The sequence below is a fragment of the Mus musculus genome, chromosome X (assembly GCF_000001635.26).
Source record: "Mus musculus strain C57BL/6J chromosome X, GRCm38.p6 C57BL/6J".
NCBI classification, from domain to species: domain Eukaryota; kingdom Metazoa; phylum Chordata; class Mammalia; order Rodentia; family Muridae; genus Mus; species Mus musculus.
The window spans coordinates 55,199,533-55,271,621 of record NC_000086.7 but is presented as its reverse complement, the minus strand read 5'-3'; the positions used below and the strand labels follow the sequence as shown (position 1 = coordinate 55,271,621).

At 38.7% G+C, this 72,089-nt stretch overlaps 1 protein-coding gene across 1 annotated transcript; it reads right to left on the bottom strand.

Moving 5' to 3' along the window:
• Positions 1–27,885: 27,885 nt before the first annotated feature.
• Slxl1 (Slx-like 1) lies at positions 27,886–44,746 on the bottom strand. The gene is made up of 6 exons (NM_029181.1): positions 44,653–44,746; positions 43,019–43,153; positions 37,040–37,165; positions 36,666–36,729; positions 31,053–31,152; positions 27,886–28,109 (listed from the first exon to the last, which is right to left on the bottom strand). Exons 2-6 carry the CDS (start codon positions 43,125–43,127, stop codon positions 28,041–28,043), a joined length of 468 nt encoding a protein of 155 aa, NP_083457.1. The 5' UTR covers positions 43,128–43,153; positions 44,653–44,746; the 3' UTR covers positions 27,886–28,040.
• Positions 44,747–72,089: the final 27,343 nt, after the last annotated feature.

The following is a 72,089-nucleotide window of genomic DNA, read 5'->3' as shown; positions in this document are numbered from 1 at the left end:
TTTCCATTTCACCTAGACACAATTATGCCTAGTTGTAGGGTGCCATAGACACTCATAGAGGTCCTTGGCATTTAAATTCAAATTTTAAAATAAACAGATCATGATTTAAATAAATTTGAGGTGTATGGGGATATTGCACCCCCATTTTTATTTTATGAAGATATTTGTTTTAAAGTTCTACAATACTTGTTTCTCAATACTTTGTCCTTGAAGATTATGAGGAAACAAGCAATATGTGTAATATTAAATCATCAAAAAAAAAAAAACAAAAAAAAAACAAACAAAAAAAAAAACTCAGATGCTTGACTCCAATAGCAATTCCATTATCTATTTTAATCTGATTTAAAACAAACCACCTAGAAAAAAATAGGAAATGATTAATTACATTTTTACATGTTTTTCCTGTTAAGGCAGTTGCAACTAATAAGCCTGAAAAAGTGTCAATAATCACATGTGCATATTTCAATTTTCCCAAATCAGAAATATGAGTAAGACCTATTTCCCATAATTCATTAGGTATAAGTTCATGGATTAAAACCATTATGTGCTATAGGAAGAAATTGAAGACATTGTGGACAAGTCTTTGAAAATTGACCTGTACATTCTCTAGAAACACTAAGTTGTTGTCTCAAGCTATTGGTATTTTGATGATGTAAAGCATGAGATTGTTTTGACTAATTGTTCCAGTGTAAGGCCTATAAAATTCCCGGTATAGAAATCTCTTGTGGCATTGCCCTCACTAAGGAGTCCAGGCAATCCAGTATGAGCTCTTAAATGTCCTACAAATAAGGAAGTGTATGTTCTCTTAAACTGAGATGTATTTACAGAAATAATTGCAAAATTTGAGAATAAGCAGTATTTAAAATGGGAAGAATTTCAAGCAATTGCAAACAATAAGCTATATAATGGTTATCAGTATGCAAATTTAAAGCTGGATTTTTCAGCATTTTATAAACAGTGGCTACAGAACGTAATTCAATAATTTGTGCTGAAGCAGGGAGAAACTCAAGAGAATAAACTTGTTATACAATTACATATTCTGCATTCCCTTTAGATGAACCATGTGTAATACAATAAGCACATTTTATATAGGCTGCATGCACATACTTACAAGAAATACAAAAACATGCATAGAGGCAAATTGTAAAAATTAGTCTTTTGGATAATGATTATCAATTTTCACTGAAAAGTTTGCATATGCATAGGCCAAATATCATTAATTTGCAATAACCAATTTAATTACTCTTTAGAATAAGAGATATATATTTCATCTGGTTCTTTCCCAAAAGACTTTTGTGGTTCCATTTTACAATTTGATATTAACACTGCAACAGCTTCGTAATAGAATCTTAAAAAAATCTTCTTTGGTGATTGGGTTACCACACTCAGGATAATGTTTTCTAGTTCCATCCATTTGTCAAAGAACTTCATGAATTCATTGTTTTTAAGTACTAAGTAGCACTCCATTGTGTAAATATACCATATTTTCTGTGTCAATTTCTTTGTTGAATTGGAACAGAACATCTATGTTCTTTCAGGTTTCTACCATTAAAAATAAGGCTGCTAAGAACATAGTGGAGCATATGTCCTTATTACATTTTGGAGAATCTTCTGGGTAAGTGCCCAGGAATGGCATTGCTGGGTCTTTAGGCAGATTTTCCGAGAAACCATCAGACTGATTCCCAGAGTAGTTGTATTTGCTTGCAATCCCACCAGCAAGAGTGGAATTTTCCTGTTTCTTCACATCCTCACCAACGTCAGCTGTCACCTGAGTTTTTTACCTTAGCTATTCTTTGTTGGATCTTTGTGTGCTTTAGGTATCAGAGTAATTGTGGCTTCATAGAATGAATTGGGTAGAGTACCTTCTGCTTTTATTTTGTGGAATTGCTTGTGGACAGTTGGAACTAGGCCTTCTTTGAAGGTCTGATAGAACTCTACACTAAACCCATCTGGACCTGGGATTTTTTTGATTGGGAGACTACTGATGATTGATTCTATGTCTTTAGGGGAAATGGGACTGTTTATATTGTTAATTTGATCCTGGTTAAACTTTGGTACCTGGTATCTGTCTAGGAAGTTGTCAAATTCATCCAGTTTTTCTAGTTTTGTTGGTTATAGCCTTTTACAGTAGGATATGTTGACATTTTGGATTTTCTCAGGTTCTGTTGTTATGTATCCTTTTTCATTTCTGATTTTCTTAATTAGGATACTGTAACTGGACCCTCTAGTTAATATGGTGAAGGGTTTCTTTATCTTTTTTATTTTCTCAAAGAGCCAGCTCCTGGTTTGGTTGATTCTTTGAATAGTTCTTTTTCTTTCGACTTGGTTGATTTCAGCCCTGAGTTTGATTATTTCCTGCTATCAACTCCTCTTGGGTGAATTTGCTTCCTTTAGTTCTAGAGCTTTTAGGTGTGCTGTCAGGCTGCTAGTGTATGCTCTCTCCAGTTTCTCTTTGGAAGCACTCAGGGCTATGAGTTTTCCTCTTATGTCTGCCTTCATTGTGTCCCATAAGTTTGGTATGTTGTGGATTCATCCTCATTAAGCTCTAAAAAGTCTTTAATTTCTTCCTTTATTTCATCCTTGAACAAGCAATCATTGAGTAGAGTTTCATTCACTTTTCATGGGAATGCTGGCTTTCTATTTTTTATGTTGTTATTGAAGATCAGCCTTAGTTTGTGGAGGTCAGATAGCATGCATGGGATTATTTCAATATTTTTGTATCTGTTGAGGCCTGTTTTGTGACTAATTATCTGGTCAGTTTTGGAGGAGATACCATGTTTCGCTGAGATGAAGGTATATCCTTTTGTATTAGGATAAATTGTTATATAGGTATCTATTAAATCCTTTTGTTTCATAACTTCTGTTAGTGTCCATGTGTCTCTGTTTAGTTTTCATTTCCAGGATATGATAATTGGTTAGAGTGGGGTGTTGAAGTCTCCCATTATTATTGAGTGAGGTGCAATATTTGCTTTGAGCTTTACTAAAGTTATTTTAATGAATGTGGCTGCCCTTTTATTCAGAGCATAGATATTCAGAATTAAGAGTTCATCTTGGTTGCTTTTACCTTTCATTAGTATGAAGTGCCCCTCCATTTTTTTTCTTTTTCTTTTCTTTTCTAGTTTTTTTTTTTTTTTGATAAGCTTGGGTTGGAAGTTAATTTTATTCGATATTATAAGGGCTACTCAAGACTTTTTAATCGGACAATTTGCTTGGAAAATTGCTTTCTAGGTTTTCACTCTGAGGTAGTGTCTTTCTTTTTCTCTGAAGTGGGTGTCCTGTAAGCAGCAAAATGTTGGGTCTTGTTTGTGTAGCCAATCTATTAGTCTATGTCTTTTTATTGGGGAATTGAGTCCATTGATGTTAATTGAAATTAAGGAAAAGTAATTGTTGCTTCCTGTTATATTGTTGTTAAAGTTGGTATTCTGTAAATGTGGCTTTCTTGTTCTGGTTTGTTGAAGGATTGCTTTCTTGCTTTTTCTAGGGTGTAGTTTCTGTCCTTTGTGTTGGTGTTTTCCCGTTATTACCCTTTGAACGGCTTGATTTGTGGAAAGATATTGTGTGAATTTGGTTTTACCATGAAATAGTTTGATTTCTCCATCTATGGTAATTGAGAGTTTTGCTGGTATAGTAGCCTGGGTTGGCATTTGTGTTCTCTTAGGGTCTGCATACCATCTGTCCAGGATCCTCTGGCTTTCTTACTTTCTGTTGAGAAGTTTGGGGGTAATTCTAATAGGCTTAGCTTTATATGTTATTTGACCTTTTTCCCTTACTGCTCTTAATATTCTCTCTTTATTTAGTGCTTTTGTTGCTTTGACTTTTATGTGTCTGGAGGAATTTCTTTTCTGGTCCAGTCTATTTGGAGTTCTCTAGGTTTCTTGTATGTTCATGGGCATCACTTTCTTTAGGTTTGGTAGGTTTTCTTCTATTATTGTGTTGAAGATATTTACTGGCACTTTAATTTGAATATCTTCATTCTCATCTACTCCTATTATCCGTAGGTTTGGTCTTCTCATTATCACCTGGATTTCCTGGATGTTTTGAGTTAGGATCTTTTTGCATTTTGCATTTCATTTTATAGTTGTGCCCATGTTCTCTATGCAATCTTCTGCACCTGAGATTCTCTCTTCCATCTCTTGTATTTTCTTCCTGATGCTCGCATCTATAGTTTCTGATTTATTTCATAGGGTTTCTATCTACAAGAGTTGTCTCACTTTGTTTTTTTTTTGTTGTTGTTGTTTTGTTTTTTGTTTTTTATGGTTTCTACTTCCCTTTTTTTTGCTTTTTTTTGTTTTATGTTTTGTTTGTTTTTTTGTTTTGGATGGTTTATTTCAATTCCATCAACTTGCTTGGTTGTGTTTTCCTGTAGTACTTTAATTTCTTTAAGATTCAATGCAATCCCCATCAAAATTGCCACTCATTTCTTCACTGAGTTAGAAAGGGCAATTTGCAAATGAATCTGGAATAACAAAAAAAAAAAAAAAAACCTAGGAGAGCAAAAACTGTTCTCAACAATAAAAGAACTTCTGGTGGAATCACCATGTCTGACATTAAGCTGTACTACAGAAAAATTGTGATAAGAACTGCATGGTTCTTGTACACCGACAGACATGTAGATCAATGGTATAGAATTGAAGACACAGAAATGGACCCACACACCTAAGGTCACTTGATCTTTGACAAGGCAGCTAAAACCATCCAGTGGAAAAAAGACACCATTTTCAACAAATGGTACTGGCAAAACTGTAAGTTGTCATATAGATTAATGCAAATTGATCCATCCTTATATCCTTGTACAAAGCTTAAGTCTAAGTGGATCAAACACCTCCACATAAAACCAGAGACACTGATATTTAGAGGATAAAGTGGAAGAAAGCCTCGAAGATAGGGGCACAGGGGAAAAATGTCTATACAGAATAGCAATGGTTTGTACTATAAGATCAAGTATTGACAAATGGGAATTCATAAAATTACAAAGATTCTGTAAGGCAAAAGATACTATCAATAAGACAAAAATGCCAACAACACATTGGGAAAAGATCTTTAACAATCTTAAATCTGATAGGTGACTAATATCTAACATATACAAAAAGCTCAAGAAACTGGGCTCCAGAAAATCAAATAACCCCATTAAAAAATTGGGTACTGATCTAATCAAAGAATTCTCAACTGAGGAATACTGAAGGGACAGTAAAGAATACCTCCATGGCCTCTACATCAGCTCCTCCTCCCTGACCTGCTTGAATTCCAGTCCTGACTTCTTTCACTGATGACAAACAATGTGGAAATGTAAGCTGAATAAATCCTTTCCACCATAACTACTTCTTGGTCATGATGTTTGTGCAGGAATAGAAACCCTGACTAAGGCAAGTACAAAAAAAAAATTCCTTAAAGGATTCCAGCAAAACACAACCAAACAGGTGATAGTGTTGAACAAAACCATCCCAGATCTGAAAATGGAAGTAGAAACAATAAAGAAAACGCAAATGGAGACAGATCTGGGCATTGAAATCCTAGGAAACAAATCAGGAACCAGAGATGCAAGCATCAGCAACAGAATACAAGAAATGGAAGAGAATCTCAGGTGCAGAAGATTCCATAGGAAACATGGACACAGCAATCAAAGAAAATGCAAAATGCAAAAAGATCCTAACTCAAAACATCCAGGAAATCCAGGACACAATGAGAAGACCAACCTAGGGATAAAAGTATAAATGAGAATGAAGGTTTTCAACTTAAAGGGCCAGTAAATATCTTCAGCAAAATAATGGAAGAAAACTTTCCTAACCTAAAGAAGAGGTACCAATGAACATACAAGAAAGCTACAGAACTCCAAGTAGACTGCAACAGAAAAGATATTCCTTCCAACACATAATAATCAGCACAACCAATTAACTAAAATAAAGAGAGAATATTAAAAGCAGTTAGGTAAAAGGTCAAGTAACATATAAAGGGAGAAGTATTAGAATTACATGAGACTTCTCACTAGAGACTATGAAAGCAAGAAGATCCTGAACAGATGGTTGTTGGAGATCATACCATAAGAAAGTAAGCCTTTCTCAGTTTCCCACCCTAATAAGCCAAATGGCCTTGTTTTAAGGAGATGGTAGCCTGCTCCTCCCTATATCTTACTGGCAACAAAGAACCTAAAAGATTGAATTATAGTCCCATCTTCCTTATCTCTTCCTGTCTCCCAAGACTTCTAAGGCCATGAGTTATTTGATGAGCCCAGCTTGACACCCAGGACTGTTAAGGATGAAATTACATTCCAGAGATAAAACTCAGAGTGCCTCCCACATGCAGTCTAAATTTGCCCTCAGATGCCCACTACTTTGTTCTTTGTTAATTCCCCCTCAGCCCCTCCCTATTTCCCCTCATTGTGTGCTTATAACCTGGCATTTCAGCCTAATAAACTGTGATAGGTATTCTCATTGTTCTCCACTCTACTTTCTCGCTCATTTCTCTTTCAGGTTTGTGTTCCCTCTCAAACCCACGAATAACTGGGTCCTGCTGGACAGGACAAGTGGTGCCCAACATGGGCCCAAGGTTCCGACCTTTACTTTAGGCGGAGATTATGGAGTTTGACTCCCCCAGAGAAGTTTGTAACAACCCGAAGAAGAAATAAGTAGTGGAGGACAGCTCTCACACATCATGGGAGAAACTAGCTCTCTTTAAATGATTCATCTGCAGTGAGAAATGGGAACTAAGCTTTTGAAAGAGGCAGCTTTTATAAAAGGCTTAAAGATGTCTCTCCAGGAAAGAGGAGTTAGAGATAAAAAGAAAGATTTGATAAACTTTTTTTTTATTTTCATTCATCAGGCATGTCCATGGTTTATTATAGATGGAGCAGAGATACATCGCAAGAAATGGAGAAGAGTAGGTAGAGAATAAAATGAAATTTTAGCAAAGCAGGGCCACGATGCTGTTCCTGCAAATATATTTACTTATTGGAGTCTAATCAGTGATTTGGTAGAGAGTGCAGTCGATGATCTGGAGAAAGAGCAGCTTTTTTCAGTAGCAGATTACTGCCTCTGTCCCCTGTCTCATGAAGCTTCAGAGAGCTCCCTCCCTACCAAAAAGCCTCCAATAGATGCATACAGGTCCGAATTCCGTGGGCTGCTCTCTACCCCCGCATCTCCTTCTGACCTGCCACTAATCAATCCAGTCTTTAAAAAACTTTTGGCTGAAGGCCCGTTAGTTTCTGTTGACCAGATACTTTAGAAGAAGAGGCAGTCTATCCCTGTAAGCCTGAGCGACTGCCTCATGCTTCAGCTCCTCCCTGCAGTGCTCCGCCCTATCTGCCACCTATCTCTGCTCCCCAGCCATGGCCTGAGACATTGCTGTTCTCTATTCTCATTGATGCTAAAGACAAACTCTTGTCTCAGGTAACAGGATTACAAGAATTTTTAGAGCTCCAACAATAATAAGCCCGCCTTTCTACAGAGCTCCCTTCACTCCAAAATACTTTAAAAGAGACTATCCTTGCCCAACCCCCAGCCACAGCCTCAGGTGGCATAAAAAAGAAAGTGCCTTGGCCATAAAAACTTAACAATGGCTTTCCCATAATCACTTGTTCCACAAGAGCTGCTAGGTCTGACCCGCCCACTTCTACAGCAAAGGAACACCCCCAGTCATCCATGCCGAATTTGCTTCTGCAGAAATTGGGTCTTTAGAAACGCCACAGGCCAACTTCTCCACAGAAACTAACAGCAAAGGTGGAGAGGAAAATGAGAATGAAAACAAAGTGGGACATGAGCCAGAGGAACAAATATTTGCTCCTGTCCAACAGACAGAATTCTGCAGATTCCATTGTAAGTACTTAAAAGAGCTTAATTCTGCAGTTCGAGCTTATGGCCCATCTGCCCCCTATATGCTTTCACTCCTAGAAGTTCTTCCAGGAAGCAGACATATGCTCCCCAGTGAGTGGATCAGAGTAATTCAAACTGTGTGAACAGTTGGATAATTTTTCTCATGGAAAGCCGATTTCATTACACCTCTAACTAAAGTTATTCAAGGGGCTGAAGAGGACTATAGTGAATTTGTGAGTCATTTGTTTGAGGCTGCAGAGAGGACCCTCGGTCATGACGCAGATAACAAACTAATTAGACAATGTGCTTATGCAAATGCTAATTTGGCCTGCAATGTTGTCTTTCACAGTAAGAAAAGTGACAAAGATCTTAATGAGATGATTCACCTTTGCCGTGATGTAGATATGTTCACTCACAAAATGTCTCAGACAGTCAATCTTGCTATGGGTGCAGCTCTCCAGCTTGTCATGGCAATCAGCACAGCTCTTAAGTAAGCCAGGCCACAGAAAATCTGTTTTAAATGTGGCCAGCTTGGACACTTTCCATGACAGTGTTCACTGCGCCTTCCCTTAATGGTGCTCCAGCGCCGTCTATTGGCCATTCTTTTCGGCCTACACGGCCCAATTTTCTTTGTCCACACTGCAAAAAAGGCAGATATTGTGCCAACACCTGATGATCCCCAACAGGTGTTTCTGGTAATTTCCTGCCTCCCTTTCAGGGAAATGGCTATGGGGTACAGCCCTGAGTCCCCAAGACCATCCCATTTCTTCCGGCCATGGGGAACAGCCAGCAAACAAACCAGCCACTGGTCTCTCCAGAGCCACTGCACAGGATTATACTTGTGTTCCACCACTGACTCAGTTTTAACACCTGAGGATGGAGTTCATATCCTTCCTACGGGGGTCTTTGGGCCTCCTCCACCCAATACATATTTTCTAATATTAGTTCGTGTTTCTGCAACTTTAAAAAGACATACTGTCCATCCCTCATTGGCGCATATAGATTACACTGGAGAAATTAAAATTTCAGTTAGTGCCTCTCAAGGTTCAATATCTATATTCAAAGGGCAACGTCTAGCACAAGCCCTGCCTCTACCTTTAGACACTTCTTATCCAGCAATGGGCACATGCCGTGGCTCCACACAGCCAGGGTCATCAGACCTTTACTGGGTCCAAGCAATTACCAAAGACCGCCCTACACTCTGCCTTAAGATAAATGGCAAAAGATTTGAGGGCCTCTTAGTCTCAGGTGCTGATACCACTGTAATCTCACAAAGTGCCTGGGCCACTGCCCGGCCATTAATTGTCTCCTTAACACATTTACAGGGAATTGGACAATCAAAAATACTCTCCAGAGTTCACAGCTGTTGACTTGGGAAGATGGTGAGGGAAACTGTCTCAATTCAGCCTTATGTTGTCCCTGGTCTGCCTGTTAACTTGTGGGGAAGAGACATTCACTCTCAAATGAGAGTCGTTATATGCAGTCCCAATGAAGTCATTACTCAACAAATGTTCGCCCATGGTTATCTCCCTGGACAGGGACTAGGTAAAATTGGACAAGATGGCCTGAGCCAATTGAGATCCCTCCCAAGATCGAACATACAGGCCTAGGTTACAATTCCCATTTTTTCTTAAGGACCAATGCTCTCCCTGCATGCCAGGCAGTTAAGATTACATGGACAGATGACACCCCTGTCTGGCTTGACCAATGTTTCCTTCCTGCAGAAAAAAAAATGTCAGCAGCCATAGACTTGGTGCAGGAACAGTTGGGAGCTGGACACATTGAATCTTCCACTTCGATTTAGAACACCCCTATCTTTGTTATAAGAAAACGAAATGGTAAATGGAGGTTGTTACAAGATCTTAGAGCAGTTAATAAGACCATGGTGCCCATGGGGGTCCTACAACCTGGGATCCCCTCTCAAGGGGCTACTCCTAGGGGATATGCCAAATTAGTAATTGATTTAAAAGATTGTTTCTTTTCCATTCCTCTCCATCCTGAAGATTTTAAACACTTTGCATTTACCCTCCCAGTAATTAATTTTATAGGGCCTTCTCCTCTCTTCCAATGGAGGGTCCTTCCTCAAGGCATGTCCAACAGTCCCACCCTTTGTCAGAAATATGTGGCACAAATTATTGATCCATTCAGAATATCTTACCCTGATCTATACGATGTCCACTACATAGATGAAATTTTGATTGCTGGACCTGATATAGACCAATTATATTTTGCAGGTCGAAAACTTGTTAATGCCCCTCAGAATCAAGGACTCCAGGTTTTTCCAGAGAAAATTCAGATCCACCATCCTCACATGTTTTTGGGTTTTGAATTATTTCCTAACAAAATTCTCTCTCAAAATGTTCAGGTAATTACAAGTTCCCTTGCAGACTCTTAATGATTTTCAACGTGTGTTAGGAGATATTAATTGGATCTGCCCTTATCTTAAACTTACAAGAGGAGAACCAAAACTTTTGTTTGACATTCTGCTTGGAGTCCCAGATCTGTCCTCTCCATGCATGTTAACTCAAGAGGCACAAGAGTCACTAGCTAGAGTAGAACAGGCCATCAGTGAATAAAATATTGTATATTTCTCCCCAGAACTTCCCCTTCAGTTCCTTGTCTTCCCTAATCCTTTTTCACCCACAGGTCTGCTGTGGCAACTTAAACCTCTGTTTTGGGTCCACATGCCAGCCTCTCCCTCTAGAGTGCTGCCCACATATCCTCAGGTGGTTGCTAATGTTCTGTGCCTGGGCAGAGAAAAAGCTGCCTGTAAGCTTTTTGGCATAGATCCAGATGTTATTGTTTATCCCTATGATACCTCACAAGTTCAGTGGTTAATCAAAATAATGATAATTGGGCAGTTTCCAGGTGTGATTGATAATCACCCATGAACAGGCTTGACAAATTTTCTGCAGTGTAAGCTCTGCCTGACACTTTTACCTGAGCCACATATGAGAGATAACCCCCACGGAGTAATTCCTGGTGACTGTGGTAAATGGATGTTACCCCCTTTAGAAAGCTAAAATATATTCATGTCGCTGTTGATACCTTTAGTGGTTTTATCTGTGCATCTTTACAAACGGGAGAGGCCACCAAACATGTTATCAGCCATGTTCTTTCCTGCTTGGCAGCTGTGCCACAGCCTAAGATCCTCAAGACAGACAATGGCCCAGGATATGCTAGTGCCAGCTTTAAACAGTTTTGTGCTCAAATAAGCATTAAACATATTACTGGCATTCTCTATATTCCCCAAGGCCAAGGTATTGTAGAAAAAACTCATCAAACCCTTTAGAACATGCTTTTGAAATTACAGTCTTGGGAGGGGGGATTCTACATCCTCAGTCTGGTAACTCCAAGACACTTTTAAATCATGAATTATTTGTCTTAAACTTTCTTACATAAGACAATGCAGACACTCTGCTCCAGATCACCTCTGGCATCCTTGTATTGCTAATAATTATGCACAAGCTATGTGGAGAGACCCTTTGTCCAATAAATGGCAGGATCCAGACCCAGTCCTTATATGGGGCAAAGGACATGCTTGCATCTATGATTCAAGAGCACAAAATGCTAGATGGCTCCCTGAGCACCTCATAAACCATATGACTGTCCAGGGAAGAAAAACACTGAGGAAGTTTCTAAATGTGCTTCTTTGCAGAAAAATGAAAGTGCCTCGAAAGAAACCACTCCTGATCATCAAGATTTGGCTGTGTCTTTGCCTGATGAGAAGTATATCGCCAGTGGTAGGCCAAGCTAAGAAAACTCCTTACTGACTCTATAATTACACCTGGCTGATCATTAACAAGGCTGGTAACAGAGTTAATGCCACCTCCATAATTGAAGGTTCTATCCCATGGCCCATCCTGAGGGTCGAACTTTGTAAATTAGCCCCAGGAGGCCACAATGACTGGGGAACCCTCTCAGTATCCATGCCCCAAGAACTAGCTGTTGACGATCCAAGACAAGTTACTGCTCCCGCCCCTGGATGTGCTAGCTTAAGTCGAAGGAGAACACTCATCAGTGTTTTAAAAGGATGGGGCATGTATATTTGTCCTGGCCCCAGTCACAGGAGCCACACTTTTAATTATAAATGTGGTTTCCTCCCTGATTATTTCTGTGCTTCCTGGGGCTGTGAGACCACAGGAGACATCTGTTGGAAACCCACCTCTAACTGGGACCTAATAAAGGTCCAGTGCAGGCCCGATCATGCAGCCTGTAATAGTTCCAACCAAACTTCCCTAGGGTTGTGCAACACCTTGGAGAGTTCCTTTACTGACTCAGGAAAATAATTTAATTGGGAAAATATATGAGGGGGCTGAGTGGGGATTACACATCTATAGAGAAGAAAGAGATTTCAGAGTAATTTTCAAAATCCAGATACTTAAGAACACCCCATTCTTAGTTGCTGCTATAGGCCCCAACCTTATTCTGCATCCCAAATCACAAAAAAGATTAAGTCTCCCACAGGCCATTACCCTGGGTCCACTTGGGACTACTATATTACAGCCTATTTTACCTGTTGGATATCCCTCCTCCTCAGAATTGATTTTAATCTTGGTAAATGCATTAATTGCTACTATGCATGCCGCTAATGCTACCCAATATGAAGAATGTTGGATGTGCTTTTCTCCTCAACATCCCTTTTACAAAAGAGAGGCAACATTTGTATTCATTATTGCAATCAATGATTCCAACAGACTTAGATGGAACCCGAAGAACCATGACAGGCTCACTCTGAGTCAGGTGTCTGGCCTAGGCTTATGCCTTTTGGGGCCTTCCACGCTTCCCCCTCAGGCCTTCTTAGAGGTATGCAATCAGACTATAATTATAAATGCTACCTCTTGATACCTGGGAGAACCTAATGGTACTTATTTAGCATGTTCTACTGGGCTTACTAGCGATGTAGTTACCCAGACCTTTTTAAATGAAAGAGATTATTGTGTTCTGGTTCAGCTTCTCCCAAAACTGATAGTACACCATGCAAAGGACCTCCTCCGATTCTGGGAGAGAGGCACAAACCTACCTTTTGATAAGACAGAGCCTATCTCTGCAGTGAACTTAGCAGTAATCCTGGGCTTAGGAACCACAGGTACAGGAACTGGCATTGCCTCTTTGGTCACCTTCCAACAGCAATACACCCAGCTTAGCCTTGCTGTGGACAGAGATATACAAGAGTTAAAAAAGGGTTGAAATTTTAAAAGACTTCTTGGTCTCTCTGTCTGAGGTAGTATTACAGAACAGATGAGGCCTTGATTTAATATTCCTATAAGAGGGATGGCTAAGTGCAGCTCTCAAAGAAGAATGTTGTTTTTATTCTTGTAAGACTGGCTTAGTTCAAGATACCATAAATAAAGTTAAAATTAGTTTAGAAGAGAGAAATCGCAACAGAGAGAAACAAGAATATTGGTATCAAAATTGATTTTCTATTTCTCCTTGGCTCACTACCCTATTTCCCAGCCTTTTGGGAACTTTCGTGTGTATTTTGCTGCTTTTATCTTTTGGCCCTTGGGCCTTTAATAGATTATCCAGCTTTGTTAAGTCACAGATTGAAGCTGCTTTAAGCAAGCCGGTTGCAGTACACTATCATTGACTAGTATCTAAGTCTCAGACAAAGATCTTCCTTCCACCAACACAGAAAGAGCAGCGGCTGGCCTCCAGTTTTCTTCCCTTGCTGCAAATGCAGAGTCCCCTTGGTTCCTCAAGCCATGGAGACAATAAAGATGAAGAAGATGATCTCCAGCTCTTAATATAGCCTGAGAGCCAAAAATTGTGGTGTTATGATTGGCATAATTGTTGTAGGAACAGCCCACAAAGGCCTTACTGAATCAGAGGTTGACAATTCTCCTTTAGGAGCTGCACAGGACTCAGAACTGTGTATGCTGGTTCCTGATAATATGAATTCAGTATGGGCACCAGCTTGGGTATGAGGTTAAGCACTGCAGGTGAAGGTCCAATTAGACCATTTCTGACTTCCCTGAGAGACACTCCCGGTTTACAAGGAGATTGGTATCTAGTTCCAGTTACAACCGAAGAATCTTTCTAAGGCTCTGCCTCCCCTCCCCAAAAGGTACCAAGAGCCATGAGTGTGGGTCATGACAGCACCCACGGGAGGAATCAGGTCAATGCTCCCCCAGCCATGATTAATGCCAACTCATCCAAGCATGAGAAGAACATTTAGTCACCTCAGTTAAGTGTGGCCTAATAAATTAATTCAAAAGGGGTAGATGTTGGAGACCATACCATGGGAAAGTGAGCCTTTCTCAGATTTTATACAGACCCTGAGAGCAAACTAATGCAAGTCCAGGCTACTATATGCAGCAAAACTCTCAATTACTGAAGATGGAGAAATCAAAGTTTTCCCTTACAAAATCAAATTCCCACAATATCTTTCCATGAATCCAGACCTTCAAAAGATAATAAAGGGAAAACTCCAAAACACGGAGGAAAATTATGCCCTAGAAAAAGCAAGTAAGTAATCCTTCAACAAACTTTAAAAAGATAGCCGCAAGAACAGAATCCAATTCCAACTCTATCAACAAAGATAACAGGAAGCAAAATTACTTTTCCTTAATATCTCTTAATATCAGTGGACTCAATTCCTCAATAAAACTACATAGACTAACAGAATGGCTACATAAACAAGACCAACAATTTGCTACATACTGGAAACTCACCTCAGGCACAAAGAAAGCTACTACCTTAGAGAAAATGGCTGGCAACATATTTCCAAGCAAACAGTCCAAAGAAAAAAGCTGGAGATCTTTCTGTCTTCTTTAATTTCTTTCTTCAGAGTTTTGAAGTTATTATCATATAGATCTTTCACTTCCTTAGTTAGAGTCACACCAAGATATTTTATTTTATTTTTGACTATTGAGAAGGGTGTTGTTTTCCTAATTTCTTTCTCAGCCTGTTTATTCTTTGTGTAGAGAAAGGCCATTGACTTGTTTGAGTTAATTTTATATCCAGCTACTTCATTAAAACTGTTTATAAGGTTTAGAAGTTCTCTGGTGGAATTTTTAGGGTCATTTATATATACTATGGTATCATGTGCAAAAAGTGATATTTTGACTTCATTTTTCCAATTTTTATCCCCTTGATCTCCTTTTGTTGTCGAATTACTCTGGCTAGGACTTCAAGTACTATGTTGAATAGGTAGGGAGAAAGTGGGCAGCCTTGTCTAGGCCCTGATTTTAGTAGCATTACTTCCAGCTTCTCATCATTTACTTTGATGTTGGTTACTGGTTTGCGGTAGATTGCTTTTATCATGTTTAGGTATGGGACTTGAATTCCTGATCTTTCTAAGACTTTTATCATGAATGGGTGTTGAATCTAGTCGAATGCTTTTTCTGCATCTAAGGAGATGATCATGTGGATTTGTCTTTGAGTTTGTTTATATAATAGATTACGTTGATGGATTTCCTTATTTTAAACCATCCCTCCATCCCTGGAATAAAACCTACTTGGTCAGGATGGATGATTGCTTTAATGTGTTCTTGCCTGACCTAAAGATTTACTACAGAGCAATTGTGATCAAAACTGCATGGTACTGGTATAGTGACAGACAAGTAGACCAATGGAATAGAATTGAAGACCCAGAAATGAACCCACACACCTATGGTCACTTGATCTTCAACAAGGGAGCTAAAACCATCCAGTGGAAGAAAGACAACATTTTCAACAAATGGTGCTAGCACAACTAGTGGTTATCATGTAGAAGAAATCGAATCCATCCATTTTTATCTCCTTGTACTAAGGTCAAATCTAAGTGGATCAAGGACCTCCACATAAAACCAGAGACATTGAAACTTATAGTAGAGAAAGTGGGGAAAAGCCTCAAAGATATGGGCACAGGGGAAAACTTCTTGAATAGAACAGCACTGGCTTGTGCTGTAACACCGAGAATTGACAAATGGGACCTCATGAAACTGCAAAGTTTCTGCAAGGCAAAAGACACCGTTAATAAGACAAAAAGGCCACCAACAGATTGGGAAAGGATCTTTACCTATCCTAAATCAGATAGGGGACTAATATCCAATATATATAAAGAACTCAAGAAGGTGGACTCCAGAAAATCAAATAACCCCATTAAAAATGGGGCTCAGAGCTAAACAAAGAATTCTCACCTGAGGAGTACCGAATGGCTGTGAAGCACCTGAAAAAATGTTCAGCATCCTTAATCATCAGAAATGCAAATCAAAACAACCCTGAGATTCCATCTCACACCAGTCAGAATGGCTAAGATCAAAAATTCAGGTGATAGGAGATGCTGGCGAGGATGTGGAGAAAGAGGAACATTCCTCCATTGTTGGTGGGATTGCAAGCTTGTACAACCACTCTGGAAATCAGTCTGGTGGTTCCTCAGAAAATTGGACATATTACTACTGGAGGATTGAGCAATACCTCTCCTGGGCATATATCCAGAAGATGTCCCAACCAGTAAGAAGGACACATGCTCCACTATGTTCATAGCAGACTTATTTATAATAGCTAGAACATGGAAAGAACCCAGATGCCCCTCAACAGAGGAATGGATACAAAAATGTGATTCATTTACACAATGGAGTACTACTGAGCTATTAAAAGGAATGAATTTATGAAATTCCTAGGCAAATGATTGGACCTATAGGGCATCATCCTGCTTGAGGTAACACAATCACAAATGAACTCAAATGATATGTTCTCACTGATAAGTGGATATTAGCCCAGAAACTTAATATACCCGAGATATAAGATACAATTCTGCAAAACACATGAAACTGAAGAAGAACGAAGACCGAAGTGTGGACACTTTGCCCCTTCTTAGAATTGGAAAAAATCACCCATGGAAGGAGTTACAGAGATAAAGTTTGGAGCTGAGACAAAAGGATGGACCATCTAGACACTACCATATCCAGGGATCCATCCTATAATTAGCCTCCAAACAATGACACCATTGCATACACTAGCTAGCTCAGTTATAATACAAGTTTCACCTTACTTTCTAAATTGGAAAATTCATGTTCACAACTGAGAATTCATCAGTATTCAAATAATGTTAATTATTAATTCCAATATTCAAAAAATGTAAATTATATAAGAATAATCTGTAATGAAGTGAAATATACCAGACATGACTACAATGTTGTTAAAGTGATGAAATTAGCATATTTCTCTAAAACAACAGTTCAATGACCTGGTAATGCCAAAAGGGAGCAAAAATGTTGTGCATTGCTTTAAATGATTTCTAGGTACTCTTGAAGCTCAAGAAGGACACATATCTAAGATAAACCTGAGGAACACAGTGAGATTTGACTCAAAAAAGAGAAGAATTAAAGTCATTTTAGCTTCACCCATTCAAGGTGGTAGAATTCTGGATATAAAGATGGCTCACCTTGTATAGGTGCTTAGTGCTAAGCCTAAGGACCTTAGTTTGATCCCTAGTATGAAAATAGTAGGAGAAAATCAATTTCTGCAAGTTGTTCTCTGACATCCACACATGTGTACTGTGGCATGAGATTATGCACACACAAACACATTAAATAAACAAATGAATTTGAATAAATAAATCCAAATAATTTGAACTTTAGGCCATTGCCTGCTGTATGCATTAAAGATGGCAAAATCAGAGCTTGCAAGAAGGTTGAACCAGTCAAATGTCTTGTTTCCCTGCCTGCCACCTGGATTTCAAGCCCTGAATCCACATGGGAGAAAGGGAGAATTTCACTGAGTTGTTCTTATACACAATAAACAAGCGAATATAAATAATCTGTAATAATAAAGGCAACTTTTTGACTATTGCATTAACTGTGGTAGAATCAGGACTGACTATATTATAAATGTCACTGAAGTCCACCTTGGTGGACCAATGAGTTTTACTAGGATTCCTTACAGGAATATGTGTGAGGACTTACTTACAGAAGCAGAAATGACTCGGAGGCAGCTGCACCACCAAAGCCCACCTCAGGATGGGTGAGTGCTCACAAAGCCTGGGACCTGGAGCACACTGCACAGCCTGAAGGCAGCATAACAGGTTGGAGAGAGTCTTTTCCATGTGTCTCGCTGAGTCTAAACCTCTTCCAGGCATGGCAGCTGCAGCTCCCCTGGTTTCTATTTCTTTTGGGCAACTAGTCTCATCTTCACCGAGACTCCTCTTTTGTAGCTCAGCTTACTGCGTCTGAGAGAGAATTTCAGCTTTTAGTCCTTCCTCTGGCATGGAGGAACCTAGTGACTGTTGTCAGTTTGGGGGACACCTTGAAGCTCTTTGGTGGCATTTGCATTCCTGTTTAAAGAGCTTCCTGAAGCTCTTTTGAGTTGTTTATCCCTCTGCTTAAGGAGATTCCTGCACGGTGGAAGGTTTTGATCCTCTGAGGACACTATTATACAACAGTTTATTAAGGGCTTTTGGAGTTATATTAGTAATAATTTCAAATGTACTTGTATTTTACACTTAATAATAATTTTATATATCACAATGTAATATTATAATAATCATTTCAACTCTGCCTTATCCTGATAACATGGTTTCACATATACCTGGGAGTATGGTAGCATCAGGACCCATTCTCTGTCCAGGGAGCTGGACCATGATAATGAATTTTATACTCAGGTGATCATTAATTTTATTTCTAGTTGCCAATTTTTAGGGCACACCATTTACTTTGAGACTCCCAGAACTTGAGATTTCTAAATGGTTCTCTCTGGGAGTTGGAACAGGAAGAAAACTATACAGATAGACCCCAACACACACAATCCTGATGAGCTGAGTGAAAGTATAATCTAGTCTGTGTCCACAATTTATCCAGTATAGTCCACAGAGTGCATGGTACCTGATATCTGCATTGACATTGTTTCAAGCCAAGCAGGGATGAGAGAAACTAGACAAGGGACATATGTTTTCTTTTGTTCAAAGTGGTTTGGGGATCCACACCATTGGATCTCCTAAGTGACTACATTATAGAATCGTTGGCCCAAGTATGTGGGGCTCCCAGCAAAAGTTTAAATCACACTTCTACTAGGTAGGTCTGTTTTCACCAACAAGTGAAGAATTATTTCAGTCTTGGTTTTGGTTTTGGACAGGGTCTCATTATGTAGCTCAGAGTAACCTGAAACACACTGTGTAGACCAGGCTAGCCTCAAACTCACAGAGGCCTCTGACTCTGGGGTACTAGTTTTAAAGGCTCGTGTTACTACCACACCCAGCCCCAATAATTGAAGTTTTAGGGAGTCAAACCTTTGTAGCAAGACTGGGACATCTTGTCTCATAAAAAAGGATTGCAGGAATCCAGTTCTTTTTTGTCTCTCCAGGCCATTGACCTTCCATATAAGTTTTTTCACATACATGTCCAAAATAGATCCTTAGCTTCTGGGCTCTAGTGTCTACTAGGACCAAAAAAAGATTTCTTGCTATGGCAGCTATGAGAAGTGGGCTAAATTTTATTTCCTAAGAAAAAGAATGGGAGGCCTGGATGTGGCTTAGTGCATTATAGAAACTCTCTTGAAATATAACACGGTCCATATGTTCATGCCCTTTACAGTCTGCCAGCCAGTTTTGTATCAGGGGTTTCTTAAGTTAGGGATACTGAAATTAGAAGGTTACCAGGTCCTTGGTTGACAGTGTGATTCAGCAGGCTCCTTTTGAAGGAGCACAATTTTTGCACTTTTCCTGCCAGGTGGTTCATAAGATGTGCTCCCAGTAGGAACAGTAAAAAAAAATGGGGGGGGGGCTTTAGGGGTGCATCTTGCCAGAGTTGAACGATGTTCAAAAATGCAGTTATCATTTAGCCTTCATTCACACTCAGAGACAATATTTCTATGGTTGCACAGACATATGAAATTATTGACAGTGGTTTTCCTAGGTTAGAGAATAGTATCTTTTTCATCATTTGTCCCTGCCTTAGGGGACAGCTTAGGTCTTCCTGTCATTCCACTGTTGGGGAGCACTGTGTATCAATACATACTGTCTCCCATGTTGTTAGATGGAGAAGGTGATTTTGTTACACTTGAAAAGTGGATGTGGTAAATAAAGCAGGGTCCAAGTAACTCCTTGGCCCAACTGAGTCAGACAAATACAGTAGATAACTGAATAAGCAGGCTGGGCCCACAAAGCAGGGCCAGGTTAAACCTAACAAGTAGTGGCTATTTATCCTGTCCATAGAAGGTAAAGTAATGCTAATAGACACTTTCAGAACAGGTACAGTTAGCTGCCTATTTACTCCTGATAGGGCAACAGTGACAGATATATTTCTACCTAAGTATATTACCTTGTCAAACAGTGAGTTGACTTTTTGTTGTTGTTTTTGTTGTTGTTTGTTTGTTTGATTTTTTGTAAGGGGGGGCATGTCTTTACAGGAACATGACTGACTGTAAATGCAGATGCATCACAGAGAAGGAACTCTATCATGAGTGCTAAATCATGTGACCTTTGGCCCCAGGAGCTCCCTTCTCAACCAGCAGGCAGATATATCAAAGATATAATCTATTCACCCCAGCAATTCTTTTAATCTTTCCCAGCCTTTGGGATGGCCCAGGAAACCTTACAGCTTTCTGAGCTTCCTAAAACTTGCAAGTTTTATTTAGTTCTGAGTTGTAGGATCCTCCATCCTCCTTATAGGAAGGAATGTGTGAGTAATTTGCTTAAAAAAAACAGTTATTTTATATGAGTACGTTTTTTTTTTGTTTTAATCTCATGTGTGGGATAAGGGGCTGCTTCATAATTTCTCCAGGTGCAGATAGTTTATGTTTGAAATTCTAGGGACTCTTGAGAGGATATAAATGCAAGAGCTCCTGAAATGATCTGGGGCAGCTGCTATTCCTGCTGCATCTGCGTTTGTTATGGCTGGATTAAAGAACAATGCTCTAGCTACTGGAGCAAGGTTGTGGATTTATGTGTGTCAAAGGGCAATGATAGACCTATGTTGTTGCAAGGAGAAAAACAAGTCCATAATTCAGCACACAAAGTAGGGTATTACTTTGATATAAAAACTGTTTAATGTTAATTTAAAAATAGTTGAATAGGGGCTAGGAAGTTGTCTAACTGGGTAAAGTGATTGCACTCACAGTAAATGCTAAGTGTGCCAGCACTTGTCTTTAACCCAGCCCTGGAGGAGTGAAGAGAGATAGATGCTAGGGCTCCAGGTTCAATGAGAACAACTATCTCAAAATAAGATGGATATAAATAGAGGAAGTCACTCAACAGCTTATCTGGAATGATTAATTCATTTAAATTAGTTTAGAAAAACAATATGATTGATTTAAAAGAAAAGTTTAAATACTGAATATTTGGTAAAACAAATATTTCAATTCTTTCTATCTATAAATGAATATTTGAAATAATGAGGAATGAAGATTAACAACTTAAGAATGAATCTAAATATATTGACTCAGTTTGTTCGTATTTGAGTGTTTGCATTATGGTATATTTTCAATACACATAAGATTATGTTGGATAATATATATGTTGGATCTGCCTGAATAAATAAAATAATAATACTAAAAAAAAATGAACCTAAAATCAAACTTCTGTATGTTTGCTGAGCATTAAAATAGACAGCATTCTTGATTATTTATGAAGAAACATGTGAATCTTGCTTAATCATTATGTAAGTTTAGGTGTCATTTATCTGAAGGCCAAGCTCAATGAAATGATGTTTTGATGACTTCATGGGAATACAAAAATCCATGTCTCAAACTAATTATTTATAGGTTTTTTTTTTCAGGTGCATTCAATGTGTTAGTGTTATGTAATATAACATAACAAGGGAGTACCTTTGTTGGGCTCATGAAAGGTGTGCCCCTGAGAAATTACACCATGCATCAGACTTGGTATAAAATGGATTTATTGGGAGAGGGGAGAGGAGTGAGGAACTGGGGAAGGGATAGAGGCACACAGACAGAAGCAAAGCCATTAGGTCAGAAAAAGTGGGACAGAGAACAGATAGAAGGGAAGCTGGGAACAAAGACAGAGAGCTCAGAAACAAGAACAATGGGAAAAGAGAGAAGGGGCTGGCCCTGGAACAGTGAGATGGGACTAATCAGTCATTTTATCCTTCCTCACAGTTAGCAGTTTAGTTTCTTTCAAGAGACAAATATACTTTCTGTCAATGAATTTTGTAAGTGAACAGGAAATATTTTCTTTTTTTTTATTTTTTCCTTTTTTTATTAGGTATTTAACTCATTTACATTTCCAATGCTATACCAAAAGTCCCCCATATCCACCCACCCCCACTCCCCTGCCCACCCACTCCCCCTTTTTGGCCCTGGTGTTCCCCTGTACTGGGGCATATAAAGTTTGCAAGTCCAATGGGCCTCTCTTCCCAGTGATGGCCGACTAGGCCATCTTTTGATATATATGCAGCTAGAGTCAAGAGCTCCGGGGTACTGGTTAGTTCATAATGTTGTTCCACCTATAGGGTTGCAGATCCCTTTAGCTCCTTGGCTACTTTCTCTAGCTCCTCCATTGGGAGCCCTATGATCCATCCATTAGCTGACTGTGAGCATCCACTTCTGTGTTTGCTAGGCCCCGGCATAGTCTCACAAGAGACAGCTACATCTGGGTCCTTTCAATAAAATCTTGCTAGTGTATGCAATGGTGTCAGCGTTTGGATGCTGATTATGGGGTGGATCCCTGGATATGGCAGTCTCTACATGGTCCATCCTTTCATCTCAGCTCCAAACTTTGTCTCTGTAACTCCTTCCATGGGTGTTTTGTTCCCAAATCTAAGGAGGGGCATAGTGTCCACACTTCAGTCTTCATTCTTCTTGAGTTTCATGTGTTTAGCAAATTATATCTTATATCTTGGGTATCCTAGGTTTGGGTCTAATATCCACTTATCAGTGAATACATATTGTGTGAGTTTCTTTGTGAATGTGTTACCTCACTCAGGATGATGCCCTCCAGGTCCATCCATTTGGCTAGGAATTTCATAAATTCATTCTTTTTAATAGCTGAGTAGTACTCCATTGTGTAGATGTACCACATTTTCTGTATCCATTCCTCTGTTGAGGGGCATCTAGGTTCTTTCCAGCTTCTGGCTATTATAAATAAGGCTGCTATGAACATAGTGGAGCATGTGTCCTTCTTACCTGTTGGGGCATCTTCTGGATATATGCCCAGGAGAGGTATTGCTCGATCCTCCGGTAGTACTATGTCCAGTTTTCTGAGGAACCGCCAGACTGATTTCCAGAGTGGTTGTACAAGCCTGCACTCCCACCAACAATGGAGGAGTGTTCCTCTTTCTCCACATCCACGCCAGCATCTGCTGTCACCTGAATTTTTGATCTTAGCCATTCTGACTGGTGTGAGGTGGAATCTCAGGGTTGTTTTGATTTGCATTTCCCTGATGATTAAGGATGTTGAACATTTTTTCAAGTGCTTCTCTGCCATTCGGTATTCCTCAGGTGAGAATTCTTTGTTCAGTTCTGAGCCCCATTTTTTAATGGGGTTATTTGATTTTCTGAAGTCCACCTTCTTGAGTTCTTTATATATGTTGGATATTAGTCCCCTATCTGATTTAGGATAGGTAAAGATCCTTTCCCAATCTGTTGGTGGTCTTTTTGTCTTATTGATGGTGTCTTTTGCCTTGCAGAAACTTTGGAGTTTCATTAGGTCCCATTTGTCAATTCTCGATCTTACAGCACAAGCCATTGCTGTTCTGTTCAGGAATTTTTCCCCTGTGCCCATATCTTCAAGGCTTTTCCCCACTTTCTCCTCTATAAGTTTCAGTGTCTCTGGTTTTATGTGAAGTTCCTTGATCAACTTAGATTTGACCTTAGTACAAGGAGATAAGTATGGATCGATTCGCATTCTTCTACACGATAACAACCAGTTTTGCCAGCACCAATTGTTGAAAATGCTGTCTTTCTTCCACTGGATGGTTTTAGCTCCCTTGTCGAAGATCAAGTGACCATAGGTGTGTGGGTTCATTTCTGGGTCTTCAATTCTATTCCATTGGTCTACTGGTCTGTCTCTATACCAGTACCATGCAGTTTTTATCACAATTGCTCTGTAGTAAAGCTTTAGGTCTGGCATGGTGATTCCGCCAGAAGTTCTTTTATCCTTGAGAAGACTTTTTGCTATCCTAGGTTTTTTGTTATTCCAGACTAATTTGCAAATTGCTCCTTCCAATTCGTTGAAGAATTGAGTTGGAATTTTGATGGGGATTGCATTGAATCTGTAGATTGCTTTTGGCAAGATAGCCATTTTTACAATGTTGATCCTGCCAATCCATGAGCATGGGAGATCTTTCCATCTTCTGAGATCTTCCTTAATTTCTTTCTTCAGAGATTTGAAGTTTTTATCATACAGATCTTTCACTTCCTTAGTTAGAGTCATGCCAAGATATTTTATATTATTTGTGACTATTGAGAAGGGTGTTGTTTCCCTAATTTCTTTCTCAGCCTGTTTATTCTTTGTATAGAGAAAGGCCATTGACTTGTTTGAGTTTATTTTATATCCAGCTACTTCACCGAAGCTGTTTATCAGGTTTAGGAGTTCTCTGGTAGAATTTTTAGGGTCACTTATATATACTATCATATCATCTGCAAAAAGTGATATTTTGACTTCCTCTTTTCCAATTTGTATCCCCTTGATCTCCTTTTGTTGTCGAATTGCTCTGGCTAATACTTCAAGTACTATGTTGAAAAGGTAGGGAGAAAGTGGGCAGCCTTTTCTAGTCCCTGATTTTAGTGGGATTGCTTCCAGCTTCTCTCCATTTACTTTGATGTTGGCTACTGGTTTGCTGTAGATTGCTTTTATCATGTTTAGGTATGGGCCTTGAATTCCTGATCTTTCCAAAACTTTTATCATGAATGGGTGTTGGATCTTGTCAAATGCTTTTTCTGCATCTAACGAGATGATCATGTGGTTTTTGTCTTTGAGTTTGTTTATATAATGGATTACATTGATGGATTTTCGTATATTAAACCATCCCTGCATCCCTGGAATAAAACCTACTTGGTCAGGATGGATGATTGCTTTAATGTGTTCTTGGATTCGGTTAGCGAGAATTTTATTGAGGATTTTTGCATCGATATTCATAAGAGAAATTGGTCTGAAGTTCTCTATCTTTGTTGGATCTTTCTGTGGTTTAGGTATCAGAGTAATAGTGGCTTCATAAAATGAGTTGGGTAGAGTACCTTCTACTTCTATTTTGTGAAATAGTTTGTGCAGAATTGGAATTAGATCTTCTTTGAAGGTCTGATAGAACTCTGCACTAAACCCATCTGGTCCTGGGCTTTTTTTGGTTGGGAGACTATTAATAACTGCTTCTATTTCTTTAGGTGATATGGGACTGTTTAGATGGTCAACTTGATCCTGATTCAACTTTGGTACCTGGTATCTGTCCAGAAATTTGTCCATTTCGTCCAGGTTTTCCAGTTTTGTTGAGTATAGCCTTTTGTAGAAGGATCTGATGGTGTTTTGGATTTCTTCAGGATCTGTTGTTATGTCTCCCTTTTCATTTCTGATTTTGTTAATTAGGATTTTGTCCCTGTGCCCTTTAGTGAGTCTAGCTAAGGGTTTATCTATCTTGTTGATTTTCTCAAAGAACCAACTCCTCGTTTGGTTAATTCTTTGAATAGTTCTTCTTGTTTCCACTTGGTTGATTTCACCCCTGAGTTTGATTATTTCCTGCCGTCTACTCCTCTTGGGTGAATTTGCTTCCTTTTTTTCTAGGGCTTTTAGATGTGTTGTCAAGCTGCTAGTATGTGCTGTCTCCCGTTTCTTCTTGGAGGCACTCAGAGCTATGAGTTTCCCTCTTAGAAATGCTTTCATTGTGTCCCATAGGTTTGGGTACGTTGTGGCTTCATTTTCATTAAACTCTAAAAAGTCTTTAATTTCTTTCTTTATTCCTTCCTTGACCAAGGTATCATTGAGAAGAGTGTTATTCAGTTTCCACGTGAATGTTGGTTTTCCATTATTTATGTTGTTATTGAAGATCAGTCTTAGGCCATGGTGGTCTGATAGGATACATGGGACAATTTCAATATTTTTGTATCTATTGAGGCCTGTTTTGTGACCAATTATATGGTCAATTTTGGAGAAGGTCCCGTGAGGTGCTGAGAAGAAGGTATATCCTTTTGTTTTAGGATAAAATGTTCTGTAGATATCTGTCAGGTCCATTTGTTTCATAACTTCTGTTAGTTTCACTGTGTCCCTGTTTAGTTTCTGTTTCCACGATCTGTCCTTTGAAGAAAGTGGTGTGTTGAAGTCTCCCACTATTATTGTGTGAGGTGCAATGTATGCTTTGAGCTTTACTAAAGTGTCTCTAATGAATGTGGCTGCCCTTGCATTTGGTGCGTAGATATTCAGAATTGAGAGTTCCTCTTGGAGGATTTTACCTTTGATGAGTATGAAGTGTCCCTCCTTGTCTTTTTTGATAACTTTGGGTTGGAAGTCGATTTTATCCGATATTAAAATGGCTACTCCAGCTTGTTTCTTCAGTCCATTTGCTTGGAAAATTGTTTTCCAGCCTTTCACTCTGAGGTAGTGTCTGTCTTTTTCCCTGAGATGGGTTTCGAACAGGAAATATTTTCATCTCTCAGAGCTGACAGTTTTAATTTTATATTGTTTATAGGAGATTTTTTGGGACTATTTTCTTAAGAACAATGTAAGCCAGGTATGTTGTCACATACCTGTATAGCACCTACATGGAATGCTGAACCTAAACATTCTAGACCTTCCTAGACATACAAAACATACTATGTGCCTATCTCAAAAATCAAATAAATGAAGTAAAACCAAACCAATGTGCCTTCGATATTTGTATCTTGTACCTTCGGGAACTAATAAGATAATGAATCAAAAAATGTTTCAACTATCTTTATGAATAAAAATAATTAGAAATGTTAAGGTTCAAAAATCACTACAGGGAGGGGGAAGGAGGCACTTGGATGGAAAAGGGGACAAGGACAGGAAGAAAGGAACATGATCAGGTATTGTGGGGGTGGGGAGCAGGACTGAAGCACTGAGGACCAGCAAAAAGAATGGAAACAGGAAACTTTGTTAGGTAGGAGGTGAGAAAACCTTCTAGAATGTACCAGAGACCTGGGAGGTGAGAGAATTTCAGGATTCAAAGGGAGGGACCTTAGATGAAATATCCTGCAGTGAGGAGAGGGAACTTATAGAGTCCTCCTCTAGTGGAGAGACAAGACATCAAGTGTAAAGTTGGGGTGGTCATCCCACAGTCAAAAGCTCTGACTCATAATTGTTACTGTCTGAAAGAACAGCAGGGACAAAAATGGAGAGAAGCCTGAGGAAAAGGAGATCCAGTGACAGGCCCAAACTGGGATCCAGCTCAAAGAGAGGCATCAAGGCCTGATACTATTACTGATGCTATGCTGTGCTCACAAAAATGAGACAATCATGACTGCCCTCTGAAAGACCTAACCAGCAGGTGAAAGAGTCAGATGCAGAAATTTACATGCAACCAATGGACAGAATCTGGGAACTCCTGTGGTTGAATTAGGGAAAAGCTGGAAGAAGCAGAGGAAGAGGGAGAACCTGTAGAAAGACCAGCAGTCTCGACTAACCTGGACCTTCCAGGATCTCTCAGACACTGAACCACCAACCAGGAAGCATATACCAGATGATATGAAGCCCCCCACCACATATACAGCAGAGGTCTGCCGGGTCTGGACTCAGTCGGAGAAGGTGAATTTAACCCTCAAGAGACTTAAGTCTACAGGGAGAAGGGATGTCTGGTGGAGTGGGGTAGGATGGTGGGGACATCCTCTTGGAGATGGGTGTGTGTGGGGGGGGAGGTATGGGATGTGGAACAGTCAGAGGGTGGACAAGGGAGGGGATAAAGTCTGAACTTATAAAAAAAGATTAAAGAATAAATTTTAAAGAATTCACTACATTAGTGTGTGGAAGTTCCGTACAAAAGGACTATTTGCCACTCACTCATTTATATGGATTTTGTTTGGAATTTAATATAAAAATATCTTAACCTTAAAGAAAAAAACAATTAAAGATGTTTAAAAATAATGGAGTTCTATTATGTCTCTAAATGTATACCACCTACTTATCTTTATAATCACATCAGTAGGGTTTAACTTCCTTCTTAGAATCATCAGAAATACAAGGATTAAAGAGACTTTCAAACTCTGTTTCATAAGAGACAAAAAGTTAGCGGATTTTTTATTTGCTTAGAAATGTACTATCAAGTGAAAAATTTGCATGCTTCATTATTCTCAAGATGGGAATGTAGATGAGTACTTCAGAGTATGCTTCATGATGTCTCTTTTAAACACAGACATTCATTTTCTCAATTCACCATCTACATCAAAAAGCATATCGGAGTTGTTGGTCTCCAAGTTCATCAAACCCTAAAAAAGAAAAGCACTTGTTACTAAACAAGCTCCCAAGGATACAAATATGAAAGATTCTGTGTAAATGATATCTAGACGTGCTATGTTTAGTTAAGCAGGATAATTATAGTGTTAATAAACTATAAGGTACATCTGAGGTCAAACTCCCAATTGATGATTTCAGGTCTTGAATAATTCCTAGAAAGCCATAAGGATGTTACAGATAATATCAGTCAATTCAGACAGAAACAATTGAAAATAGTAAGTAGTTAAACTTTATGATTCCCAAAACATATTTAGTTTCCTAAGGACATTTTATGGACCATGAGCAAAATACCTTCAAGTACCTCTTATGCATGTCTTTAATTGCTTCCAAGAAGTGGCTCTGACTACATTTGGACAGTTTTAATGCTTGTTCTTCTTTTTTATAATTGTTCTCCAAATGTAAAAAGAAAACATTACTATAACAATTCTGTTAATTTTGTTGTTACTACCATGCAGCATGAACGCTAGACTAACAGTCAGCCATTTAATGTATCTCCAATACTAAAATGTTACATGAGCAAACATAATTCCATATGAAACTTAAAAGGAATAGTTTTCCACCTGATTTAACACTTTAACAAATATTATGAATAAATATACTTATATTTTTACAGTAACATTAAATGAATTTATACTACAAATTGTGGGGTAACATTCTTTTTTATAAAAAGGGCTTGCCATGCTACACATATTGGCCTTTGCCTCCCAAGTTGTTATGTTTATATGAATGCATGATGTAAACATGAACTTGGTAAAATCCTAGCCCGGGAAGTTTAACTCTAGGTAATGTTAATGCTTTTACCATAAGATGACCTCCTTTTAATTAATAGCAGAAGCAATCCCAGGAGGTGGTTCACTACCTCATCTCTGTATTTACCCTCCACCTAAATTGTATGTGCCATGTCTTCTACTTTCTCTTCCTTTCTTAAGGATGCCTTATACTTGTTCTTTACTAAGCCCAATGTCTTCACTTGTCTCAACTATTCTCAAGAATTTCATCAATTGTAACTGTTATTTTAAATATATGACTCTTGCTTGCTGTCAGTGTAATGCCTATACAACTAACTTTTATAAAGTTTGAGTTAGAATGATCACAAGATCATGAACAGTCTTGATCAATTAAAGATACCCTTCCTCAAAATAAAGCCTAAAAAATGTCTGTGGACAAAGTTTGGTGGTAGATTGGTTTTCTCTAAGTTCCAATCTCAGTAATACAGCGAAGTACTAATACAAATTTCTCTTTGTACTCTTTATCTTATCACACAACCATGGTAATTTGCATTTTTTAAAAACTTAAGACAAGCCCTTACTCTTTTTCTCCCTGGGCTACTACATTCCTTTTTTTTTTCTTTATTCACTGTGATCAGCTTTGTACCTCACATTTCCACTCAAATCATCCTGATTAAGTACAATGACCTCCACTTTGTGAAGTTTATCTTAAAAAACCTGCACATTTAGATATAATGAGACAACGGATTAAAATTGGGTGTCTTCTTTGGTTGAACCCCACTGTTGGGAGAAAGTGTCTCATTGAACCTAGAGCTCATCCATTAGGCTACACCTGGTGGCTACGAAACTCTGGGAATCTTCTTATCTCTGAACGAAATCTGAGTTGGTGGTTATGAAATACTCACCACCCAATGAACTTTCATTTTTGTGGTAGTTTGTTTTTAGTTTTGCTAATTTGTTGTTGTTGCTGATAGTGTCGGTGGTTTGTGTGTTCATGCCTATGCAGGGAATATAAGCTCGGGTCTCCATGCCTACAGTGAAAAAGATTACCTACTAAACCATCTTCCAGCCCTGCAAATTTATCTTATTTTGCCTATTAGTAGCATATGACACAGTTACTGATCTTTTCTTCCTTAAAAGTTTTCTTTCACTCATTATAGTTTTCTTTCTACCAATTATTATGTTCCTTTACTAGTTCCCTCTCACCTCCGCCCCATGCAGAATTACAAGTATTGAAATACTCTGGGGGTCTGTCTTTAGACTCCTCATTTACACAGATGAGCACACCCCCTGAAATTTTATCCAGAGTTCAAGGTTTAAAAATTGCCTTCAATTGGAGTATTTATTTATTTTCTATCTTTAGTCCCTATCTCTTTTCTGAACTGACTCATAAGGTCGGCTACATCTGGTGGCTACGAAGCTCTGGGAATCTTCTTATCTCTGAACGAAATCTGAGTTTGGTGGTTATGAAATACTCACCACCCAATGAACTTTAATTTTGGCTTTTTTTTTTTTTTTTGAAAATGGCTTTTCAGGTAGGAATGGATCTCCTGTTCATTTCAAATTGAATACTTCCCAAACTATTAACCAATCAAATAAAATTTAGTTACTATGGTCATCATCTCAGATCTTACTTGGAAACCATGTGATGACTACAGTAATTGGTACATTAATCGAGAGATGATTTAAAATAGTTAGTGATATTCTTTCACAGGAATATTCTGCCAGGGCTGTTGAGAAAGGTTGTTTCCATCCACTGTTGTTAGTAAATTTGTACTAAGTTTAGGATTGTGAGAACTGATTTTCCAGTTTGATTTGGTTTTCTAATATTAATAACAGAGTCCAGATGACACCAGTAAGAAAGCTTTCTCTCTCTTTTCGACTGTACCTGAGGCTGACATATTTTGCTTCCTTTTGTAGAAACTGGTAATCCTCTCTTCATCCTTCAGCAAATGTCTGCCTCTTGAAAATTTAAGATCTGGTCTACCATAAAGTGCCTAGTGGTTTTCATTTATATAGTATGTGACCATATCTCTCTGGTTTACAACTCAGTAGGACTAGAACAGAGCCAAAGATAGATAATGAAACTTGATTATGTTTTGTGTGCCCAACACAAGGCTAGTTTCTCTATTCCTACATGATACATAGTTATACTAGGTTAATTATAAAGGTAGTTATGATACAAACCACTGATTTTTCTTGCTGTTCATTGAAATTCTGGACATCCATATCAAACTTCTGAAATGTAGTTTTATACTGCTCACACGACTTGTTGTTGATCATCTCCCTGTAAAGCAAAGTAATGATATCAATCATATTTCAAACCAATATGAAAAAGAACATTTAAAACAAATTAAATTGACCATTTCATAGTAAAAAAGAAAAAAAGCAGTATAAAGTTATCTAATGGGAAATCAGCATAGAATTTTCCCTAAAAGATTATCAGAGAAGTCTTATTTTATGTTCTAGCTTTTCAAAATTAAATACGTTCTAATACATATATATCTTATTTTAGAAAATTGACTGTATTTCAAAGTATTTTTTCATTATTTTCTACCAAATATAAGGTCTAATTTATTTTCCTATATTGATTCAGTTAAGAATTTGTGCAAAACATAAGTCAATTAAAATATACCAATTGTCTGCATATGTAATTGATCCTTTTCCATATTGTTAAACATAATAAACCAGAAATTACATTTCTAAGATTTTGTGCAAGATTTCTTTGTTTCCACAATGATTGTTAATCAAAATTTAAAATCTCATTAACAGCTACTTAAAGTAGAAAATAATAATTTTCACAGACTTCTAAGAGTTAGATTTAGTTTCCTTCAAGGCATGAAGTTATAAGGTTAAATGCTTAGACAAAATCAAAGTCACACATTTTTACTAAAGGCTCAGACATGACTTTTTTTTAAACTTCAGCCACATATAATTTTTAAAACTATACAAGTGTGACCCTACAAAACTAACATCTCTACCTCTCCCTTTTGTTCATTTGCCAAAGTTGTCCTAACTTCTGGTTGCTTCCTTTGAAAGAATCTTTGATATAAGTTTCCATGTGTGTTCTCTTTATGTGACTCCAGGTCCAAGGTAACTGAAATAATCATCTGATATCTATGGGAAACAGGCATATATGTGCTGCACATATATGCCTGCAAGCAAAACACTAATACACATAAATAAGTCTAAAAATTAGGTATTAAGAACATTGTTTCCTAAGTCATGGAGGAAGTTTTGGGTCTATGATCCTAGTTTAGGAATCTTAAGCAGGATATGTCCAGTGTATAGGACAAGGTAGGTTACATGGCAAAATTCAGGCCAGCTTGAACTACATGGTGAGACCATATCTCAAAGACAAATTATTGTCTTCTAAGAAAGCTCATGTAACATTCAAAAATATATAATTTAAAACAGATTATTTGAGATCTGAGTATCAATCTCTCACTGGTTAGTAAAGTTGTCTTTACTTTCAGTTATGTAATTCTTTAAAAAAAAACAAAAACAAGACAAAAAAACAAAAACAAAAACAAAAAAGCAGTGAGGGGATTGGAGAGATGATTCATCAGTTAAGAGCACTGGTTCCCTTCCATAGATCTGAGATTAGATTCCCAGCACCTCTAAGTTTGCTCACAACCTATAACTCCAGTTCCAGGGGATTCAATGCCTTCATCTGGTCTCCTCAGTTACCAGACATACAAGCTGTGAGCATACACACATGCAAGGAAAACAAACATACCCATAAAATGAAATTTTAAGAAAAGGAATAAGGGTTTCATTAAAGAATTTTTTTTTGCACTGTGCCATATAAAGACAGAAGCACAGAGGAGTCCTAGAAAAGAAAATGACTTAATATAAAATTAATACTGGGTCACATAAAAACTGTTGCATGTATAGAATTTGTATACATATCACTTAGCTTTGAATACATGGAACAATAAAAATGTTTACATCATTTTTGTTCCCCTAAAAATCCCTGTAAAGCAGTTACAAAGATGCCACAGAAGTTAAGAGGGTTTACTCTGAAAGGAGGAGGTTCGCAAGTTTGAATCTACTACCCATCTACAAAAGCCACCATTAATGGTTGCTTTTACAATAGCAGCACTGTGGTAGGCAGAGTGAGAATTCCTAGGGCTTGCTGGCTGCTTGTCTAGCTGCATGTTCAGTGACAGAACATGTCTTAAGGGAATAAGGTAGAAAGTAAAAGAGCAACAGCCAACAATCTCCTCTGCCCTACACATATGTATACATGTACCACAGACACAAACATGCAAAAAAATAAAATAAAAATGAAGTTTCATTAATGTCACACCTCTTCAAAAAGCACCATTTTCACCTCTATACCATAGAAAAAAATAAGTCCATGGGGCTAAATCAAAAATATTTGCAAGAGTCTGTGTCATGGGTAGACTTTGTGTGCTGACTCTGCACCTAGTCTCACAATACCAACAGGAAACTCAACTCCCAGGTGCTCTAGTACTCCCAAGATCACAAGAATGGCTTTAACATCAGAAGTAACTGAGTCCCCAAGGATCCAGGGACACAGGAACTCCTACCTTGCCAGATGCATCCCCAACATCTGGAGTAACTCAGTCCCAAAGGATCCAGGGACACAGGCATTCTTGCCTTGGCAGTGGCATGGTTCCCTATTGGTCTGAAACTATAGCTGGATCAGACCTGGGGTACTGCCTTTGTACCCACTCTTAAAACACCCAGAAGGAGCTCAACTCTCGGGTATCTGAAATGCCCAAGATCACAGGATCACAAAAGAAGCATGACTCCACGGAGATCAGACAAACCAAGGGACACTCCAGTTCTGACAGAAGATCACAGCTGAGGGCACAACATCTTGCCCAACACCCTGTGTATCTGACACCCCCCACATAAACCAGGGAAAGAAAAACACCCTCCCAGACAGAGGCATGGGTTCCTTGCAGCTTGCATCTGTGTCCAGAGAAAAACTAGTGACTTGGCACCCCACCAAATCTTGCAACACCAAGAAAAATCTTCACTCCCCGGAGCTCTGACACAGGATCTCAGGAGATTGGTTATACCAGGGTTTGAGGATCCAAGAGGCAGCTTGACTTCCACGAGCTTAGACATACCCAGCATATCAGGATCCCAGGATCCCTGGATCCCAGAGACAGCTGGACTCTGATGAGTTCCGTCACAACCAGGGTTACAGGAGGGAGAAGCTCCAGTCAGAGACTGCAAGGGAAAGTAGTACCAAAGAAAATGAGATGGTGAGAGGTAAGCACAAGAATATAAGCAATAGAAACCAAGACTAGTTGGCATGATCAGAACACAGTTTGGCCACAGCAGCAGGTCCTGGATAGCCCAACATATTGGAAAAGAAAGATTCAGATTCAAAATCACATCTCAAGATGATGATAGAGTTCTTTAAGAACAAAAATAGTTTACTTAAAGAAATACAGGGAACACAGGTAAACAGCTAGAAGCCCTTAAAGAGTAAACACAAAATTCCCTTAAAGAATGAAGGAAAACACTATAAAACAGTGAAGGAATAGAACAAAATCCATTTAGTATCTAAAAATGGAAATAGAGGTAATAAAAAATCACAAAGACATGAAACTGGAGAAAGAAAGAAAAAAAAAAACTTAGGAGAAATAGATGCAAGCATCTCGAACAGAATACAAGAGATAGAATAGAGAATCTCAGGTACAGAAGATACCATAGAAAACATTGGCACAACAGTCTAAGAAAATGGAAAATGCAAACATCTCCTAACCCAAAACATCAAGGAAATCCAGGACAAAATGAGAAGACAAATCCTAAGGAAAATAGGTATAGACGAGAGAGAAGATTCACAAGTCAAAGGGCCAGCAAATATCTTCAACAAAATTATAGAAGAAAACTTCCCAAATCTAAAGAAAGTGATGCACATGAACATATTAGAAGTCCAAATAAACTGGACCAGAAAAGAAATCATTCCCCAAACATAATAATCAGAACAACAAATGCAATAAAGAAAGATAGACTGTTAAAAGCAGTAAGAAATTCAGCAAAGTGGCTAGATATAAAATTAACTCAAACCAATCAGTAGCTTTCCTCTAATCAAAGGATAAACAGGCTGAAAAAGAATTTATGGAAACAACACCCTTCACAATAGTCACAAACTATAAAACCTTGGTGTGACTCGAACCAAGCAAGCGAAAGATCTGTATGACAAGAACTTCATGTCTCTGAAAATAGAAATTGAAAATCTCAGAAGATGGAAAGATCTCCCATGATCATAGGTTGGCACAATTAATTCAGTAAAAATGGCCATCTTGCCAAAAGCAATCTATAGATTCAATGCAATCTCCATCAAAATTGAATCTAAATTCTTCATTGAGATATAAAGAGGAATTTGAAAAATCATTTGGAATAACAAAATTCCAGGATATAAAAAAATATTCTCAACAATAAAAGAAGTTCAGGCGGAACCATCCCTGACCTCAAGCTGTATTATAGAGAAATAGTGAGAAAAATGTATGGTAATGGTACAGAGACAATGACTTCATGAAATTCACAGGCAAATGGATGGATCTAAAATATATCATCCTGTGTGAAGTAACCCAATCCCAAAAGGACAAACATGGCATGCACTCACTGATAAGTGGATATTAGCCTAAATGCTCAGAATACCCAAAATGTAATTAACAGAACATGAAGCTCAGGAAGAAAGAAAAATAAAGTGTGGGTGTTTCAGTCCTTCTTAGAATGGGGAACTATATAAACCTGGGAAAAAATATGGAGACAAAATACAGAGCAGAGACTGAAGGAATGACCATCTAGAATCTGCCTAACATGTAGATTCATTCCATACACAGACAGAACACAAACCCAGTCACGATTGTGGATGCCAACAAGTACTTGCTGACAGGAGCCTAATAATGTTGTCTCCTGAGAGGCTCTTTCAGAGAAAAGAGGCTGATGCTCATAGCCAACCATCAGACCAATCATAGGGTCCCCAGTGGAACAGTTAGAGGAAGGACTGAAGGAGCTGAAGGGGTTTGCAATCTTATAGGAAGAACTACAATATGAAAGAACCAGACCACCCCCAGAGCACCCAGGGACTAAGCCACCAACCAAATATGGGGTCCCATGGCTCCAGCTGCATATATAGCAGAGGATGGCCTAGTCAGACATCAGTGGGAGGAGAGGTCCTTGGTCCTGTGAAGGTTCGATGTCCCAGTGTAGGCAAATACAAGTGTGGGGAGGTGGGAGTGGGTGGGTGGGAAAAACCCTCATAGAAGCACAGAGAGGTGTAATGGAATAGGGAGTTTCTGGGGTGAAACCAAGAAAGGGCTATTACTTGAAAAGCAAATAAAGATAATATCTAATAAAAATAAAAATGAATTAAAATAAAAATTATTACAAAAATAGGAATAACTCATTAAGATATAATATAGTATATTAACTAATATTTCCTAATATGTAAATTATGTTAATACTATATAGTTTCAAACAAATTATATATCTAAAATGTTCCTTCAAATTTTCCCAGAATATTTTGTACTGGATATCTGTGAAGTAATTCAAGTTCTAAAAATTAAGGATGATGGGGATACAGTTTGATGGCTCAGCTTTTGTCCTACAAGCAGGATGATGAGAATTTGACCCACAGCACTATACCCTCCAAGAAAACCACTCAAATTACAGATTAATCTTACGGAAACATTGTTTGTAATATACATCACATTCCAATTATTAATACAGATTACTTGCTATACAATCAATTAAAATTTTCTGGAAGTACTTACACTAAGAAGGAAATAATAAGTTTGAACATATTACCGTGTATCTCCAACGATTTCTTCAGGAATTTCATTCTCATCATCATGAGTTACTGGATTCTGTTCTGGGTTGATAATAAAACATGATATTAAAACAATTATTTTATTTTGCAAATTTTAATGAAATACTTTGTGATCATTCAGGCATAGTGCCAACATTAGGTTTCAAACAGATCTATTATTTGTCTAGAACTTAAACAAAATGAAGTAATGTCTAATTGTCGTCTAAAATATGTTTTAAGTTCTTTATTTACATGTTGTGTTTAAAGACAAGAGATACAATATGAGATTTTCGATCTCCTTTACAAGCCTAATTAGAATAACTGAGAAAAAAAGGAAGTGTAACATCAATGCACAACATTAAATATCTGGTACCTTCCATAAGATCCAATTTTGAAGCATTCCCATCTTGCTGTTCACCACTTAACAAATTCCTGTTTTCTATTGGTGTCTCTACAGAACTTGCAAAACGCTGCCATTCCTCTGAGAAACTTACGTTTTCTGAATTAAAATAAAAATGAATAAATAAATTTTCTCAAGCCATTTGAATCCAAAAAAATATTTAAACTAATAAAATTGAAATATAAAATAACATTAAGGAATGATTTTTATAAAAACAGTACTTCATAATTGCATGAAGGGTTTAAAGATAAAACCATATTTCTATTACCCTCTTATTTAATCCAAAAGACTTTAGTATTTGAATATGGAACACAATAGTTGCCTTCAAAAATAGCCATTATTAACCTTGTCTTTAATATATACAAATTTTTACAAAGAATTATTTAAGTTGAATAAAGTATCTTGGGCTTCCTTACTATAAAGGACTAAGAGGTTGTTATTTTTCAGTTTAAAAACTCTCTCTCTCTCTCTCTCTCTCTCTCTCTCTCTCTCTCTCTCTCTCTCTCTCTCTCTCTTTCTCACACACACACACAAAAACGCTATGGTGGCTTTAACTGTGACTTCAATTTGGTTTATATCTAATCATAGGAGGATCTGCATTTTGGTCCGATTCCTGCAGGTTTTTGATAAAATTAAGCAACTTTGTCTGCATTTCAATCTCCAAATAAAATCATAGTTCTTATTATCACAAGCAAGTTCCTCAATCTTTTTCATTGCAATACAAATCTAAAGCAAATGTAAATTATAAAGTTCTGCCTGGCTGGACATATATTTTACTGCTACAGCAAGAAACTCTGGTTTCAATCTTCAACAATGAAAATAAAATTAAAAAAAAATAAAGCAGGCATGTTCCCTCAGGCCCCAGTACATTTGTAAGGCTGAGGACTTCAGTTTCAAGGCAAGTCCAAGCTGCACATGAGGTTTCTGACACTCCTGAGATACAAAGTTAGAGTTTACTTCCCTAAACCAAAACAATGCATAAATAAACACAGCCTGGCCTGAATTATGTCTGAAGACCCAGAACTTCTCAGGCTGAGAGGAGCCTCTGGTTTTGGAGGCAGTTTGCGGCCTATATATACAAATGTCGGCAATCTGGACTTTCAATACCAGGTAGAGGACAATGAAGACTGGTCTTCAGTTTGTTTTTCATGAATTCCTGGCAGGCAGCAGCAGCAACAACACAGAAAATGTTCTAGTCTGTTTCCACCACTAATCGACCTCCAGTTTACTCACACCTCACATCCCCAGGCCCCAAAAAGACTTTCAGGGTCTCCAAATCCCTGGACTTCCTGCTTTCTGCTAGGTGCTGTCTGTTTAAACTCCTGCCCTTAGCGAATTTCTCTGTTTTTCTCCACAGAGGTCTAGGTGGGTAAAGTCGATTGTGAACCCAGAAGTGGTATAATCCAGGGTCCAGTAAGGCTCACCTCCTCTCCTTACTCCTGAAGTAACACCTCTGCCCCAACACCTTCACCCCACCTTGACCCACAGCTGAACCATAATTAACCAACTTTCAACAGGTCACTGACAACCTCCACAGAGACTTCTCCCTACCATGCTTCCTCAAGAACTAGTCTTGGTAGCCACCACAAAGCATACTGGTAACAGGGTTTGGACAGTGGGAAAACAATCTCAGACATGACCCTTGCTGATTGGCTGTGATTGCACATGCGTACTCAATGTGATATAGGCTCTATCAGACATCTGTCATTGAACTAGCAAAAAAGAGCTAGTATTTTAGCTGCCACTGCTACCCAGAAGCCTTCCTTTTTCAAAGGTTGCAATACTAACTTGAAAGATAAAATAAAATGAACCCCAAAGAAGACTCTCCTACTTTGTTTCAGTCGAAGGGGCTGTTGTGTGCAATTCTGATTTGTTTTATTATTAAACTAACGTGATTGTGCATGTTTGTATTTGTTCAACATGCATGTTTTGTGCTCATAGAAACTAGAACAAGATGCCAAATCCCCTGGTTCTAGAATTACAAATGGCTGTGCGCCATTATGTGGGTCCTAGGAACTAAACCTTTGTTCTCTCCAAGAGCAACAAGTGCTCTTAATTTCTAAGCCATCTTTCCATCCCTGTCTTGTGCATGTTTTAGGGTATGCTGGATCATTTCTCTTGATAGGTGTTTATTTTTACTATACAGTGGACATTATAAAAACATGACACTTTCCTAATATTGTCTATTTCCATAAAAAGAAGAAAAAAAAACACCATAATTTTAATGGATTGTGTAAATCATAAAAAGAGATTGAGCAAAAATGATGTGTATACATTTTAGTATATGTTTGCATATGGAGTCTAGAAATGGACATCCTCTGTATTCTCAATCATATTCCAACTTACATACACACACACACACACACACACACACACACATTATATATATATATATATATATATATTTGTTTTTTTGAGACAGGGTTTCACTGTGTAGCCCTGGTTGTCCTGGAACTCACCCTGTAGACCAGAGTGGCCTCAAACTCAGAAATCCCCCTGCCCCCCTGCTTCTGCCTCCCAAATGCTGGGATTAAATGCATGTGCCACCACTGCCTGACCCAACTTAAATCTTGAGACAGAGTCTCTCTGAATCTGCAGCTCACCAATGTATCTAGCCTGGCTAGCCAGCTAGCTGTTTCTACCTACTCAGCACTGGGCTGCAGCCTGAATTTTTAAAGTGATTGTAAGTGACTGAATATTGATGCAAAAATACTCAATAAAAGCTTTGTAAACCGAATCAAAGAATATATCAAAATGATCATCCATCATAATCAAGTACACTTCATCCCTGTGATGCAGGGGTGGCTTAATATATGGAAATCCATCAACTTTATCCAAAATAGAAACAAACTCCAAGAAAAAAAATCATGATCATCTCATTAGATGATGAGAAAGCATTTGACAAAATACATCACCCAGTCATAATAGAAGTCCAGGAAAGATCAGGAAGTCAAGGCCCATAACTAAACATAATAAAAGCAATAGAGAACAAACCTGTAGCCTACATCAAAATAAATGGTTAGAAACTTGAAGCAATCCCACAAAAATCAGGGACTAAACAAGGCTGCCCCCTTTCTGCCTACTTATCCACTATAGTACTTGAAGTCCTAGCCAGAGAAATTCGAAAACAAAAAGGAGATCAAGGGGATTCAAATTGGAAAGGAAGAAGTCAAAATATCGTATATCCAGAAGATATGATAGCATGTATCAGAGACCATAAAAATTACACCAGAGAAATCCTAAATCTGATAAACAACTTCAGTGCAGTAGCTGAATATAAAGTTAACTCAAACTTATCAGTGGCCTTTCTACACTCAAAGGATAAAGAAGATGAAAAAGAAATTAGGGAAACAACACCGTTCACAATAGTCACAAATAATATAAAAAACTTTGATGTGACTCTAAGTGAGGAAGTGAAAGATCTGTATGAAAAAAACTGTAAGTCTCTGAAGAAAGAAATCAAAGACCTCAGAAGATGGAAAGATCTCCCATGCTCAGGAATTGGCAGGATTGATGTAGTAAAAATGGCTATCTTGTGGAAAGCAATCTATAGATTCAATGCAATCCCCATCAAAATTCTAACATAATTCTTACATAATTCTAACATAATTCTTAACTGAGTTAGAAAGAGATATTTGCAAACTCATCTGGATTAAAAAAAAAAAACCACCTAGGACAACAAAAACTATTCTCAACAGTAAAAGAACCTCTGGTGGAATCATCATGCCTGACCTAAAGTTGTACTACAGAACAATTGTGATAAAAACTGGATGGTACTTGTATGGCAACAGACAAGTCGACCAATGGAATAGAATCAAAGACACAGAAATGAACCCACACACCTATGGTCACTTGACTTTGACAAGGGAGCTAAAACCATCCAGTGGAAAAAAAAAACATCATTTTCAACAAATGGTGCTGGCACAACTAATGGTTATCATGTAGAATAATGTGAATTGATCCATTTCTATCTCTTTGTACTAAGGTCAAATCCAAGTGGATCAAGGAACTCCACATAAAACCAGAGACACTGAAACTTATAGAGGAGTAAGTGGGGAAGAGCTTCGAAGATATGGGCACAGGGGGGAAATTCCTGAGCAGAACAGCAATAGATTGTGTTATAAGATTAAGATTAGACAAATTTGACCTTATAAAATTGCAAAGCTTCTGTAAGACAAAGGACACTGACAATAGGACAAAACAGCAACCAAGAGATGGGAAAAAATCTTTACCAATACTAAATCAGATAGGGGACTAATATCCAATATATATATATCAAGAAGCTGGACTCCTGAAAATCAAATAACCCTATTAAAAATTTGGGACAGAACTAAGCAAAGAATCCTCAAGTAAGGAATTCTGAATGGCTGAGAAACACCTAAAAATGTTCAACATCCTTAATTATCAGGGAAGTGTAAGTCAAAATAACCGTGAGATTCCACATCACACGAGTCAGAATGGCTAAGATCTAAAGCTCAGATGACAGCACATGCTGGTGATAATGTGGTGAAAGAAGAACACTCTTCCATTGCTGGTGGGATTGCAAGCTGTTACAACCACTCTGGAAAGCAGTCTGGTGTTTCCTCAGAAAATTTGACAGAGTTCTACTGGAAGATTCAGCAATATTCCTCCTGGGCATATTTCCAGAAGATATTCCAACTTGTTATAATGACCCATGCTTCAGTATGTTCATAGCAGCCTTATTTATAATAGCAAGTAGCTGAAAAGAACCCAGATGTCCCTCTTCAGAGGAAGGGATACAGAAAATATGGTACATTTACATAATGAATTACTGCATAGCCATTAAAAATAATGAATTCATGAAATTCTTAGACAAATGAATGCATCTGGATGATATCTTCCTAAGTGAGATAACCCAATCACAAAAGAACACACATGATATGCACTCACTGCTATGTGGATATTATCCCAGAAGCTCAGAATAACCAAGATACAATCTTCAAAACCCATGAAACTCAAGAAGAAAGAAGACCAAAGTATGGATATATTTTTCCTTCTTAAAATGGGGAAAATACCAATGGCAGGAGTTACAGAGACAAAGATTTGAGCTGAGACTGAAGGAATCCAGAGACTGGCTCACTAGGGGATCAATCCCATAAACCAACACCAAAGCCAGACACTATTGAAGATGCCAACAAGAGCGTGTGGACAGGAGACTGATATAGCTGTCTCCTGAGAGGCTCTGCCAGTGCCTGACAAATACAGAAGTGGATGATCACAGACATCCATTGGACTGAGCACAGTGTCCCCAATGATGGACCTAGAGAAAGTACCCAAGGAACATGAGGGATTTGCAGCCCCATAGGAGGAACAACAATATGAACTGACCAGTACCCCCAGAGTTCCATGGGAATATATCTCCAATCAAATAAAACAGATGGTGGGACTTACCATACCACTTGCCTATGTAGGAGAGGATGGCCTAGTCAGTTATCAATGGGAAAAGAGACCCTTGGTCCTGTAAATGTCCTATGCCCCAGAATTAGGGAATGCCTAGGCCAGGAAGTGTGAGTGGGTATGGCGGAGAGCAGGGGGAGAGGGGAGAGGAGAGGGGATTTTCAAAGGGAAAATAGAAAAGGGAATAATATTTGAAATGTAAATAAAGAAAATATATGATAGAAAAAAAGGAATGAAATAATTTATTTGCAGGTTTTATAAAATAAACACCCTTTCTGCTAACATATAGGAAAAACATCAGGTCTTTTCCTGGGGTAAAATCATAGCTAGTTATTGTTTCTAAACATATTGTGACTACAGCGCTAAGAGTAAGTATATGTGCTGCTAAAACTCAGGTATAGGAATATATAGATATAGGTAAAATTAGAAAGGAAGTATATGAAAACTCTTAGCAAAGAATTCTTCAATTTCAGGTGACTAACTTAAAGTCTAAATATCTGCAGGACACAATACCCAACACTGGATATACTAGACCTTCAGAATGAGCGTCCTCCAAAAAATTTATGTCATCGTCTTCATCATCATAGTCAAGAAGTAATAAGTAACCGTCCTTTGGTATCGCCCACAGTTTCTTAAGAGCCATTTTTCTTTTAAGCACTCAGATGTCTTCTTAGTTAAAAAAATAAAATAAAAAGGAAAAAAAGAAAAAAATTAGTTATCTGAATCCAAAGGTATCATTTTAATAGTTAAACATGTCAAAAGGTCAAATAATTATCTTAGCTCAATGAAAGATTGTTTCTTTTGTTTTATAACAGTTATATTTTTAATAATTTGTCTTTATCAGAGCATTTTGTATACATATTCCATATGGTGACATATATATACGTATATATATTCAATATGGTGACATATATATATATGTGTGTGTGTGTATATATGTATATATATATTTATATGTATGAATGTATATTTATATATATATATATGTGTGTGTGTGTGTGTGTGTGTGTGTGTGTGTGTGTGTGCTTCCCCTTTCGGTTTCCTCCATGTATCCCATTTATCATGTCCTTCTCCCTCGCAAATTTGTTTTAAAATCTTCTTTAACTTACTTAACTTAGTTATTTAAAAACCTCCTTTAGAACCAAAGTTAACAATCTGCCATTTCTCAGTTTTAAAAAGGCAAAAACAGGCTAGCCTTTAATATGTGAGTCCTCCCCTTCCCACCAAAACAATGAGCAAAACGTGTTTGCATGTAACCTTTGAGGCATCTGAATTTTGATACTATCCCCCAAAGATTCTTTTTAAACAATACATCACCAATTCTGTTTCTCAGTGTATCTCAGTATTAAAGTAAAATCACAGTACTATGCAGAAAGATAATGAACATGGTAATTATATATCCATGTCAAGAAACCCCAATTCTCAGTCTACAACAAACACTCACCACTGCCACCCACACAGAAAATTCTTATATTGGAGAAATTTGGGATTGGGGGAAGCCCAGGATTTCAAACATCTATAGATTGCAAGTTCAAAGCCAGCCCAAGCCAGGCCAGCCTCAGCTACAAAGGAAGATCCCATCCTACGGAACTAAAATTGAGAGAAAAAGCTGAACTTGGTGGTCCAAGTCTTTAATCCCAATACATGGGCGATTGAAATAGGAGAATCTTTGGTCTGAATCCATCCCAGATTACTTATTGAACTCTTTCAATGTCTCCTCTTCTTCTTTACTTTCATTCTTCCTATGCCACTTCCCTGTCTGCAATTTCCATACAGTCTGTACCAAAGGAACACACCATAGAGAAAACAACGAAGAGGGAGGAATCCTCAGTGTGTTTCTAACGGTTCTAGGACAGCACACAGGACAAGTGCCAAGGCTCCTCACCCAATGGCTCCCTGCTCCCTTGACCGCCAGTCCTGCAGCCAGCTCTCTGATCCTATCCCGGGGACCCAAGATTGTGTCCTCCTAGGGTTCACAATTCTCTAAGGCCCTGGGCTGTTCAATCCTCTGCCATGAATACAGTAGTCCACCTTCATTTTACCCTCAGAAGCCATAGAAATGGCGATGAGGAGGCTTTTCCCCACAGAGTGGCCTCCTGGGCCTGAGATGCCCTGTCACACCTTGATTAACTGTCCAACAACCCTGACCAGAGCCGATTATCACTTACAGGTTATCTCAGAGGTGAACACCTTCACAACTGCACCCTTCCACGCTCAGCTCCTCAATGGTAAAAAAACCGTTGTCAGCAACGATGCCCGGACAGAGGATTCTGAGGACCCTTTGTGATGCCAGCTGGAGAAAATAGGTCTCACCCAGGGACTGCGCTGATTGGCTGAATATACCCTGCACATGCGTACATGGAGTACCAGCAACCATCACTTCTAAGGGAGTTTTCAGGAGGTGGGAATGAGTTACTACTGGCTTTAAGACAATTTCTACATGTATAAGCCCTTACAGACTTGAAAAACTTGAACAAACTTGAATACATGTGAAACATATGAAACACTGCAAATGGCACTACTTTATTTCAACTGTAGAGGCTCTTGTATGCAATTTTGTTTTCTATTTATTTATGTTCATAACATTTAATGTGTGTGGACTTTTTCGGCATGTACATAAGCACACCACACGTGGATATTCTGTCCTAAGCGATCAGAATGGAGCATCCAGATCCCCTATAATTCTGATACCATCCTGTCTCCACCTTCCTGGTACTGAGCTTGATTACAAGAGTGTGCTAGGCCCTGCAGGCCCTCTCTCTCACTTATTACTCTGTTGCCTACAGAGGCTGGAAGTGTGCACTGATTTTCTGAAACTTTAGCTGTGCATAAATTGTGAGCCACTATGTGGATGCTTTGTGCCTGGTCACCTGCATAGAACAGGTGCTTTTAACAGCTGAGTCATTTTTCCAACCACTGTTTTTTGCACTTATTTGCACTCCTCTGGCCTCTTCAGGTACAGGACATACATGTGGTGTGTTTAAATTTATGTTAACCCAACACACATACACACACACACACACACACACACACACAAACACACACACATACACAAACAAACACACATAATGATATATTTTTTAATTTGCATATTTCTCTTTTACCCCTTTTGTCCTATGTCATAACTTGTCCAGTTTTCTTGTGAGGGGTATTCCTTTTCATTTTGTTTCTTTGTTCTTTGTTTATTTTTTTCAGAATTTTCTACTAGATATTTTCTTCATTTGCATTTCAAATGCGATCCTGAAAGTCCCCTATACCTTCCCCCTAATCCTGTCCTGCTCCCCTACCCATCCACTCCCACTTTTTGTCCCTGGCATTTCCCTGTACTGCAGCAAATAAAGTTTGCAAACATAGGAGCCTCTCTTCCCATAGTTGGCCGATTGGGCCATCTTCTGCTACATAAAAAACTAGAGACACAAGCTCTGATGGTACTGATTAGTTCATATTGTTGTTCCACCTATAGGGTTGCAGACCCCTTCTGCTCCTTGGATGCTTTCTCTAGCTCCTCCATTGGGGGCCCTGTGTTCCATGCAATAGCTGACTGTGAGCATCCACTTTTTATTTGACAGGCACTGGAATTTCCTCACATGAGACAGCTATATAAGGGTCCTTTCAGCAAAATCCTGCTGGCATGGTCAGTAGTGTCTGCATTTGGTGGCGAATTATGGGATGAATACCTCGGTGGTGTAGTCTCTGGATGGTCCATCCTTTCACCTTATTTCCCAACTTTATCTCTGTAACTCTTTCCATGGGTATTTTGTTCCCTATTCTAAGGACGCATGAAGTATCCACATATTGATTTTCCTTCTTGATTTTCTTGTGTTTTGCAAATTGTATCTTGGGTATTCTAAATTTCTGGGTTAATGTCCACTTACCAGTGAGTTCATTTCAAGTGACTTCTTTGTGATTGGATTATCTCTCTCAGGGTGAAATTTTCCAGATACATCTATTTGCCTAAGAACTTCATAAATCCATTGTTTTAATAGCTGATTAGTACTCCATTGTTCAAATGTACCACATTTTCTATATCCAGTCCTCTGTTGAGGGGCATCTGGGTTCTTTCCAGATTCTGGCCATTATAAATAAGGCTGCCATGAAAATACTAGTGCATGGTGAAGGATGTTGAACATTTTTTCAAGTGCTTTTCAGCCCTTTGGTATTCCTCAGTCGAGAATCCTTTTTTAGTTCTGTACCACATTTTTTTTAAGGTTTTTTTTTTCCATTTTTTATTAGGTATTTAACTCATTTACATTTCCAATGCTATACCAAAAGTCCCCCATATCCACCCACCCCCACTCCCCTGCCCACCCACTCCCCCTTTTTGGCCCTGGTGTTCCCCTGTACTGGGGCATATAAAGTTTGCAAGTCCAATGGGCCTCTCTTCCCAGTGATGGCCAACTAGGCCATCTTTTGATATATATGCAGCTAGAGTCAAGAGCTCCGGGGTACTGGTTAGTTCATAATGTTGTTCCACCTATAGGGTTGCAGATCCCTTTAGCTCCTTGGCTACTTTCTCTAGCTCCTCCATTGGGAGCCCTATGATCCATCCATTAGCTGACTGTGAGCATCCACTTCTGTGTTTGCTAGGCCCCGGCATAGTCTCACAAGAGACAGCTACATCTGGGTCCTTTCAATAAAATCTTGCTAGTGTATGCAATGGTGTCAGCGTTTGGATGCTGATTATGGGGTGGATCCCTGGATATGGCAGTCTCTACATGGTCCATCCTTTCATCTCAGCTCCAAACTTTGTCTCTGTAACTCCTTCCATGGGTGTTTTGTTCCCAAATCTAAGGAGGGGCATAGTGTCCACACTTCAGTCTTCATTCTTCTTGAGTTTCATGTGTTTAGCAAATTATATCTTATATCTTGGGTATCCTAGGTTTGGGGCTAATATCCACTTATCAGTGAATACATATTGTGTGAGTTTCTTTGTGAATGTGTTACCTCACTCAGGATGATGCCCTCCAGGTCCATCCATTTGGCTAGGAATTTCATAAATTCATTCTTTTTAATAGCTGAGTAGTACTCCATTGTGTAGATGTACCACATTTTCTGTATCCATTCCTCTGTTGAGGGGCATCTAGGTTCTTTCCAGCTTCTGGCTATTATAAATAAGGCTGCTATGAACATAGTGGAGCATGTGTCCTTCTTACCTGTTGGGGCATCTTCTGGATATATGCCCAGGAGAGGTGTTGCTCTGTACCACATTTTTAATGGGTTATTTGAATTTCTGGAGTCCATCTTCTTGAGATTTTTGTTTATATTGGATATTAGTTCCACAATCTGATTTAGGACTGGGAAAAATCCTTTCCCAATATGTTGGTGGCCTTTTTTCTCTATTAACAGTATCTTTTGCCGTACAGAAGCCTTGCAATTTTATCTGGTCCCATTTTTGATTCTAGATCTTAAGCACAAGCCATTGCTGTTCAGTTAAGGAAGTTTTCCGCTGTGCCCATATCTTTGAGGCTTTTCAACACTTTCTCCTTCTATAAATTTCAGTGTCTCTGCTTGTATGTGGAGGTCATTGATCCATTTAGACTTGAGCTTTGTACAAGGAGATAAGAATGGATCAGTTCTCATTCTTCGACATGATAACTGCCAATTGTGCAAGAACCATTTGTTGAAAATGCTGTCTTTTTTCCACTGCATGGTTTTAGCTCCCTTGTCAAAGATCAAGTGACCATAGGTGTGTGGGTTCATTTCTGAGTCTTCAATTCTATACCATTGATCTACCTGTCTGTTGCTGTACCAGTACCATGCAGTTCTAGACCTTTTATTGTTGGAATAGTTTTTGCTATCTTACTGTTTCTTTGGTATTCCAGATGAATTTTCAAATTGCCTTTTGTAACTCATTGAAATATCGAATTGGAATTTTGATAGGCATTACATTGAATCTGTAGATTGCTTTCGGCAAATATACATTTTTATTATACTAATCCTGCCAATCCATGCGCAGGGGAGATCTTTCCATCTTCTGAGTTCTTCAATTTTTTTCTTCAGAGACTAGAAGTTTTTTTCATACAGATTTTTCACTTCCTTAGAATCTCACTTAGGTATTTATTATTTTTGACTATTTTGAAGGGTATTGTTTCCCTAATTTCTTTCTTATCCTGGTTATTCTTTTTGTAGAGAAAGGCCACTGATATGTTTGAGTTAATTTTATATACATCTCCTTCACTGAAGCTGTTTATCAGGATTAGAAGTTCTTTGGTGAAATATTTAGGGTCACTTATATATATTATCATATCATCTGCAAGTAGTGATATTTTGACTTCATCTTTTCCAATTTGTATCCCCTTGATCTCCTTTTGTTGTCGAATTGCTCTGGCTAGGAATTCAAGTACTATATTGAATAGGTAGGGAGAAAGTGGGCAGCCTTGTCTAGACCCTGATTTTAGTGGGATTGCTTTGAGTTTCTCACCATTTAGTTTGATGCTGGCTCTCTCTCTGCTGTCCCTTGCTTTTATTATGTTTAGGTTTGGGCCTTGAATCCCTGATCTTTCCTTGACTTTTAAAATGAATGTGTGTAGTTTTTTTTCAAATGTTTGTCTTCATCTAAGGAGATGATCATGTGGTTTTTGTCTTTAGTTTGTTTCTATAGTAAGTTAAGTTGATGGATTTCCGTATATTAAACCATCCCTGCATCACAGGGATGAAGCCTACTTAATCATGATGGATGATATTTTAGTTGTATTCTTGGATTCAGGTTGCAAGAATTTTAGTGAGTATTTTTGCATCGATATTCATAAGGGAAATGGGTCTGAAGTTGCCTTTCTTCAATGGGTCTTTGTATGGTTTGAGTATAATTGTAATTCTGGCTTCATACAACAAATTGAATAATGTTCTTTATCTTTTGATTTCACACAATATTTTGAAGAGTATTGGTACTAGGTCTTCTTTTCTTACGCGAGTTCGCGACCGGCCAGGAAAGAAGCAACAAGCCAGAATCTTCTGCAGCAAAGCTTTATTGCTTACTCAGGAGCAAGAGAGGAAGAGTGCGGCAGAAAGAGGCAGAGAGGAAGAGAGAGTGAGATGCAGAGAGATGAAGAGAGAGGGGCAGAGAGCAGAGGAAGAGAGCAGAGGAAAAGACGAAGAGAAAGAGACAAAGAGAGGGAGTGCCAGAACCCCGTCCCTTTTAAGGAGAATTATCCTCTGCCTAGGACTTGTCACTCCCTGATTGGCTGCAGCCCATCGGCCCAATTGTCATCACGAGAAAGGCAGAGCACATGGCGGGAAAACTGCCACTGCACATGTGCAGATTATTTACTACTTAGAACACAGCTGTCAGCGCCATCTTGTAATGGCAAATGTGAGTGCAGCTCCCCACATTCTTTGAAGATTGTAACCTCCCTAGCCTATAGCAGGCTGAGTCAGAACTTGACCTTGCTGCCACCAAGGATATTACCTAGGGTGGAGCTATCCTCCCTAGTTCACTGTATTGTTCAGCCACTGCAGCTGTTCCCCTTCATGATACTGCTACCTACTGTGAGAAAACTGAACTATTCTAGAGATGACACCCTATCCTGCAACTCATCACCTGCAGCTTGTTCCAGGCTCCAAGGAAGTATTGGCAGGAATGGGACTCACCCCTCCCACTTTATAAGCACATTTGCCATTAAACATTTGAGCTTTGATCAGGAAATTGACTGAGCTCCATTCTTTCTCTTGACGGCCTAGTTTCCCCTCTCTTTTCAGCCCTGGCTTGCCTCCCAGGTGTATCTCTTTTCTTGTGAGCCGCAGGCCAGCTTCCATCAGAAGATCTCATAGAATTCTGTACTAAACCCATCAGATTCTGGGCTGTTTTTGTTTGGAAGACTATTAATGACTGCTTCTATGTCTTTAGGGGTTATGGGAATATTTACAGGGTTTATCTAATCCTGAATTTAATTTGGTACCTGATAGCTGTCTAGATAATTATCCAATTCATCCAGATTTTCCAGTTTTGTTGAGTATAGGCTCATGTAGTAGGATCTGATGATTTTTTGGATTGCCTAAGATTCTGTTGGTATATCTCCCTTTTCATTTTTGTTTTTGTTAATTTGGATACTGTCCTGGTGCCCAGTAGTTTGTCTGGCTAAGAGTTTATCTATCTTGTTTATTTTCTCAAACCGCCAACTCCAAGTTTGGTTGATTCTTTGTATACATCTTTTTGTTTCCACTTGGTTGAATTCAGCCATGAGTTTGATTATTTCCTGCCTTCTACACCTCTTGAGTGAATTTGCTTCCTTTTGTTCTAGAGCTTTTAGTTATGCTGTCAAGCTGCTCCTGTATCCTCTCTCCAGTTTCTTTTTAGAGGCATTCAAAGCTGTGAGTTCTCCTCTTAACACTGCTTTCATTGTGTCCCATAAGTTTGGGTATGTTGTGGCTTCATTTTCATTGAACGCTAAAAAGTCTTTAATTTTTCTTTCTTTATTTCTTCCTTGACCTAGTTATCATTGAGTAGGTTGTTGTTGTTCATCTTCCACATGTATGTGGGGTTTCTATTATTTATACTGTTATTGAAGATTAGCCTTAGTCTGTGGTGATCTAATAGGATGCATGGGATTTTTTCAATATTTTTATATCTGTTGAGGCATGTTTGTGAATGATTTTATGGTCAAATTTGGAGAAGGTCTCATGAGGTGCTGAAAAGAAGGGATATCCTTTTGTTTTAGGATAAAATATTCTATAGATATCAACTTGTGGGAAGCAGTTTCTGCTGTGCCTGCATGGCCTAATTGGTAAACAAGCAATGTGCGCATGTGCGAGAATGTTTTCGTGCCAAGTCATGGCCCATCCCGGGGCATGGTGATGAGGCTCTGGGAGAGCAGCCAATCAGGTGTGGACACGCCACACTAAGGTGTATATAAGCAGCGCCTTTTTGGTGCTTGGGGTCTTCCTCTTCATGTTGAAAGTGGTGTAATAAATTTGCTGCAGTAGGATCCGTTTTCTCACGTGTGTGTTCTTGCTGGTGAGACAATAGCCTGTGTGAGAATTCGTGCCGAAACCCGGAACTGCCTTACTCTCGCCAGCACTGAGGAGGCCCTCCTTTTGTGGGGAGGATTCAGAACTGCAGTCAGGTTGTTTTTTTTTTTTTTTTTTTAATTTCTGAGTGGCATGTTTGGTTCTGGTCTTTCTCTATAATTAGAAGGGGCAATGGGAGCCTTTGTAATTGTTTTTGCCGCACTTATCCTTTTCCTTATAGTGAAAGCAGGACAGGGAGTGCTGGAGGAGGTTCAAGACAGCACGTCAGAAACAAAGTGAGGTAAAAGATTGGGAACTCAAAGAAAAAAAAAGGTATACTTAAGAAACAAGACACTTCCAAGGATTCTGGATCCGAGGAAGAAAGAGAAAAGGGTAAGGACGCCCTGGGAGAGAAAAAGGAGAATGGAGAGAGAAAGATGAGGAAAGATAAAGGGGAAAAGAGAAAAAAGTAGGGGAAGGGTCCCCCGCGAGGAAGAACCTTTACTCGTTAAAAGAAATTGAGGGTTTAGGACTTGAGAGCTCAAGTTCAAGTGAAGAACTTAGTTCCTCAGAGGAAGAAGACTTAGAGGAAGAAGCAGCCCACTATGGGGAAGAAAGATACCACCCTGATGAGGGTAGAAATAGCAAGCAAAGGAGGAAGTTAAAAGGAAATGGTGGTTTAAGTCAGGGCATGGTTCTGTCTCCGGGCCCTAGCGCCCCTCGACCTTATGCAGAAAATTTCTACTCAGATTCTTTTATCCCTCGAGATGAGCGGCAAAAATTACAACAGATGTTTCCTATCTTTGAGGCAGCGGATGCAGGACAAGTTCAGGTGTCTGTGGAGCACATACAGATCAAAGAACTTGCTGAGTCGGTCCATAATTATGGAAATACTGCCAATTTTACTTTGTCTCAAGTTGAAAGACTTGCTACTTTGGCCATGACTCCCGGAGACTGGCAAATGGTGGCAAAGGCTGTGCTCACTAATATGGGGCAGTATTTAGAATGGAAAGTCTTATGGTATGACATCTCTCAAATGTAAGCAAGGGCTAATGCTGCATTTGAAGGTGATCAGAGAAATTGGATGTTTGATCTGCAGACAGGTCAGGGACCATATGCAGCTAATCAGACAAAGCATAAGCTCAGGTTTCAGCTGCTGCCATTAAGTCATGGAAAGCACTTTCATGGAAAGGAGGGGCAGGAGGACATCTGACAAAGATTATACAAGGACCTCTTACTATTGTGTCTGATTCTGCTTATGTGGTGAATGCAGTTAATATTCTTGAAGCAGCAGTATTAGTAATATCCTCTAGCAGAGTTGCTAACTTTTTCCAACAAATACAGTCTGACGTAATTAATAGAAGACATCCTGTCTACAGAACCCATATTAGGGCACATTCGGGCCTCCCAGGTCCAATGTCCAATGGAAATGATTTGGCTGATAAAGCAACAAAGCTTATAGTCGCAGCATTGTCTTCACAGTTAGAAACAGCAACAGAATTTCATAAGTGCTTTCATGTGACGGCTGAAACTTTACGCCACCGATTTAATTTGACTAGAAAGGAAGGTAGGGAAATTGTCATTCAATGCCAAAATTGCTGTGGATTTTTGCCTACTCCTCATGTGGGAATAACCCCACATGGTATAAGACCATTACATGTCTGGCAAATGGATGTCACACATATCCCTTCTTTTGGAAGAAGTCAATACTTACATATGTCAATTGATACTTGTTCAGGCATCATGTTTGCCACAACTTTGACAGGTGAAAAAGCTTCACATGTAATACAGCACTGCCTAGAGGCATGGAGTGCTTGGGGTAAACCTAAAATTCAAAAAATTGACAACGGGCCAGCTTATGTTTCTAATAAGTTTCAACAATTTTGCCATCAAGTGAATGTTTCACATCTGACTGGCCTTCCTTACAATCCACAAGGACAAGGCATTGGGGAACGTGCTCATCGGCCTATACATGCTTATTTAATAAAACAAAGAAGGGGAATTGTGGAAGACGTGATATTTCCATTACCAGAGTAGCTGTTTTCATGGCACTCTTTACTATTAATTTTTTTAAATCTTGATGAACATGGTCACTCTGTGGCTGATCATCATAGTTCGGAGCCCGATAGACCAAAGGAAATGGTCAAATGGAAAAATGTCCTTGATAATAAATGGTATGGCCCGGATCCTATTTTAATCAGATCCCGGGGAGCTATTTGTGTTTTTCTATAGGGTGAAGAAAATTCACTTTGGGTCCTGACGCGAATGACAAGGACTGTGAAAGAGCAAGATGAACCCCAAGATGAGCCTCTTGCTCCTGATGATTGAGACCAGGATAAGTATACCTCTGTGGGCCATAGTAAGATCATGGCCAGTACATTTATCTGTACATTCCAATTCTTTCACCTTGCCTTTGTTTTTTGCAAAGAAATATTTTTTGATGTGCCTTATGCACAACAAACTCCTCAAGAGCCCCGAGTGTATAAGAGTAGATTATCTTTAATTGAGCATTACTCCCATTAGGTATATCAATGATTCTTTTATTAAGAGTACAGACCTATCGAATCACCTGAATGGGTACTGGTCACAGGAGCTGGAAAGGTTGCAGACGCGGCTGCAGATACAGATCCTGAACCTCAATGGGACCAGAGTGGAAACAGTGACGCTTGGAGATTTTACCTCTTGGCTTGTCTCTGTATTTTATTATTTTAAGGAGTGGGAGGGGACTATATTGTTTGGCGCAGCCTTATGTTGTGGGATAGTGTTTATGCTATGGTTGGTTTGCAAACTCAGATCTCAAGAGAAATGTGACAAGGTCGTTATCACTCAAGCACTTGTGGCCATTGAAAAGGGGCCTCCCCTGAAATTAGTTCGGCGTCTGAGTTCTCTGCTTTTTCACCCCATGGATCTGCGGATCCATTGCACTGGGATGAGAGAGACTCAATGATCATTGATCAGCCCTTGCACATCGCTGAGGTTTCCTCATTGCACATGACAGGGTGATCATGATTTCTCCACTAAAATTTTTCCTTAAAACCTGGCTGGCCTTGCTCGTAGAGTTCACCCTAGGCCATCTAGCAGTTATTGTCACACAGCACTGTAGTATCCAGAGATGGGCAACTTTCCTCGTGCACAGAACAACCTATAATGCTGCGTTATGCCATGGGTTGTGAGGCTAAGCACTGCAGAGAGGATAGCTTGCTGTTGGCATCCTGTGGAAGGCACGTCTGATTGCATGAAGGTTCAGTGTCCTAGTTTCCTTCCCCCAGGAAAAAACAACACAGGAGCTGGCCAAGACCTCTCTGGGTGATGAGCCCAAGGGATGGTTTTGTGTAGGGACCCTATGCTTGCACACTGGGGATCAGACCTCTACCTTCATCCATGAGCCTTCTTTGAAGCAATCAAAATCTGGCCATAGATTAATCAACATCCTGGCCTTTTGATGCACCTGCCACAAGCAGTCAGGAGAGCTGTGCAGGTGTGTAGGTAAGGCTGTGACATTAGAGGAACAACCTAAAAAAGGGGCCACAGCAGATGAACGTAACTGCAGAGGCCTAGACCAGCCTCATTTTAATAAAACCAAAAGGGGGAGACGTGGGAAGCAGTTTCTGCTGTGCCTGCATGGCATGTGCGAGAGTATTTTCATGCCAAGTCACGGCCCATCCTGGGGCGTGGTGATGAGGCCCTATGAGAGCAGCCAATCAGGTGTGAAAATGCCACACTAAGGTGTATATAAGCAGTGACTTTTTGGTGCTTGCGGTCTTCCTCTTCATTTTGAAACTGGTGTAATAAAATTGCTGCAGAAGGATCCGGTTTCACACACGTATGTTCTTGCTGGCGAGACAATAGCGCTTGTGAGATCAACTAAATCCATTGGTTTCCAAACTTCTGTTAGTTTCACTGGGTCTCTGTTGAGTTTTTGTTTCCAGAATCTGTCCATTAATGAAAGAGGAGTGTTGAAGTCTTCCACTATTATTGTGTGCAGTGCAATGTGTGTTTTGAGCTTTACTAAAGTTTCTTTTATGAATGTGGGTGCCCTTGCATTTGGAGCATAGATATTCAGAATTGATAGTTCCTCTTCAAGATTTTACCTTTGATGGGTATGAAGTGCCACTCCTGTTTTTTTTTTTTTTTAATAACTTTTGGTTGGAAGTCATATTTTTCAATATTAGAATGGCTTCTCCAGCATTTTTCATTGGATCATTTGCATATAAAAGAGTTTTCCAGCCTTTCATTCTGAGGTAGTGTCTGTCCTGGTCCCTGAGCTGGGTTTCTTGCAAGCAGCAAAATGTTGTGTCCTGTTTGTATATCCAGTCTATTAATCTATGTTTTTTTATGGAGAAAGTGAGTCCATTGATGTTAAGAGAAATTACAGAAAAGTAATTGTTGCTTCCTGTTATTATCGATGTTAAAGTTAGGATTCTCTTCTTGTGGCTGTATTCTATTAGGTTTGGTGAAGGATTACTTTCTTGCTTTTTCTAGGGTGTAGTTTTCATCCTTGTGTTGGTGTTTCCCCATTATTATCCTTTGAAGGGCTAGATACATGGAAAGATGTTTTGTGAATTTATTTTTGTTATGGAATACTTTGTTTTCTCCATCTGTGGTAATTGAGAGTTTTTCTGGGTATAGTAGCCTAGGCTGACATTTGTATTCTCTTAGTGTCTGCATAACATCTGTCCAGTATCTTCTGGCTTTCATATTCTCTGGTGAGAAATCTGGATTAATTCTTATAGGCCTACCTCTATATGTTACTTCACCATTTTCCCTTACTGCTTTTAATTTTCTTTCTTTATTTAGTGCATTTGTTGTTCTGATTATTATGTGTCATTAGGAATTTCTTTTCTGGTCCAGTCTATTTTGAGTTCTGTAGTCTTCTTGTATGGTTGTGGCCATCTCTTTCTTTAGGTATGGGAAGTTTTCTTATATATTTTGTTGAAGATATCTGGTTGACCTTTAAGTTGAAATTCTTCATTTTCATTTATAACTATGTGTTCTGTGAATTTTTTCATGAGCATTCTGAGCTTCTGGGCTAATGTCCACTTATCAGTGAGTGCATATCATTTGTTTTGGATTTGTTACCTCCCTCAAGATGTTATCCTCCAGATCCATCCATTTGCCAAAGATTTTAATAAATTCATTTTTAATAGCCGAGAAGTACACTATTGTGTAAATATACCCCAATTTCTGTATTCATTCCTCTCTTATAGTACATCTGTGTTCTTTGCAGTTTATGTCAATTATAAATAAGACTGCTGTGAACACAGTGGAGCATGTGTTCTTATTACATATTGGAGCATCTTCTGGGTTTATGCCCAGGAGTGGAATAGCTAGGTCCTCAGGTAATACTATGTCCAATTTTCTTAGGACCCACCAAACTGATTCCCAGAGTGGTTGTACCAGCTTGAAATCCCACTTGCAATGGAGGAGTGTTCCTCTTCGTCCACAACCTCGCCAGCATCTGATTTCACCTGAGTTTTTGGACTTAGCCATATTGAGTGTTGTGAGGTGGAATCTAAGGGTTGTTTTGATTTCCATTTCCTTGATGACTAAGCATGTTGAACATTTCTTTAGGTGCTATTCAGCCACTTGATATTCCTTAGGTGAGAATTCTTTCTTTAGCTCTGTACCCCATTTTTAATAGGGTCATTTGTTTCTCTGACATCTAACTTCTTGAGTTCTTTTTATACATTGGATACTAGCCCTCCATTGGATGTAGGATTGTTAAAATGTCTGTTGGTTTCCATTTTGTCCTACTGACAGTGTCCTTTGCCTTACAAAAGCTTTGCAATTTTATGAGGTCCCATTTGTTAACACTTGTTCAGTAATTTGTCCCCTGAGTCCATGTGCCCAAAGAACTTTTCCATTTTTTTTTCTTATTAGTTACAATGTATCTGGTTTTATGAGGAGGTCCTTGACCTATTTGAAATTGAGCTTTGTACAAGGAGATAAGAATGGATCGATTTGCATTTTTCTACAAGCTAACTTCTAGTTGAACCAGCACAATCTGTTGAGAATGCTGTCTTTTTTCTACTGGATTATTTTTCGCACTTTTGTCAAAGCATATGTGATTATATGTGAGTTGATTCATTTCTGGTTCTTGAATCCCATTCCACTGATCTACATTCCTGTCTCTGTGCCAATACCATGCAGGTTTTTTTTGTTGTTTTTGTTTTTGTTTTTTATTATTACAATTGCTCTGTAATACAAGTTGAGGTCAGGAAAGGTGGTTCCACCAGAATTTCTTTTATAGTTGAGAATAGTTTTCACTATCCTAGCTTTTTTGTTATTCCCAAAGAATTTTCAATTTGTTCTTTCTTTTGGGATAAGCCAAATCTAGTTCTTCAGGAAGCTCGTAAATACCAAGCTGTACATCTACTACCTTTGTGCTGAGAGGCTTAGATCCAGCTTCTGTATTTTGTTAGTTAATTGGAAGGAAAATAGTTAATATAGTTTGTTGTTCAGGGGCATTGGATTTATTCTTACATTATTATTTTTTATTGATTTTTTTATGTTTTTATTTCTGCAACTCAGGAAATAAATACGGTTTGACAAAGGAATAGAGTCTTCCAAAATGCCCAAACTCCATGAGGTTTATCTTTGTAACATTCTTTTGTGACTTTAATCTACCAAAATATTATTTTTCTTAGAACTTTGAAATGATATTTTGAATGGTTTTATTTTCTATTCATTTATGCTGTATTAAATTTTATCTTATTGCATTAATATTTTAATAATTTCATCATTTTACTTGTTTGCATACCTGCTACATATATACAAAGGGACTTGGTCCAGTTGTGTTCATGTTTGCTCTTTTGTTGTTGGTTCAGGCTCTGAGAGTCCCAAGGCTCCAGGTAAATTGACTATTTTGGTCTTCCTGTGGAGTCCCTATCCCCTTGGGGCTTACAATCATTTCTCCCACTCTTCCACAAGACTTCTCAAGCTCCTTGCAATATTTGGTTGTGAATCTCTACATCTGTTTCTATTGGCTGCTGGGTGCAGGCTCTCAGGAGACAGTTATAGTAGGCTCCTGTCTGCAAGAAACAGAGCATTAGTAATTGTGTCAGAGATTGGATCTTGCTCAGGGGATGGGTCTCAATTTGGGGCAGTTATAGGTTGGGCATTCCCTCCATTCTTGCTCTACCTTTGTCCCTGACCATAATGTAAGCCGGGTATATTTTATGTTCAAATTTTTGTGGATGGGTTGCTGTTTTTATTACTCCACTGTGAGTAATACCTAGCTAGAGGAAATTATCATTTCAGGATTCATATCAACACTGTTAGAAGTTTCCCCTAAAGTCACCTTATAGCAGTGGAGCCTCCCCCATCCCAGGTTTCTGAAATATCCTAGATTTCCCCCCACTACAGTCCACTGTGAATTTACCTTCTCTATTGCTATCTTTACATTTAACTTCCTTCCCCATCCCCTCTCCTAAACAGTTTACACCCACTACCTGCCTCTGATATCTATTTTATTTCCCCTTCTGAGGAAGATTCAACCCTTGGGCTTTCCTTATTATTGGGCATCTTTGTGTCTGTGAAATAATAGTGTGCATTTCTTGTACTTTATCCACTTCTCAGTGAGTACATACCATGCATGTTCTTTTGAGTCTGGGTTACCTCAGTCAGGATGGTATTTTCAGGATGATATCAACTATGGTGATTGAAAGTTTTTCTAGGTACAGAACTCTTGGCTCACATTCTGTGATCTCTTAGAGATGTAAGACATCTGCCCCGGCCTTGCTTGGTTTGCAAGTCTCAGTGGATAAGTCTAGTGTATATCTAATCTGTCTGCAATTACTACTTAAAATTTATCCCTTGCAGTTTTTACATGTGCTTACAAATAAACTGAATGGGACAGGCAACATAAAGAAAAAATTCTTCCCTTGTTTCCCTGCTCTTCCACTGGCTGTTGGCAACTTTATTTCCTAATCAGAACCAACTGGGTCAGGCTTCCTTTAGTATATGTGCTGAATATTCCAAACATGTTTTTTGGGTAACACAATTAGAATGAGAACACAAAATACTACACTCCCCCATTAAATTAAATCTTTACCAATTTAGAAGGAAGCTTTTTGAATTCTGTTGAATAGAAAGATTACCTTTTCCTCAAAAGCATCACATTTCCTGACTTACTTCAGAGGAAAACACTTCCTTAATGTAATAGGGATAAGTACTCCAGGTGATCCTGGAGCACATGGACACAGGGGAAATTTTCCTTAACAGAACATAAATAGCCTATTCTCTAAGATCAAAAATTGAAAAATGGGACCTCATAAAACTGCAAAGCATCTGTAAGGCAAAAGAAACTGTCAATAAAACAAAAGGGCAACCAACATATTGGGAAAATATCCTTAGCAATCCTCTATCTGGTAGTGCCTTAATATCCAATATATACAAAGAACATAATAAATTAGACTCCAGAGAATCAAATAACCCTTTTAAAAAATGGGGTACAGAGCTATACAAAGTTTTCTTAACTAAGGAGTACTGAATGGCTGAGAAGCACCTAAAGAAATGTTCAACATCATTAGTCATAAAGGAAATGCAAACCAAAACATCCCTGAGATTCCATCTCACACAAGTCAGAATGTATAAGATCAAAAAGTCACTTGGCCAAAAGGGCTGATGAGGATTTGGAGCAAGATGAAAACATTACTGATGGGAATACAAACTGGTAAAACCACTCTGGAAATCAATCTAGTGGTTCCTCAGAAAATTGGACATATTACTACCTTATGACCCAGCTATACCACTATAGATAAATAGATTGATAGATATAGATAGATAGAGATATAGACACATAGACAGAGATAGATAGATAGATAGATAGATAGATAGATTGATAGAGATACAGACATATAGATAGAGATAGATAGATGGATAAATAGATAGATAGATAGATAGATAGATAGAGAGATAGATAGATAGAAAGATAGATAGATAGATAGATAGATGGATGGATAGATATTATGGATGAGCTCTCTATTTGAATTACTTGTAGTTGTATAAATAACAAAGGAATCACCTGGGAAAAGTTCAGCAGATTCGAAGTTTCTATTTGCAAAACAACTCCCTGCATATTGAAAGTTAGTAACTATATAAATAGGTTCTGGAAAGTCTAATAGAACCAAGAGAATAGTATATAGTTCAGATTTCTGGACTGAAGTATGTGGATTTTGTATTATTTTACTTATGCTTTCTGACATATAACCTGCAATTCCTGGTTCATTGGTATCTGGATTAAATGAGGATCTTTAGGCATTGATGTTTCTCTTACTATATGAGGAAGAATCCAATTAGTTCTTTTGATCAACTGAAGTTGCTTGCCTTTGGGGTATTTGACGTTAATCCCCTCCCCCAAGTCACTTCAAATACTTTGCCAATCATCACTGATTACTCATAATGAGGTAATTATTGAGCACGAGTATATGGCATTGCAATCTCTGCTGGGTCTATTCCTGCTAATTGATGAAGTATTATCCTCCCTTTCACAATCAAATCAGAAAACCTTTCTGGATATTTTTTATTCTGTTTACATGCTAAGACTATCTATTCTAAGGTACTAACTTCTTTCTTCATAATAATTCCTGGGGTAAAGTATGTAGAAGGCAAAATAAATAAGATACAATTCTGCTTTCCAAACAAATGGTTCATATATGCATCTTTTATTCTTTTCTACCAGACCCAATTCTTTTTAGCTTCAGCTCATTTATTTCCTGAACTATTTAAGACAAAATCACCTCATAAGATAAAAACAAATATTACAGTAATTAAATTACTTAGGTCTTGAGTAGTCAATCCAAATTCAGATATGGGTCTCAGCCAATTAATATCTCCTAACAATTTTTTTAAAAAAATCATTAAAGATTTCTAATTTTTTGGAGACCTATCTTATATCCTATATAATTAGTAGAACCTCTGTGTTGTATATTTCAACAGCAATTTGTAATCCCAAACAAGACAAAATTCTCTTTACTTCATTAAACATTTTTTTCCATTTTTTATTAGGTATTTAACTCATTTACATTTCCAATGCTATACCAAAAGTCCCCCATATCCACCCACCCCTACTCCCCTGCCCACCCACTCCCCCTTTTTGGCCCTGGTGTTCCCCTGTACTGGGGCATATAAAGTTTGCAAGTCCAATGGGCCTCTCTTTCCAGTGATGGCCGACTAGGCCATCTTTTGATATATATGCAGCTAGAGTCAAGAGCTCCGGGGTACTGGTTAGTTCATAATGTTGTTCCACCTATAGGGTTGCAGATCCCTTTAGCTCCTTGGCTACTTTCTCTAGCTCCTCCATTGGGAGCCCTATGATCCATCCATTAGCTGACTGTGAGCATCCACTTCTGTGTTTGCTAGGCCCCGGCATAGTCTCACAAGAGACAGCTACATCTGGGTCCTTTCAATAAAATCTTGCTAGTGTATGCAATGGTGTCAGCGTTTGGATGCTGATTATGGGGTGGATCCCTGGATATGGCAGTCTCTACATGGTCCATCCTTTCATCTCAGCTCCAAACTTTGGCTCTGTAACTCCTTCCATGGGTGTTTTGTTCCCAAATCTAAGGAGGGGCATAGTGTCCACACTTCAGTCTTCATTCTTCTTGAGTTTCATATGTTTAACAAATTATATCTTATATCTTGGGTATCCTAGGTTTGGGGCTAATATCCACTTATCAGTGAATACATATTGTGTGAGTTTCTTTGTGAATGTGTTACCTCACTCAGGATGATGCCCTCCAGGTCCATCCAATGGCTAGGAACTTCATAAATTCATTCTTTTTAATAGCTGAGTAGTACTCCATTGTGTAGATGTACCACATTTTCTGTATCCATTCCTCTGTTGAGGGGCATCTAGGTTCTTTCCAGCTTCTGGCTATTATAAATAAGGCTGCTATGAACATAGTGGAGCATGTGTCCTTCTTACCTGTTGAGGCATCTTCTGGATATATGCCCAGGAGAGGTATTGCTGGATCCTCCGGCATTAAACATTTTTTGTAAGATACCTTTATCTGAATCTGCCAGCAATACATCCTTCACATAATGGTAAATTATAGATAGAGGAAAACTTTTAAAAATCATTTCCAATGGTCATTGCACATAATATTGACACCAGGTAGAATTGTTTAACATTCCTTGTGGCAAGACTTACCAGTTATCCTGCAGTGGATAAATGGGGGCTGAGGTGCTGAGAAGAAGGTTTGTAGTTTTGTTGCAGGATGAAATGTTCCATAGATATCTGTTAGATCCACTTGGTTCATAACTTCTGTTAGTTTTATTTTTTTCTCTGTTTAGCTTCTGTTTCCATGATCTGTCCATTGATGTGTGTGAGGTGTTGATGTATCTCACTGTTATTATGTGAGGTACAATGTGTGCTTTGAGCTTCAGTAAACTTTTTATGAAGAGGGTGCCCTTGCATTTGGAGCATAGATGTTAAAAATTGAGGGTTTATCTTGGTAGATTTTATGTTTGATGAGGGTGAAGTGTCCTTCCTTATCTTTTTTGATAACTTTTGGTTGAATAACAATTTTATTGGATATTAGAATGGCTATACCAGCTTGTTTCTTGAAACCATTTGCCTGGAGATTCTTTTAATAGCCTTTTACTCTGAGGAAGTATTCTATCTCTAGGATTGTCTCCCTTTGTGATTTCTTTATTATTTCCATTTTTAGGTACTGGATGGTTTTGTTCAGTTTCTTCACGTGTTTGGTTGTGTTTTCCTATATATTTTTTTGTTTCCTCTTTGAGGGCTTCTAGCTCTTTCTTTAACTGTATTCTCCTGTATTTGTTTAAGGAAGTCATTTATGTCCTACTTAAAGTCCTCTATCTTCATTAAGAGATGTGATTTTAAGCCAGAATCTTGCTTTAACAGTATGTGGGGGTATTCATGGCTTGCTGAGTGGGAGAACTAGGTTCTGATGATGCCAAGTAGCCTTGGTTTCTGTTTCTTAGATACTTGTGATTGCCTCTTGCAATCTGGTTATCTCTCATGGGAGCTGCTCTTGCTGCTTCTGACTGGGGCTTGTTGCTTCTGTTAGCAGGGAACTTGATAATCTTAGGTGTGTTGGCCTTCTGAAAGAACAGCTCTCTCTGGGAAGTCCCTGGCTGCTCCATAGTTCCTGTGCCATGTGGGCTCCTGTCCATATTCTCTATACTTTAATATAGAAAATACTTTCTTTTTAATTTCTCGACTGTGGGAACTAAAAAGTGCCTGGATAAGAGGGGAGGGGGGATAGCCCATGTCCATCCAGAGTTCCACCCATGCACTGGGCAGGCTGAGTTGGGCGGCTGCCAGATAATTTCCACTCAGACGAGGGTTGGCATCCAAGATTCTGACATACTCCCGGAGGGGAGGATTGACAAGGGGCAGCCCCCAACCTGGAGGCCATGGTGCTACAAAATATAGCCCCAACAGTAAAGGAGACAGGGCTGTGGGAAGAGGTTTACACACAGTAAGTACAGCCTTGAATGGAGCACAGGAAGTTCTTCCATCCAGAGATTTAAAAAGGCTCATTAAGAGAAAGCTTATCCCAACCTCCACGTTTTGCAGTCCTTGATGAACAGAGCAGTTGTCTATGGTTTAGGGGCTTTATTATAGAAAGTTAGGGGAAAGGGAAAAGGTAAAAGAGAGAGAGATGGGGCAACCATGGCATAGAGGAATAAGCAGCAAAGGAGAGAGAAAAGAACGGTTAGAGAAAAAGAGGGAGAGAAAGGAAGTGAGGAGACAGCAGAGGAGAAGAGAAAAGTGGAGTAAAAGGGTGAGAGAGAGAAGAGAAGGACAAACAGCCCCCTTTAAATTATGCTGCTATCTTTTCTGTTGCTAGTTACCTGGGGAGTAGTATAGCCTGAAGGTCAGAAGCTTGGGACATATTCTATGTGACTTCTAACCATGCTTCTCTTGTGGGGGCTAATTGGGCATGGTTATTTAGAAAGGAGCCAAAGTTGCAGGAGACATGAGAGAACTCCTTCCATCCCATGTAGGTGTATTATCACCACAGGGTCCCGGGGTTCAGCATATCACCTCAACTGAAGAGTAGGAAATCTGTGTATAGACCAATGCCCCACAACTCCCCCTTCACTTTTTTTTCAATTAAGTCTTGTGGGTAGTGAGACTGAGGAAGATTAAAGCATTATGTATAGTTGTTATAGTTGGTTTTAAAAAATGCAAGCTTAGAGTCATGAATGAGGGCCTCGGGAACCTGATAATATCAGTTATCAATGTACAGGGTTGAAATTCTATTCACCTGCAAATGTAAGACAGAGATAATCAAGAAACAGACACTTTTGTGGTCATTTGAAACTCAGTGACAATTTGACACTCTTAGGTGTGTTTCCACAGCATGGAGTTCCCTGAAATTGAGGCCCAGGCCCAAGGTGAGTTTGTTACCTTCCTTGGCTGATATAGGAGTTTTAGTTATTGCACACAAAAAGGATGGCTGGACAGAGGCAACCAGGGACTCAAGATTTTAGTCAAAATGCTATTTATAATGCCTGGAGTCCCATGAGTGAAAGACTAAAATTGTTTAGTGACATCTGGTAGTGGCCCACTTCAAAGAATTGTCTCCCACTTTGGGAGAAATAAGGGAGAAGGAGGGCTATTTCAGCAAATCCAGGAATCCTGAACTGTAATGAAATCACCATGCCTACCTCTTGGACTGGAAGAAGTGACCCTGTGTATCAGCCACTGAGAGCTCTCCTATCTAGACCAAGCTTGTTTCCAAGCTATGAGACTAGTTTGGCAAATCATGGGAGATGTTATATCCCAACATCTAAAACAGTTAGAGCAAGTCCTTTGTGCCTTTCAAACAGGTGGTGGTGTTGACTGCTGCCAATAGAATATCATGTAAATAGTGGAGAAGAGATGAATCTAGGTGTGCCACCTGGAATATTGTTAAGGATTTTTAAAAATATTTTATAAAATGTACAGGGACAATTTTGAACCTTTAGGATAGTCCTGTTCAGGTTTGCTGACTAGACACAATAGACATTTGATCAGTACAGTCAAAGGCATATATAGACTCACTCAGTGGTGCCAGCCAAATGGAAAAGTAATTATACTTAAGGTCTGGGAATTAACTATTTAGATCAAGACAGGGAGCTACAGACATGATGCAGGACTATCAACTCACACATAAAAGTACAGTTTGCCTGGGTCACAAGTAGGTGAATCACTCCTTTATGGTGGTCCTAGATTATCTATATCTCTGTCTAGCCAGAGATCCTATATGAAAATCATCACCTTTACCCCTCAAGAAAGTAAAATGTCCTTTGTACCTGCCTACCAATTCAGCTGAATCATACCTCTCTCTCTCTCTCTCTCTCTCTCTCTCTCTCTCTCTCTCCCTCTCTCTCTCTCTCTCTCTCTCTCTCTCTCTCTCTCTCTCTCTCTCCCTCCCTCCCTCCCTCCCTCTCTCTCTCTCTCTCTCTCTCTCTCTCTCTCTCTCTCTCTCTCTCTCTCCCTCCCTCCCTCTCTCTCTCTCTCTCTCTCTCTCTCCCTCTTCCTCTCCCTAGCTCTCCCCCTCCCCTTCCCCTTCCCTCTCTCTCTCATTAGAATATTTCCTAGTAATTTTAGACTCCAAATTAGAAACAAATTTAGACCTAGGGATCCCACTCGCCAAGATCTGCTTCTCCTCTGTTTTCTTTCAGAAAGGAGCAGGCCACTGAAAGACAACGAAGCACAACAAACAAGACACAACAATACAAGATGAAAGGCCTTATGCAGTGTTTGGACAAGACAGGGGTAAATTATGAAGAAAAGAATACCAAAAACAGGCAAGAGTGTCAGAGACAATCCTGCTGCCAGTGTTAGGAATCCCACAGATATACCAAGCTATCAACCATAACATATATGCTAAGGACCTGGTACAGACCAACACAGGCCCCATAACATTAGACAGAGAACCTGATGCAGACCCACACAGACCTCATGCTTGCTGCTTTTGTCTCTGTGAGCCCATATGTGTGCTGCTTAGTCAAGTCAGTGGTTCGTGTTCTCCTGGTGCACCCAGTTGCTTCTGACTTATAATCTTTCATTTGGTACTTCTGTGTAGTTCCCCGAGATATGAGATGTGGGACACTATGGGGATCTCCAAATTAGACTCTCTCCACTTTTGGCTGTGATGTCTATATACTCTCTCATATGCTGCTGTAAGAGAACTCTCTGATGACTCTGACTGGACAAGGCATCCATCTATGAGTTTAGCAAAATGTCAACAACAAAAGTTTTGTTTGTTTGTTTGTTCATTTCCTATCTTGTTTGGCTCTACCCAAGGTCTCTGATCTATCTAGTGTTCCATTCCTGGCAATCCAGATACTGTAGGGCATGAGAGTTCACTTTTTCCTAGGGACCTCAAGATAAAGCAATCATTGGTTGACCACTACCACAATTTCAATGTCAACCATTGCCTCCCTTGCAGGCAGATGGTAAATTGAAGTTTTTGTGCCTGGCTTGGTGACTGGGTTTTTCTTTTTATAGCCTTTAATGAACTTACCTGCACCAAAGAGCCTAAAATGTACGAGTGAAGGCTCTACACGGGCACCAGCTTGAAATTCCTATGTTCATGAGCTGTGTGGATGTTGTCCTCTGTAATGGGAATCCCACTGTCCATATTTGGAAAGAGATCCTCTATCCTACCATCATCCTTGCTTATATGAGGTTCTCCTTAAGAGATCCTGAACTGAATTCAGTCCTAGCCCATCACTAGAAGCTTACCTGACTACAAAAAATGTAGTTAGTTCAGACTCAATATTCTCCCATAGTAGGTTCACCCATAGAGAGTCCAGAAATTTCAAGTGCACTATGTTTCCTAATTCCAGCTGTACCTCAATTCCAGCTTTTTCCACACTCCCAAACTGTCCCTCAATTCAAGCTGTCTCTCCCTGCATTCACTCCTTCTATTCCTCCTCTGCAAACCAATCCTTACTGCTTCTGGCCCCACAGGCTCCCAGTCTACCCAAAATCTATTCAATTTCCTCATCCCAGGAGGAATCCATGCACATACCCCTTGTGTCCTCCTGTTTTCATCTCTGGGTCTGTGCATTGTAGTTTGATTATCATTTACTTAATACCTAATATCCAGTTATAAGTGTATACATACCATTTTTTTTCTTGTGGGTCTGGGTTACCTCACTTGGAAAAATTTTTTTCTAGTTGCTTCCAGATACCTGAAATTTTCATGATGTCATTTTTAAACAGTTAAAAAATATGCCATTGTGTATATGTACCATATTTTTATCTGTTCTTTTGTAGGAGATATCTAGATTGTTTCCAATTTCTGTTATGTATAAAGCCACAATAAACATAGGTGAGAAAGTTTTCTTGTGTTAGGATGGAGCATCCTTCGAGAGTATGCTCAAGTGTGATATAGCTGATTCTTGAGTTAGATAGATTCCTAATATTTTGAGGAAACATTATATTGATTTTGATACTGGCCATGCAAGTTTGCTGTCCTACCAAGAATAAATGTGTGTTCCCCTTCCTTCACAGGGATCCAGAATGAGCAATCAATCACTTCTGTTGCTTACCTTACCCATTCTGACAGATGTAAAATAGAATCTTAAAACAGGGACAGCCAGCTTTCCCCTAGTAAAGACCTTAACAAAATACCTAATAGTTTTACTGTTAGCCTTTCTCCAGTCATTTCACAGAAGTGGCAATGGCCTTTTACCAGAGTAACTGTACACTGGGGGAAGGAAACAATCAGACTTCCTGGGATCTATTGGATACTGGTGTTCAACTGGCACTGATTCCACTCCAAGAAAGATTGTGGCCTTCTGTTAAGTAGGAGCTCAATGGAGTTTAGGAAATTAGTTTAATTATGGTAGAAGTTTGACTCAAAGTATGTCAAGTGGGTCCCTGAACTTATCCCATGATTATTTCCCCTGTTCTGAAATGTATAGTTGGGATGGATATACACAGAATCTTCATATATGTGTTTCAGACAGTTTAAATTTTCATTCCTCCAGTGCCCTTTTTCCTTACAATACGGACATCCATCCTGATCTTAGTGACTGTACTATTGCTGTGAAGAGAAACTATGTCCATGACAACTCCTTTAAGGAAAAGCATAGAATTGGGGCTTGCATAAACTAAGTATATTATCGTTATGTCAGGAAGCATGGCAGCATGCAGGCACACATGGCAATTTAAGTTATTCTTAGACAGAATTTTTGTAGATCATAGACTATTTCATTTTCATAGAATTGAATTTGTATTTTACTAATCAATCAAAAGAGAATACATATGTAAAACAGAACACTTGAATATTTTCCTTCAAGAAAAAAGTTTGTGTTTGTTGTGGCACACACCTATAATATTAGTTATCTGGAAGGCTTAAATATGAAGATTTGTTAAACCCCAGCGTTCAAGATTGATATGAAAAACATCATTTAACCTTGTCTCAAAAACAAGAAAAGATAAACCTGTGCAACACATTACAACGCCCAATTCAATATTCAAAATAGCACTTTTTATCTTTTATGGATGATAGAAATATTTTGAAGCAAAAACATACATTTAAATAATCTTTATTGATGATAAAATTACTTGACAGCATTAGAAAAACTATTACAATAATAATTACAATAATAAAGGAGTTGAAACTTTGTTATAGAGGAATAGCTACAAGTCACACAACTTTTTAGATTTCATTTGAACAGTCTATTAATACAAAATTTTAAAGGCTTGACCCAACAGCAGGTCCAGTTATTCGTGGGTCTCAAAGGAACTGCTCCTAAAACCAAATAGGGGAGGGGGCATGAAAGAGAAACAGAAGCCAAGTACAGAAAAGACAAGGACTCAATATGAATCTTGTCAAGGCCTCGTTCTATTCAGCAAAACTTGTAGTTTTTATACAAAAAGATCAAAGGGGAAATGAACGTTACTCAGAAGGGCAGGTGTGAGCAGTGATAATTTTCCTTAGTGACTACAAGGGGAGGTATGATACCTAAAAGTACATCTTTTGGTTATGGCATCTTCTGTTTGTGTCAGTCAGGTCTGGATTCATCTTGGGGTAATTGATTTTGAGCTTCATCTGGACTTAGTAAACTTGGGGAGAGGTTCGAACTGGAACAGCCCATTAGGGACCTTTGTCTGGACTTAGAGAGCTTGGGGAGGAGGTCGACCTTTATGTCATCTTTTTCACATGGATCATTATAAAGAATTTAATTTTTGACTAAAAAAGGCTTTTGATAATTTTCAATTTCTGACGCTTCTTTTTCAGAAAAATAGTTTGAAAATATGCTCAATTATGAGATAAAATCAATAATAAGTTCATCAAATTAAAAATTAAAAATCACGGATACATTGCAGTATCATTGGAGACAAGTATGGATCACATGTTGAGCTCACGTCACAAAAATAAAACAAAGCAAAGCAAATGTCAATATAACCGTATACAGTTGTGCTGTGTACCTCTGTTTACTGATAAGGAATTATCTGATTGCAACAGGCAAACAAAAAAATCAAACAAACAAACAAACCATGTGTAGTCATAAAAATGAATCTACATTGTTGCAGAAAAAAAAATCACACTAAAACCAGGAAAGTGAAAATCTTGATATAGCAAAATAGCTGTAGGTTATGAGCCTATTTAGATTATACTTAAACTTACATTTCTACTATGGCTCCAGCTGTATATGTAGCAGAGAATGGCATTGACAGGCATAATGGAAGTGGGGGGGCAGCTTGGTCTTTTGAAGCCTTGATGTCCCTGTGTAGGAGAAAGCCAGGGCAATGAGGCAGGAGAGGGTGGGTAGGTGAGCACCCTCACAGAAACAGGGGGAGGGAGGATGAGGTGGGAGATTGCAGAGGGGAAATCAGGAAGGGGGATAATTGTTGAAATGTAAATAAATAAAATAACCAAAAAAATTAAGAAAGAAATGCATTTTAGCTAACATTAGATTTATATTTTACAAAAGAAGTAGAAATTCTCTTCAAAGACTCATCTTAATAGAATGGATTGAAGAGAATTTTGAATATTTGCAATCTCTTGCCAATGATGTCTCATCCAAGGAGAAAAGAAACATGAAGAATTTTAGTGTTATGCATATTTCAGTAAATAAATCACTTTAATGCTTCTGCTAAATTGTGTCTTTTCCAGTGTAAAATATAATTTACTGTTTCCATCAATTGTTTCATTTGATACTCAGCAATTGTTTTAATTCAATTAAGCAACAGTACTTATGTTATCATCTTTATCCTCCATGTTCTACAAATTCTAAAACACAGAAGGCTAGATCACTTATAATCCAGGTTTCACCTTAGTTTCTAAATTGCAAAATTCACTTTCACAAGTAAAAAATTCATCTGTACTCAAGTAATGCTCATCATGGATTCCATTTTCAAAAAATGTAAATAATACAAGAATAATCTGTAATGAAATGAAATGTAGCAGACATGAGTAAAATGCTGTTAAAGTGATGAAATTTGGATATTTCTCCAAAAAAAAAAAAAAAAAACAAACAAAAACAGAAACAAAAACAGTTAAAAGAACTGTTAATGCCAAAATGGAGCAATAACATTTTGCATAGTTTCAAATGATTTCTAGGTACTCTTGAAACTCAAGAAGGACAGATATCTAAGATAAACCTGAGGAACACAGTGAGATCTGCCTGAAAAAAGAGCAATTAAAGCCATTTTCTGCTGCACCAATCCAGGGTGGTAGAATTCAGGATATCAAGATGGCTCACCTTGTATAGGTGCTTAGTGCCAAGCCTAAAGACCTTAGTTTAATCCCTAGTATGCAAATAGTAGGAGAAAATCAATTTCTGCAAGTTGTTCTCTGACATCCACACACATGTACAGTGGCATGAGAATATGCACACACAAACACACTAAATAAACAAATGAATTTGAATGAATAAATACAAAGAATTTGAACTTTAGGCCATTGTATGCTGTATGCATTAAAGATGGCAAAATCAGAGGTGTCAAGAAGGCTGAGTCAGTTAAATATCTTGTTTCCCTGCCTGCCACTTGGATTTCAAGCCCTGAATCCACATGGGAGAAACGGATAATTCCACTGACTTGTTCTTATACACAATAAATAAGCAAATATAAATGATCTGTAATAATAAAGGCCAAATTTTGGATATTGCATTAACTGTGGTAGAATTAGGACTGTCTATATTATAGATGTCAATGAAGTCCAACTTGGTGGACCCATGAGTATTACTGGGATTCCTTACAGGAATATGTGTGAGGGCTTACTTACAGGAGCACAAATGACTCAGAGGCAGCTACATCAGCAAAGGTCACCCAAGGATGGGTGAGAGCTCACAAAGACTGGGACCTGGAGCATACTGCACAGCCTGCAGAAAGCACAACAAGTTGGAGAGAGTCTTTTCCACGTGTCTCAGTGGGTCTAAATCTCTTCCAGGCATGTTAGCTCCAGATCACCTGATTTCTTCCTCTTTTGGACAACTAGTCTCATCTTCACTGAGACTCCTCAATTGTAGGTCAGCTTTCTGCATCTGTTAGGGACTCTCAGCTCTTAGTGACTATTGACAGGTTGGGGGACTCCTTGAAGCTCTTTGGAGACATTTGCCATCTGCTTAAAGAGCTTCCTGAAGCTCTTTTGAGTTGTTTATCTCCCTGCTTAAAGAGATGGTGGAAGGTTTCGATTCTCTGAGGACACTATTATACAAAAGTTTATTAAGAGCT

Excerpts from the sequence above, each read along its gene's own strand:
- Slxl1 (NM_029181.1), bottom strand. The coding sequence starts at position 43,127 with ATGGCTCTTAAGAAACTGTGGGCGATACCAAAGGACGGTTACTTATTA. Across the intron at positions 37,166-43,018 it reads GGAGGACGCTCATTCTGAAG|AAAACGTAAGTTTCTCAGAG; the intron begins GTCTAGTATATC and ends ATTTTAATTCAG. Across the intron at positions 31,153-36,665 it reads GAAATCGTTGGAGATACACG|GGAGATGATCAACAACAAGT; the intron begins GTAATATGTTCA and ends TTTGCTTTACAG.